Source organism: Ammodytes marinus, assembly GCF_949987685.1.
Source record: "Ammodytes marinus genome assembly, chromosome: 24".
In the NCBI taxonomy this organism is placed as follows: Eukaryota; Metazoa; Chordata; class Actinopteri; order Uranoscopiformes; family Ammodytidae; genus Ammodytes; species Ammodytes marinus.
This window is the reverse complement of record NC_137228.1, coordinates 869,158-941,246: the sequence shown is the minus strand read 5'-3', so window position 1 is coordinate 941,246 and position 72,089 is coordinate 869,158. Positions and strand designations below refer to the sequence as shown.

The 72,089-nt window shown below is 41.6% G+C and overlaps 1 protein-coding gene across 3 annotated transcripts; it reads left to right on the top strand.

The window, feature by feature from the left end:
* Positions 1-23,384: 23,384 nt before the first annotated feature.
* LOC307270123 (uncharacterized protein) lies at positions 23,385-69,756 on the top strand. Of its 3 annotated transcripts, none has more exons than XM_080053288.1 (3): positions 23,385-23,448; positions 65,519-65,987; positions 66,020-69,756. In XM_080053288.1, exons 1-3 carry the CDS (start codon positions 23,431-23,433, stop codon positions 66,061-66,063), a joined length of 531 nt encoding a protein of 176 aa, XP_079909414.1. In that variant the 5' UTR covers positions 23,385-23,430; the 3' UTR covers positions 66,064-69,756. The 3 variants fall into 3 exon arrangements, with proteins under 3 accessions (XP_079909414.1, XP_079909412.1, XP_079909413.1); XM_080053287.1 differs by adding an exon at positions 59,771-59,836 and having other exon boundaries at positions 23,409-23,448; positions 65,519-69,756; XM_080053286.1 differs by having other exon boundaries at positions 65,519-69,756.
* Positions 69,757-72,089: the final 2,333 nt, after the last annotated feature.

Here is a 72,089-nt window from a genome sequence, read left to right as displayed (position 1 = left end):
GCCATTCGTTCCTTCTTGTCTGGATATCCTTCATTAGAACAACGTCACCTTCCTTAAGGTTTGGCTTAAGAAGTGGCTCTTGTAGAGCCACTTCTGTCGAGTCTGAAGCGTACTCAGGAATTCCTTTGGCCATCTTGCCCAGAACGTCTCAGCCAGGGACTGCACCATCTTCCACTGGTTCTTGAAGAAGTCCACAGGAGGCAAAGAGGGAACTCCGACCTTCTGAGTCAGAAGTGTAGCAGGTGTCAAGAGGAGGGGGGCCTCTGGATCAGATGAGACTGGAACCAGAGGTCTTGCATTCATGATTGCAACCACCTCTGCCATAAAGGTGGTCAAAACCTCATGAGTCAGGTTTGACTTTCCAAGTTGTAGGAACATATAATCGAGAATGCGTCTCGCGGTCCCAATCATGCGCTCCCACACGCCACCCATGTGTGAAACGTGTGGTGGATTGAAGACCCATGTGCATTTCTGGTCCATGAGGTACTTCTCAACACTGGTCTCACCAACACGTGGAGGATCCAACTTCAGTTCTCTCGATGCGCCCACAAAGTTAGTGCCACAGTCTGACCTCAACTGCTTGGCAGGGCCTCTGATAGAGAAGAATCTGCGGAGAGCGTTTATGAAGCTAGAGGAAGTCATAGACTCTAAGACCTCTATATGAACAGCTCTTGTAGACATACAAGTAAATAGCACTGCCCATCTCTTGCTATTTGCCTGCCCACCTCTTGTGCGTCGTGTTGAAACCTCCCAAGGCCCAAAGACGTCAAGTCCCACATAAGAGAATGGGGGGTCCGTGTGCAGACGATGAGCTGGTAAATCCGCCATCTTCTGATGTTCAACTTTTCCTCTCAACTTATGACAGGTCACACAAGTGTGGAGGATGCTGCTGATAACCCTCTTGGCTCCTACTATCCACAAACCACTGGCTCGGATAGCTCCTTCCGTCAAATGCCTTCCCTGGTGCATAACCTTCTCATGATGATGGCGAATGAGCAAAGTAGCCACATGATGTTTCCCTGGTATTATGAGAGGGTTAGTTTCGTTCTGAAGAAAGTTTGACTGAATCAATCGGCCTCCAACTCTCAGTAAACCATCTTGGTCGATGATGGGATGAAGTTTCCGGAGGGGACTGTCTGTAGGAAGATCTTTCTTGGCTTCCATACACTTGTATTCATTACTGTACACCTCACGCTGCATGCATCTGATCACTGTTTGCTCTGCGTGTGTCAGATCTTCATATGTAAAAGCTTTCTTGCAAACATGCCACCCATGACAGCTTTCATCTCCTGTTGACGTAGTAAAGCTGCGACTGATGTGATGAAGTCGTGCAAAAGAGTCTTGGTGACAGCACTCCAGCTTGAGAAGCGCTCAAATCGCTTTGAACCTAGCAGATTCTGTGTTACTTGAGTTGACAGCGTGGTCACCTTTGAACGTATCTCAACATCTGATTCTGGACTGATGAGTTCAAATGTTGGTTGTTGTTCTTCTCGTATCTCTGGCTGTAGCAGGAAAGCGGGACCGGACAGCCAAGTTGTGCTTGAGAGATTACCTGCTGCAACCGCTCTTGATCCATGATCAGCAGGATTGATCTCTGTCGAAACATAGTTCCAGTGGTCAGGTTGACTTGACTGCCTGATGCGCTGCACACGATTGTTCACATACACATAGAATCGCCGTGTCTCGTTTTGGATATAACCGAGCACCACCTTGCTGTCTGTGAAGAACCTTATTCTGTCCAGATTCAGGTCAAGTTCGTCGACAATCGGATCAGCTACTTCCACAGCTAATACTGCAGCGCAGAGTTCGAGTCGAGGTATGGTGAGATCAGGTAGGGGAGCCAACTTGGTCTTACCCAGGACAAATCCAATGTCACTGTTGCCGTTGTCTTGCACGGTTTTCAGGTAGGCAACTGCGGCTATTGCTTTAACCGAGGCATCTGAGAAGACGAGTAGCTCTCTGCTTTTGGCTTGGGACGTAGAACTGGATGCATATGTTCGGGGAACTTGTAGATCCTCAAGCTCACGCAGCGACTGGACCCATTTTTCCCCATTCTTCATACATTCCTTCTGGCAAGGGGCTGTCCCGTTCTGGTTCCTGACAGGTAAGTTCTCTGAGAAGCAGCCGCCCCTGGATTGTCACTGGAGCAAGGAATCCTAAAGGATCAAACAAGCTGTTAACGGTCGACAGCACACCTCGACGAGTAAAAGGCTTCTGTTGCTCTGGAACCTTGAAGACAACCGTGTCTGACATGATGTTCCACCTTAAACCCAGGCTGCGCTGTACTGGAAGATCATCCACTGTAAGATCCAGGTCTTTGATGTTTTTGGCCCTGTCTTCTGCAGGAACAGCATCCATCACTTTGGTTCTGTTAGAAGCGATCTTATGGAGTTTGATGTTCGAGAGTGACAGTGCCTCGCGGGCTCTTTGAAGTACATCAACAGCTTCAGCCTCTGTAGGAAAGGACTTAAGAGCATCATCCACGTAGAATTCTCGTTCTATGAACTGCCTCACATCGCTGCCAAACTTGTGTTCTGCGTCTCTTGCTGCCTTCCTCAAGCCAAAGATAGCTACAGCCGGTGAAGGACTGTTGCCAAAGACGTGGACTGTCATGCGGAAGTCGACAACGTCGTTATTGAGGTCATTATCACGGAACCACAGGAACCGTAACACATCTCTGTCTTTTTCTTGCACTGTGAAGTTGTAGAACATCTGCTGGATGTCTGCAGTGACAGCTACAGGCTCTTTGCGGAATCTGAGGAGGACTCCCAACAAGCTGTTATTGAGATCAGGTCCTGACAGAAGCACATCGTTAAGTGACACCCCATCAACCTGCGCACTGGAATCGAAGACAACCCGAATTTGGTCAGGCTTCTGGGGGTGAAACACACCAAATGTCGGCAGATACCAGCGTTCCTGGCACTCTTTCAGAGGTGGCGCTGACTCTGCATGGTTGTTGTCAAACAGTTTCTGCATGAACTCGATGTACTGAGCTTTCATGTCTGGTTTCTTGTCCAAGGTGCGTCTGAGTGACATCAATCGCTTGTAAGCATAGTCTCTGTTATTGGGAAGGAAGCGTCTGGGGCTGCGAAATGGGAGCGGTGTGACCCAGTTATTGTTATCGTCCTTCACAAATTCCTTCTCCATTATCTCCAAGAAGGTTCGGTCCTCAATGGAAGGTGCAAGCTGGTTGTCATTCCTATCTTGGCGGAATACAGTTTCTCCTAGCTTCTCTCCTGGGTTCGCTTTTGGTGGATTGATTTGCTGTAGGCTGTCTGGTATTGTCCTCTGATTGCATCTTAGGCTGTAGTCATCCTTGACCATGAAGTGACTGTCACAGGGGGTGAAACATGTTGGACGTCCGTTTTCCAAAATGCATGTTTTGAAGACACTTACTTCGTTGGGTTTATGTGCATTTCCCAAGCACACGTCACCTACTACAACCCATCCAAGATCCAACTTTTGTGCATAGGGTGCATTGTGGGGACCATTCAGCTGTCTGCGCACCTTGTGAACCCTCAGGATATCTCGTCCTAGCAGGAGCAGTATTTCAGCGCTGAGATCCACAGGTGGTATTTTATCTGCAATTGACCTCAGGTGTTTCTGATGAAGTGCAGCTTCAGGGGTGGGGATCTCTCCCCGGTTGTTAGGCACATTGTTGCACTCTACCAGCGTAGGTAGGGGGATGGTTACTTTCCCATCTACTGACTGGACAGTGTAGCCGTGAGCTCTTCTGCCTGCTTCTTCCTTTGTTCCTGCACAGGTCTTCAACGTGTAAGGACTTGTGGTTCCTTGAATGCCAAATATGTCAAAGAACTCCGTCTTGGCAAGTGACCGATTGCTCTGGTCGTCTAAGATGGCATACATTCTCTTTATCTCTTTTGAACAACCAGTAGGATAGACGTCCACTAGACATATCTTTGCGCATGATTTGCCACTGAATCCGTTACCGCAGACTTCAGTGCAGTTGGCTGTTATATCCGGATTTACAGAGGCTTCTTCCTCTAATCTAACACTCCTCTAATCGTGACCATATCATGCTCAAACCTTCAGCAGGACAACAAATATTCACCGATTTAATCCTACGGGCTTGCTCACTGGACTCTGGGCCCAACCATTTGATGAGGAGATCGACTTCTTCGTTTATGGTAAGTCCAAGTCCTGCTATGGTGCTCAAGAAAGTAGATTTCCAACTGAGATAGTTTTCAGGGCGGTCGTCAAACTTGTTCAACCCTCCAGACACAAGTTGACTCCTGGCAAGAAACCTTGCTAACTCTGTGGATGTACTTTGGTCCTGATAGGGGGCAGGGCTGAATTGCTGACCACTTTGCCTGGAGTTATGTTCACTGTTGTGTTGTGGTAGAGGAGCAAACTGCTGCGAATGACTGCTTGTGGATACAAGAGTAGGTTCCATTTTTCTTGTGTTGCTTCTCATTGGCTTGGATTCAGGTTTGATGTAGGGTTCTGTGTTGAAATTGCCAGTCATTATTTCAGTAGGCTTGATGTCGGCGTGTTTTGTTATGTATTAAATTACTTTCTGCCTTGAGGAAACCTGGGGTGGGAAGGAGTCAAAGTCTTTAAGATTTCCATGCCTTTCCATTTCTGCAGCGGCAGCCTCCATAACCTCTGCTTTCACCAATGCAGCTTTGGCCTCTTTTTCCTGTTGAAGCATGTCTAATCTTGATTCCAAGCGAACCTTCTCTATTTTTAGCTCCATCTCTTTTTCGGCATGAGCTATTTTTGATTGGGCTGCTTCGGCCTCCGCACGTGCTGTAGCTGCAGCTATGCTAGCTCTTGATAAAGCTGATGCATGTGATGAACGGTTAGAACGTCGTGACTTGGCAGAATGGCTTTTAATTGAATCACTCTCTACGTCTCGTAGTTTACTGGGACATGCACTATGCACGTGTGCACTTCCTTTGACATTTTCTTCGTCCATGATGATTTGTGAGTATGGCTGTTTTTCAATGCAGTAATGTTATCCTGATATAATTTGTGTGCGAAGCTTCTTTAAAAATCTGTGATCCAGTGGTTACCTTCTTTTAATGAGTGGTCATCTTTTCACTGTTCTGTTCTCCCTCAGCGTGCTCCCCGTGAGCCTTTGTCGAGATCAACAGTCAGCTAAACTCTTAACCATACTATTTCCTCCAAGGAACAGGCCAGTGTTGTATTTGGCAGGCTTTAATATGGCAAAGTGTGAAACTGTAAATACAGACAAAAGAATACGTCACTAATACAGTTACTTATAGATAAACAGGTAAGTAAAAATACAAGAAATACAAATGAGCTTTAAGTAGCTAGCTAAATAGTATGACATAAACATTCAACAGGCATGTCATATGTTAGCGCAAATTAACGTGTAACTTTAGCACAACAAAAATGTAATTCCTCAAAATAATCATCTGACACCAACATAACACTTTTAAATAATGTAAAACTTACAGATGGTGCCATCTAAAGGAAGATACACAGAAGGATGGCAGTGGATTGTCTCAGCATGCGCTGATACTGCAACATGTCCGATTTTCAACTAATTAACTAAACATCACTTCCTGTTTACTTCTTCTGTGGTTCTAACAGGAAGTACAAACTCTGCAGTCTTTCAAACTAAAATCAAACACTAAAGGGCATATAACTTTGAAGTTACAATACAGAACCCCTTGAACCTTTTGGAATTTTATTTATTATTAATTCATTTTTATCAATACCAGTATTTTCTATATGAAATAACAGATGTTTGTTTATCAATTCAACATTTTTCTTTTCCAAAAATCAATTGTTAAAACAAATAAAACAAATTATTTGCCAACTGTTGTATGTGCAAAAGTTTGTGAACCCTAAGCTGCATTGCTTAAATCGACCAAGTAAACACAATCAGATGGGCCAAATTGAGTCATGAAATTGACCAATATAGTGAGAGATCTTTAGGGAAGAAATTGGGCGGCACTAGATAAAACAGAGATAAAACCAGGTCAGTTTAGGCTCACCAAAGTGAACCCATACAGGTCAGACATGCTAAAAGGGAAACAAATCTCTGAGGATCTCAGGAATAGAGTTGTGATGCTGCACATTTGTCTGGGGACAGCTATACATTATTTAAAAAAAATTGAGCTCCATCGGTCCACCGTGAGGCAAATCATCTACAAATGGAGAACTTTAAGAGTGACTGAACATCTGCCTAGAAGTAGACTTCCTTCAAAAATATCCACAAGCGCCACAAGAAAAGTGATTTTTCAATTAAAAGCCAACCCAAACATTACATCTAGTGATTTGCAGACCTCTCTTGCAGCATCTGGGACAGATGTGCATGGTTCCACAATAAGAAGAAAATTCAGTCAGAATGGCTTTCATGTGAGGGTTGCTGAAGAAGCCTCTGCTCTCAAAAAAGAACAAAACTGCTTGTCACAACTTTGCCAGAGAGCACCTGGAAATACCTGAAGTCTTATTCTGTGGACAGATTAGTCCAAAATTGAACTGTTTGGTCATAATCAAAACCGCCATGTTTGGGCAAAAACGCAACTCTGCCTACCACCAAGAGAACCTTCTCCCAAGTGAAGAATGGTGGTGTCAAATTGTCTGCAAATCTCCAGATGTAATGTTTGGGTTGGCTTTTACCTGAAAAATCACTTTTCTTGTGGCGCTTGAGGATATTTTTGAAGGAAGTCTACTTCTAGGCAGATGTTAAGTCATTCTTAAAGCTCTCCATTTGTAGATGATTTGCCTCATGGTGGACCGATGGAGCTCAATTTTTTTTATATGAATTTATAGCTGTCCCCAGACAAATGTGCAACATCAAAACTCTATTCCTGAGATCCACTGAGATTTGTTTTCCTTTTAGCATGTCTGACCTGTATGGGTTCACTTTGGTGAGCCTAAACTGACCTGGTTTTATCTCTGTTTTATCTAGTGCCACCCAATTTCTTCCCTAAAGATCTCTCATTACATTGGTCTATTTCATCAATCAATTTGGCCCATCTGATAGTGTTAACCTGCTCGATTTAAGCAATCCAGCTCAGGGTTCACAAACTTTTGCACATACAACAGTTGGCAAATCATTTGTTTTATGTCTTTTAACAATTGATTTCTGGAAAAGAAACATTTTGAATTGATAAACATCTGCTATTTCATATAAAAAATACTGGTATTGATAAAAATGTATTAATATTGGTCAAAATAAATAAAATTCCAAAAGGTTCAAGGGGTTCACAAACTTTCACACTACACTGTATGCTTTGAACACAGCTTTTAATGTGTGTGTCTGTTGTTTCTTTGACAGGAGAGCTGCTTGCTGTGGACTCCCTCCTGAGTCAGACTGGAGCCCTGATGATGGACCCTGACACTGAGGAGACAGAGGACATGATGGAGGAAGAAGCTGGTTCCACTCTAGCAGGTCTCCTCCATGACCCACATTCCTCTGCCTCCTCCCAGCCTGCTGCGTCCTCCTCCCAGCCTGCTGCCTCCATACCACCACCAGATGTCTCCTCACCACCACAGACACCTGCTGATGACTCTGGGGTACGTAGAAAATGTGTAATAATGCATAAATACAGTAATACAATAAGTGTCTGTGCTGTCCCCACTTCACTGCTCTTACATGTTGCTGCTCATCTCTTGTCTTTTGGCTGTGGGCTGAGCGGAAAACTCACCGAAATGTTTTCATTATTATTATTATTATTAGTGCATTAAGAGCGAGGGAAAGAGAAGAGAAGGGACAGTCCGCGAGTGAACAGTTACACAATCAACTGCGCGGATCACGTGGCCTACTTTCATCGCAGTGTTCAGCTGTCGTTAAGTCTTTAACATGTTGCCAACTGCAGAGTTTTTCCGCTATATTTGCCGACTTTCCGCCGTAGCGCTAAGGCTGTTAAAGTCCAGAGAGACACATCTTGCAACTTTAAAAAAAAACGTGTTCACCAGAGCAGAGTAGTAGCTGCTGTCTACCCCTCATCATCGCTGACAGCACTCACTCACACGGCCAGTCTGATAGCTTCACCCGCCACCTGCAGCAGCCAGCAGACAGACATCACCGTGTCCTCTCTGTGCAACAGCTGCCAGGTGATGTTTTTAAACATGTAAATTGCTTATAGGTCCACATTCAATAGGCCACTGCATTTCTATGAAAAGGCTAATCTTGTTGTTATATGCAGGGTAAATACAAGTATTTTTTATGTGAAATAACAGATCTTTGTTTATCAATTCAACATTTTTCTTTTCCAGAAATCAATTGTTAAAACGGATAAAACAAATTATTTGACAACTGTTGTAGGTGCAAAAGTTTGTGAACCCTGAGCTGCATTGCTTAAATCGAGCAGGTAAAAACAATCAGGTGGGCCAAATTGAGTGACGAAATAAACCAATGTAGTGAGAGATCTTTAGGGAAGAAATTGGGTGGCACTAGATAAAACAGAGATCGAACCAGGTCAGTTTAGACCCACCAAAGTGAACCCATTCAGGTCAGACATGCCAAGAGCAAAGAAAATATCAGAGGATCTCAGGAATAGAGTTGTTGCCAACAGCAATCACGCTAACATTCTCTTAGCTTTTAGTTTTTAGTTTAGTTTAGGGCTGCAACAACGAATCGATAAAATCGATTAAAATCGATTACTAAAAGCGTTGGCAACGAATTTGGTCATCGATTCGTTGAGTCGTGCGATTAATAAGTCACTTGCAGGCGCGGCACTGTTTCCATCCAGCCGCCGACAGGTTCATGCACGTGAAGCGAGCCTTCACGTGCGGGAAAGCTATAGTGTGAGCGGCCACAGCTTGTATTTTGGTCCTATCTAACACTGGACTGTAGGCCTATATAAAAGTGTTGTACCTTTGCTTTCTTTGGGTTAAAAAAAACTCCTTCAACTCAGTATCCGTCTAGTCCAAAAAAACTCTGTCAGCTGCTGCTGCTGCTGCAGACGGTGTGCAGACGTGCTCGGAGAGTCGGCGCATCAACAGTCATTCAAAGCAGCGGCAGTAATCACACAACCGAACGGTGTAGAAAGTCCCGTCAGTTAAAAATAGTGATCCAGATTTTAAATCCATGTTAAAATCGGAAGGATATAGAGCTAGTTAGCTTAAAAAAAGTAGCAAACATGTCAACTGTGATGTGTTCAGGCCGTCTCAGTAATATGATTGATGTGTTCAAATTAGGGCTGTCATATTAACGCGTTAATTTCGATTAATTAATCACAGAAAAATTAACGCGATTAAAAAAATTAACGCAGATTAATCGCACTTCTATATTGCCCTTTGACCCGGTGCAAAAGAGGTGAGGCGATAGCGGAGCTGCACCTGTAGCTTGCTGACACGGCCCGCACGGGATTAAAGAGTAAAGAAAGAAGCAGGGGAAAGAGGTCGAGGGCTTTATGGATGTGTTATGGGCTGCTCCGGGCAAATAAGCATGAAGGTAGGAATACGTCTTTTGTTATTCTCCGCAGTGTCTGTGCATTATTGATTTAGTGGGTGCCTAATTAACAATGTAGGCTAGGTTCAAAACAGTATCTTTCAATCTTTGTCTCTGTTTGCTAGCTGCGATCGTCTCCCACAAACGGACACCACTCTTCCTAGCTGGCATATGCCTGTCTTTTTTCCTCCTTTGTGTTTGTGTGTGTGTCTCAATATTTTTGGCAATGATTAGGACGGTGAATGAGTCGGCATAGGCTATGCGCACCGCACCTGTGCAGCGCTGTCTGTTGTGTGGAAGATAGACAGTCGTCATTTAGCAAGAAGCAGAAGTAGAGAGAGAGAGAGAGAGAGTTTATAAACAGGAATACAAGTGTCATATAAGTATGCGATTAATTTAGATTAATTAATCACAGAGCCTGTAATTAATTAGATTAATTTTTGTAATCGCTTGACAGCCCTAGTTCAAATGCAACACAAAAAAAAAGAAATTTTAGATTTTGGCGAAACTTGTTTTCCCAGCAATATAAAATTGATAGTAAAGATGGAATTATGACCTGTTTAATGTCCTATCTTGAGCTACGATCATATCAGCAATTAAAGCAATAATACAAGTTCTATTTCAACAAAATAATAGAAAATGATCAATTGTGATATCAATAAAGACTTTGATCGTTAAGGAGTCTTGAAAATGGTATCAATATCTATACAAATTAACAATCTCCTGTCATCTGAGAGAAATTAAGATGATTGAATTTTTTTAACCGTTAGTATTTACCGGTTAAAAATATTATCGGTTGACTGGTTTACCATGGACATCCCTTATATACTGTATAAATGTATATCATACATTGTATGTTTTTTTTTGTGTTATCCCAGTTAAGTTTATTATACAATTTTTATAATTTAATATTACTTTTAATAGTTCCGGGACGTTGGAGCAATAACCTGGTGTTTTGACACTTCAGTCTGCACTGTGAATTTGAAGTAATGTTCAGTTTTTGAATAAAGATGCGGCATTTACAAATGTTTATTTTTTTTATCCGATTCATCGATTAATCGAAAAAATAATCGACCGATTAATCGATTATTGAAATAATCGTTAGTTGCAGCCCTAGTTTAGTTTAGTTTAGTTTATAGTTTCGTGGACAGTCCCCTTTGAGAAGGAGCAGCTTTAGCCTACTTGGCTAATTTCCAGCTGTAGTCCCCGGCCACCTACAATACATTAGTTAAAATAACAGTAAAAAAATAAAATAAAAATACATCACATTTATAATTACAGCAAGTACTTACTAACTAATAACAAAGTCAACACTGAAACAAGGGGAAATAACTTACAGCTTCATGCAGGCACAAATCCCAACAGAACAAGCTGGTTAATACTAAACTGCATTTAAACCTTAAACTAAATAGTTCTTGTTGAGCTTGTGGCGGCCGAGCCTAAGACAGTCTTCTCCGTCTGATTCCTCGAGCAGAGTCACGAGACATGTCCGAGCGCGCCCTGCTGGCCAGTAAATTTCCACTCACTCAGTGCATTTACATGCAGACTCATAATCGGGTAAATAAACAATTAAGACTTCAACAGGACTTGTAAAATGCATGTAAACACCTTTATCCGATCTACTTCGCACACAAATCGGCACATTAACGGACAAGCGAAGTCGGATAAGAACACCTAGATAAGAGTTCTCGTTCTGCGCTTGCTCGTGAATCCCTGCGGAGGATTTCACAAGGAAGTGGAAGGAGACAACGTAAAAAATAGTATGGGTTATTGCCGGAAGGGAACTGGACGAGGCTCTATAACCACTGTTGAAAGGGCTACAGCGCCACCTAGCATAGTGAAGACAGCCATGCATCGGACATTTATCCGATTCCTGAAAGGCCATGTATACTCAGACAAGTGTCACGGTCCGTTCGAATGTCTAGTTCGGTATATGTCTTAATCCAATGTATATATAAACTATAGCATAGCAAACATTTACATCCACAAGCTAATTTAAACATGATACATTTATTATTAGCCACTGTGGCTGACCTGTGTCTCCAATGTATTTGAGTATTAAAGTCATTGTGTTCTTTTCATTTGTTGTAAAATCCCTACTGCTGACCCTGACTGCACATCCCTGCCTCACTCATATTCTGTCTTTGTATTTCTGTCCGTCTGTCGTTACAGAAACAAAAAGGAACAAAGAAATCTAAACCTCACCGCTGTCAACAGTGTAAGAAAGAGTTCAGGTCGAGGAGGAACCTAACGATTCATCAGAGAATCCACACCGGGGACAAGCCGTACAGCTGTGACCAATGTGGCAAAACATTCACTCAATCAGGATCCCTCAAACGCCACCAACGTATTCACACTGGAGAGAAGCCGTACAGCTGTGACCAGTGTGAGAAAACCTTCAACTCCTCAGGAAAACTCAAACGCCACCAATTTATTCACACCGGAGAGAAGCCGTACAGCTGTGACCAATGTGGTAAATCTTTCACCCGATCAGGAGACCTCAAAATCCACAAACTTATTCACAATGGAGAGAAGCCATACAGCTGTGAGGACTGTGGCCAGAGTTTCAACCACCTAAGTAATTACAATAAACACAGAAACAGCCACTCAAAGGAAACAATCTACCCTTGTCAGCATTGTGGGAAAGTCTTCAGTTCCTCCGGCTCATGCTGGGCTCATGAGCGTATCCACACTGGAGTCAAACCACACCAATGTCAACACTGTGACAAACGGTTCTACACATTGTCTAACCTCTCAATGCATGAGCGAATCCACACAGGACACAAACCGTACTGTTGCGTCAAATGTATGAAAAGCTTCACCCAAAACTCCAGCCTGAAGAGGCACAAGTGTGTTTAAACCTGGACCGATCAGACCATGATGTGTGAACTCCTCTGTGCATTTCATTTGATTTAAGAACTCACTGAAGAAACACAGGATCAATATCTGATTCATGAATTTCTGACATTTTGTGAATTTTAACTGTATTTTGTTCAGAATCATGGCAGTCCAAAATCACGGCCTACATTTAGGGGGTATACACTACTATAAACATACCTGTGAATATTATATTCCATTTCTACCAAGTCTGTCCTGAAAATGACAATGCATTCTACACACTGCTCCTTGAAAAGGCGAAATAAAAGATTGGAAAAAGATCCCCATTTGAAAAAAAGAACCAAACCAATTGAAATATTCAATGAACAATATTTGTATTTGTTTCCATAAATGTCTGATGCATTGAATGTAACACATGAAAAAAGCTAAGATGTGTATGATAACTTTTTTTTAAATATGAATCATTTTCTGCCTTTTATTTCATGTGTTGTGGTTTAAAGGGTTAAATCTTGTGTTCACAGAGGTGAGAACTCGACTCAACAGATTCAAAATGACTTGCAGCAACACCAATTGAAAACTCAAATTAAACTGTAGCATCAATTTATTTCAATAATTTAAAAATATCGCTCTGTGTAAGGCCACAGAGATCAGCATGGTTTGATATGATTTAAGTGACACTATTATTATTCTTGTCTTCATAGTTGTTTATTTTGAATCAGCCGTAATAAAATATTTACAAAAAAATACTTTTGAAGTAGATGTTCTAGCTTTTTCTCATGGACCCAAAGTAACTGATGTTTTGGTTTTTGAAAAATTATTCTTTAATCACATTTAGAATGACCCTGAAGCTAACTCTGTATTCTTATATGAATCACCTTTTTTTGACTTTTTAATGTTTGCCTTTTAAAATATCGTAAAAGTTGTGTATCTTTCCAGTGTTAACATATCTCTTCTTGCATTAATCACTTTTATAATGTTCAAAACCATTTATTTGATGTTTCATTATTTTGAATCAATTTGAGGTTTTGATGTTGTATTTAATAATCAGTTTGTTCATTCTCATTAGAATCTGTTTATTTAAACATTTTTATAATCACTCTCAATCTGGTTAATGAACAGGTTACACATTGTTCCTTCACTGCTGAAGGTTTTGAGCTGTTTTGGCATTTTATTAAAGATTGGACTGAATAAATAAAATACATTTCAGCTTTGTTTCTGTAGAACAGATAAAAGACAGACACGTCTGAATTTCACATGCATTTTATTATCAGAGTTATTAAACATCAGCAAAAAATAATGTACTTTCTCTCTTCGTCATGTAATTAAAAAAAAAATAGGGGATAGAACAAACCTAACCCTTTCAATGTATAGGGATAAAACATCTAAGAATTATATGGAGAGTAACCCCATTTTTAAGAGTTAATCTGATCCCATCACATAACTATGGAGAAACTGGGGCGTTGGGATGGATAGGAGTTTGAAAACAAATCTACATGTGTTTCTTATTGAGTTTTTTTTGCACTGTTCATGATTTATTCGACAGATAGAGACAGAGATGATATGGGGTGGAGAAGGGTTCACATGCAGAGAACGACCCGGGCTAACCCTTTGATTCTGCATAGTTTCCTGTTAAGCCTTCATTTGTGACAGGCTGTGTTCCAAACGGCCTACTAATATCATTCCTCCAACATACTCAACATGTATATACTACATACTGTCTACTTAACGATTGATTGTTAATGCGAGGTTCATCGGACCGTTTACACTGAAGTATACAGAAGCAATAAAGATTTCAGAATTGAGCAGTTGAGAAGGAAAAGTAACCTATCGATCCATACACAAAAGCATCGAGTGCAAGTGTGTTTTCGTCAACTGTGAACAGTTGTTCAGATATTTTAAGACGTGACGCAACTAGTTGAGCCACTTCTGGTAAACAGCTTTTTATAAAGATTACACAACATGAACCCAGCTCCTCCACATTATTGTGGAACCAGAGTCACAAAGAACAAACATTAAATAAAATAATAATCATCCAAGTCTGAAACTTAATGGCTTTTTCATTTTATTTTAAAAATCTTGAGCAGCACACACTTTACATATGTACTAAGAAGATTGCTTCACAGGTCAAGAAAACATAAAACACCAACACAAACTTACAGACAGACAGGACATTCAATGAAGTGACAAAAAATAGTAAAAGTCATAAAAAATAAAGTTACATGTGCAGCATTGTCAGAAATCAAAGAGCAAAGTGCAAGAGATGTTCTCTCCAGAGTTGATACAAGTCCTTTAAAATCAAGCTGATTATCTGTTTATGCAGCATGTAAGAGGATATACAGTAGATGGGCAGCAGTCACAGGCATGTACAGTATGTATCACTGTGCAACATCTTGTCCATGGAAAACTCAAGGCTAATGAGGACAAACTGGAAGACTCTCATAGTATGTTTGTGGATTTATTTTGTTTACAATATGTTTAGACTATATTCATGTGTACTTGCAGTATATATTTATGTTTGTTTATTCATTTTATCTACTTTTTTTCTACGTTGATGGAAACAGAAGAAATACAAAAAAATATCAGTGACGTTTAGTGCATCTTTCAGAAAAATACATTCAACATAGTTTGCTAGATTTTAAGCTGCCACCACTTTTATTAACCCGGTCTGGTCTGGTATCAGAGGCAAGATAAATTCACAGCACAACTTGAGGTGAGGATACTGATAATATTAAAGGTCACATATTATGCTAAATGCACTTTTTAAATGTGTTCTAACATATCTATGGGTCCAAGGTGTGCCTAGAGACTGCCAAAATATTTTAAAAAATAACAATCTCTCCTTTTCTCACTCTCCCCCTTTCTGAAACCCCCACCCCTCCCCCCCAATATACTCCAGTCAGAATTCTCCCCTTTTCTGACCTCAAAAACTGGAAAGCCAGAAGCTTCCACTGTGCAGCCCACACCCCTATTTCTTATTGGTCCACGGCCCTGACAGACAGAGGGCGAGGCGTATCTGGCTTCGCTTCCGGACAGGGGGCGGGGGGAGCTCAAAGATTGTATATTTACGAGGGGAGCTGCAGCTCTTTTTAAAAAATAGGCCATTGTGAGATTAGCTGAACATCAGCATAGTACAATAAATTATCTGAAAGTTTTTTTCAGCAAACAATTAAAGAAAAACGTATTAGGGACCACTAAGACCATATAATATGGTGTATAATAGAACCGAAAAGTGTATAATATGGGAGCTTTAACTTTATTGACACAATTAATTAATTAAAACTATGGATAGAAACCTTGGAATAAAAAGGCCAAGCTGAGTTAAACACGACAACACTACAACCCTCAGAACACAGCAAGTGAATAGGATCAAAATGAGCAGACATTTTAAACACTGCACACGTAAATACTGCAATCAAAGCACAGCACAATACCACCTTACACTGTAGGTGGGTCAACACCACTTTAAACACTAGGGGGTGGCAGAGTGCTGCCTTAGCCACAGAATCACTTTCTGACAATAAGGCGCAGCAAAACTGTGTAGCCCTGAGGGGTATACTACGAAGCAAACTCAACAGAGCCTGGCTCTCTTTTCTTGATCTGGTTCAACATAACACAAACCCTCGCTCAGAGCTGACCGGTATCACGAAGGCAGTTATCAACCTCCTATGTTGAACGAGGGTTTCAGCTTCAGGCTCTGTGCGCGTCCCCGTGAAAGGGGGCGTTTGACCCGTCATTTGACTCTGCTTCCGCACAGAATGAACTGATCTTGTGCCGCTAACTTTACACAAACGGACTGATTGTGAGCAGCTGAGTAAAAAATAAATAAATAAAAGTGCGTCGCTGACTTCACTCAAGAGGAAGAGTTTGTCAGTCTGAATGATCACAGACTGACAAACTGTGATCATTCAGACTGACGAACAGCAGAAAACAGAGCCGAAAAAAAAACTCTTACTGCAATTAAGGAGAGAGTGGAATGCTGTCAGAAAATTGGGATACTGAATTGATTCATTTATTTTACAGATCGTTCTCGCAGTGCATAACGTGACATTATAAAGAAATGAAAGGCTGAACTCGGATTTAAACACTACACCATTTATCCTAATTGATAGTCCTACACTTAAGAATGTGATTTAAGTCTGACACTGTCCCCTAATGAATAGCATATGTGGAAAATCACTTTAGTTTTGGGCCACAGCTAAATGAATACAATTTTGAGTTTGATTTAGGTTAATAGCCCTTTATTTGCATCTTACAAATACCAATAAAATAAATAGCCTAGATACAAAACTTGTATTTCTGTATTTTTCGTACAAATATGAATCTACTGTGAGAAGCTTAACCTGCGAGTCTGCAGCGATGTCCGAACTGTGACAGCTGTCACCTGTCACGTCCCAACTGTAATCGCTACTGATGAAAAGAAAGAAGCCTACAGTGAAATAATGTTGCAACCTGTGATTTTATAGAACGCTTCATTAAGAGCCAGTGTGTGTAGATCGCCAGGTAAAATCATTTGAGGTGAGAGCATAGAGTGGCGCTGCATATAGTAGGTCTAGGCTATTTTACATTTTCTGCACCAATAACTGTATGTGGCAAAAAGCTGCAACGCGATGTTACAGTTCACTCTGCTGTAAAGGTGCGAACACACTAGGCATTTTACACGCGTACAGACGCGTATGAAACCCGCCCCTTTTCCATAGGGAACCATTGGTTTACGCGCGTACATGGCGCGTAAATGCGTCACTCGCGCTAAAGCAACATTTTCACTCGCGCTAAAGCAACATTTTTACGCGCGTAGCTTTACGTGCGTATATATTACGCGCGTATAGCTACGCGAGGAGTTCAAAAAATTGAACTTTTGTTGCTCCTACGCGAGACGATTAGCCGCGTTGGCCAATCAGCGTTGAGCTTGACCCTACGTCACATACATTGGCAGGGTCGGAGAACAGTGTACTGTACACAGAGGCTGATGCGAGACACCGAGGAGTAAATGTATTGCGGCGGCCGGTGCTGTATGAAGCCGCTCGGGGTTAGAACACGTGGGGAAAGTAAACCAGGAGAATGGACTTCCTGGTTAATTCAATGTGAATATGTGTAGCTGTGCTTTAGCCGATAAACAAAGTTAGCGCCGTATAGCATTAGTTAACTCACCCTGTTGTGTGCGGGCGGCTAGCGCCTCATATTATGAACCCAAACATGACGACTGTCCGCGGGACTTTCACGACAAGTACACGAAGCACCGGTGTTGATCTACGCCAGCCACGGTCCCCTGTCACGGTCCCCTGTCACAGCCAGGTAGGGTAATTTTGGCTACTTGCCTTTATGTTGTGCCGCCGTGCACCGATGCTGCTGTAACTGTGTTTGTTATGTAGCTGCCGTGAATATGCAATGCTGTTTTAATGCTAGGCTATTTGTGCTGTTCAGTTTGTCTTTTGGCACAGTTGTTGGCCGTATTGTTGTTGTTTTTGTGTGGACATGCACGCTGTTGTGTCGGGTCGGTTCTGATCGCAGCCATAGTTGATAAGGGAAATACAATATCGGGAGGGAGACTCGTCACATTACGCGCGTATAACCTTTTTTGACACAAAATGATCAAGCAACATTTTAGCCGCGTTACGCACGTAAATCGTACGCGTGTAAAATGCCTAGTGTGTTCGCACCTTAAGCCTTATGTCATGGCTTCGTTCAGTTCATTAACTTACTGATCAATAAGTTTACTGATTTAACTAGTTTACTCAGTGAGAAGTATCGCTCAGACAATATAGTCAGGTCCGCGGGATTTCAAAATGTGTAGTTTCCTTAAAGGGCAGCGCTCTAAAGGTGCGAACACACTAGGCATTTTACACGCGTAAGATTTACGTGCGTAACGCGGCTAAAATGTTGCTTGATCATTTTGTGTCAAAAAAGGTTATACGCGCGTAATGTGACGAGTCTCCCTCCCGATATTGTATTTCCCTTATCAACTATGGCTGCGATCAGAACCGACCCGACACAACAGCGTGCATGTCCACACAAAAACAACAACAATACGGCCAACAACTGTGCCAAAAGACAAACTGAACAGCACAAATAGCCTAGCATTAAAACAGCATTGCATATTCACGGCAGCTACATAACAAACACAGTTACAGCAGCATCGGTGCACGGCGGCACAACATAAAGGCAAGTAGCCAAAATTACCCTACCTGGCTGTGACAGGGGACCGTGACAGGGGACCGTGGCTGGCGTAGATCAACACCGGTGCTTCGTGTACTTGTCGTGAAAGTCCCGCGGACAGTCGTCATGTTTGGGTTCATAATATGAGGCGCTAGCCGCCCGCACACAACAGGGTGAGTTAACTAATGCTATACGGCGCTAACTTTGTTTATCGGCTAAAGCACAGCTACACATATTCACATTGAATTAACCAGGAAGTCCATTCTCCTGGTTTACTTTCCCCACGTGTTCTAACCCCGAGCGGCTTCATACAGCACCGGCCGCCGCAATACATTTACTCCTCGGTGTCTCGCATCAGCCTCTGTGTACAGTACACTGTTCTCCGACCCTGCCAATGTATGTGACGTAGGGTCAAGCTCAACGCTGATTGGCCAACGCGGCTAATCGTCTCGCGTAGGAGCAACAAAAGTTCAATTTTTTGAACTCCTCGCGTAGCTATACGCGCGTAATATATACGCACGTAAAGCTACGCGCGTAAAAATGTTGCTTTAGCGCGAGTGAAAATGTTGCTTTAGCGCGAGTGACGCATTTACGCGCCATGTACGCGCGTAAACCAATGGTTCCCTATGGAAAAGGGGCGGGTTTCATACGCGTCTGTACGCGTGTAAAATGCCTAGTGTGTTCGCACCTTAAGAGCCGAATTTAAGCTCAAACTCTGCAACAAAAACTGGTCTGAGCAGGTTAGCCGTGCAGCCTCTGTTACCACGGTCATCTAGCCAGGTAGAAAGATAGCCACCTTTCGTGATACTGAAAACTCTGGCTTTAGACTCAACAGACCTCGCTCAGCCCTTAATCTCGCTTCGTAGTAAACCCCTCTGGATAGATTGGAGCTAAACTACATTGCTGGCTTGAATTGATATTAATCAGCTGAATGAGTATGAAAGGGAGTGAATAGTTAAACTATCTTAATGTAAGAATGATTGAATATTTAGAAATGTCAATGATTTTTCTGGTTGACATACAAATATACATGAAAAATGTTTTAAAAAGTGTGAAATAATCCTTTAATGGGCAGAATGAGTCGCCCATCCTTAACCATATTCACTTTTAGCAACTTTTTTATGAATATTGTTTCTTTGTTTTCAGCTTGAAGAAGTTTTAAATGTTTGAATTGAGCATTATATCATGTGTTATTTCCAGATTCTTATACTGCTTAAAGTTTGGAGCTTTTTTTGCATTTTATCAAAGATTGGACTGAATAAATAAAATACATTTCAGCTTTGTTTCTGTAGAACAGATACAACACACAGACACATCTGTATATCAAATGCATTTGAGTTATTGAAACATGAATAATATGCTGTATCTGTTTGTCATGACTCAATATAACATGTAGGTGAGAGAATATATTATGTTGTTATCTCTAAACATTTGATTTGTGAATATGTTGTGTTATAAATGCAGAGCCCTGTTGTCATATACTGTACAATTCCTCCTATCAACCTAACACCTGCGGCATTGGGACGGTGAGGAGTTTGAAAATACTGTTATCATAGAATAAATGAATATCACATAAATACTGTCAGCAGCACTGTTAATCCAGGAGTTTATTCATATAAAACTACATCTCTAACAGACAGCAAAACAACATTGAGTGAGGCTGAGGAAGTGTCTGTATCTCTCCCAGGTGAGCTGAACAGTTTTTTTTGCATGTTTGGAGAGCTACTCCCCTGCTGAGGAAGTACAGACGACCCAGGACTAACTAGGGCAGATGTGTGCAGATCTTTCAAAAGGATTAACCCACACAAGGCTCCTGGACCTGATGGCATCCCTGGCCGGGCTCTCAGGGTGTGTGCAGATCAGCTGGCACTGCAGATGTGTTCACAGACGTTTTCAACATGTCACTGCTCCAGTCTGTGGTCCCCACGTGTTTTAAAAAGTCCACCATCATCCCCATCCCTAAGAAGTCAAAAACCTCCTGCTTTAATGACCATTGCCCAGTAGCACTCACCTCCATCATCATGAAGTGCTTTGAGCGGATTGCCCTCTCCCTTTCGAACGTTATTCTTTTATTACACTACAGTTATTATTTGTATTGCTATTTCCAAGCACAGTATTCTATTTCTTCTACACTTAAATTATTTTATCTTGCATTCTAAATTAATTTTATATTTATATGGTGCACCTTATCTATACACTTTTATCTGCACTGTGTCCTTGAACTACTGTTGTGTTTATTTGTGTCTCAGGTGTTGCTCTCTTCAAGTTTTCTTCTTTGTCTATTAATCATTGTTGAGAGGAGCCTGGGACTTCAGAAAGTCATTGCCGAAGACTGCTGCTGTAATTGTTAATGTGCCGGTGACATTATTAAAGTTAGGTTACATGAATACAGTCAACATGAAAGCACAATATAACTTATAGGTGAGAGAATATATTGTGTTTTTATCTCTAAACATTTTATTTGTGAGCATGTTGTGATATAAATGCAGAGCCCTGTTTTCATATACAATTCCTCCTATCAATAAGAATACAAATATTCTGTGGTTGACCCTCATTCATCCAAGAATGTGGAGAGTAAACACAACGTCAAGATTTGAACTGTGGAACAATTGGGACAGTTAGGAGTTTGAAAATGCTGCTATTTTAGAGTAAATTAACATTACATCAGCAGCACCTATTATCCACACTATTTATTTCAAGCTTTGTTAAGTTGCTTTATTGGTCAATTAACACAAGGCAGATATATGAAGTACACTCACACGAGAAGACAATATTGACATTTTTTATTTTCCCATAATTCCTCTCACCACACACTGCAGACGAACGCAGAGTAAGCCATAGTAGTGCACCCTTTGGACCGTAGATACCAGCCACCTCTAGTTTAACTACTAACGCCCTCCTGTCCGGTTCCAGGGACCAAACCAGAGACCTCATGGTAACTGGGAGGAGGAACCAGAGACCTCATGGTGACTGACTGGGAGGAGGAACCAGAGACCTCATGGTTACTGGTCGGCACCTCTTTACTCTAGTCTAGTCCATCCTTCCACCTAATGCCTTCTGTATCTTTCTGCTCTGGTGATGTGCCTGCTGGCTGCTTCCTGTCACTGTTCAATCCTGTGAAAGAAAGACCTGCGTTCCAAATCACATACTCTTTTATTTTTACTACACTACATACTAAAGTACAGAAGAGTTTTAGGGGCACAGGAGAGAAGAAAAATCAGATAAGGAAGTTTTTTTTTCATTATGTCAAGAATAAAGACGAATACTCCAAAATGCTATTGGAGTTAGTGGGGCATTTATGTATTTTCAGCATATTGATGTGCATGAATTGGGACATTCTAAAGCTTTTTCTGGCATACTAAATAGTAGGAAAGTATGGGTATTGGAACCAGAATTCAGATATTTGTGTCATGTTAACTCTCTATACATACCAGTACGATTAATTTCACCCAGAGTAGTGAATACATACAATTGATCAAATGTGGAGTTGTGTGTCCTTGTCTCATATTAATTTGTGTTATAAGTTTGAGACACGGGGTCAAAGGCATTCAGGAAAAAATTGCAAAGTTTTGTATCAAATATTTGTTAAAAATTTGAATTTGGGCGATCCGTGGTGTAGTGGTTGGAGCGTGTACCATATTGAGGCTCAGCATTTGTCATGGGTGTAGGCGTGTGTGTGCGTGTCGGCTAATGATTAGTGATTCTGGGAACTTGCTTGCAGCATCTGGTGCATGTCAGCGTGTCTAACTGCCTGTGGTCAAAAACAGGGACCAACAGGCCCGGTCAGCCACGCCATGGAAATCGACAGAGTACAGAGTTCAAAACAACATTGTGGGTTATATGAGTTCACTTTGGAGTACATGTATTTACACAATGAAAAAATCACTCTAACAAACATGTAGGCCTACATGGAGCTTACTGGTTCACAAAAAATTAGCAAGTAAGACTGAAATTAAAATGGTGGGACACAATGTTTTACAGAAACACATTCAGTATTTCTGATTGGTTGACTATGTGTTGGAGGCAGGCCATGGATGTTAGGCTTCACCTCCTGATGACGTCTTCTTCTGGTTGGTCTTCCAATGGCATGAGATACATTTCATGGTTTACACTACCCTGCTCATAAGAGAGGTGAAGAGAGGGTGCGGGGTTGTTGCTAGGCCGGTTATCATGTGCTGGCACATCCCACACAGTTCTCCCATGACCTTGGGCAAGTGATAAAAATGATTTACTGAAACTGCCTGCCTCTGTATACACAGTCATTTTTAGTGCACTTACAATATGGTGAGTCTACTGACTCAGTGCTCAAGAATGTGAAGTTAATAAACATACAAAAGTGTGCAAAATAAAGTACAAGTGTAAAAAGCACAATATTATAAAATTTAAATTATTCCCACAGTACACAACAGTGTAGAAACTACTACATAGTTATGTATTACCTACCACATCATTTTTTTCAATACTTTTGTTTGTAACTGCTAGGTTTATTTTTTTTTTCAAGTAACTACTACATAGTTGTGCAAGTTACAAAAACAAAAACAGAAAAAAAACAATTTAGTAGGTAATAAAAAAAACTATGAGCTAGGTAATTACTATGTAGTAGTTACTAAAATGTTGTGTACCTTATTGATAAGTGTTAACAACATCGGTTTTGCGTAAGCCAGACAGTCTTTTATCAATGGTCCCTAAATCCCTCACACGTTGTTGATTATTGTCTGTCAAATATCCATCTTAACACTCACTTCACTTACCCACAAAAGGAAGAGAAAGAAAACTACAGTGCTGCAAACTAAACTTAGGAAATAAAAAGCCAGCTGTTAATGTTACATATCTCATCTGCATCTGAACATTCTGTAGACTTTACGTTTTTTCTTGTTTATATTTATTTATAGGCCTATTCGAAGATCTCCTTATATGGACTTCCCTAACCATGTTTGCTACACAATGGACATCTGGAAGAGGCGTTTCCTGTCTGACCAAACGTCTGTGAGCTCGACACACAAACACCGTCTCTGGTTACTATCTGCTGCCACCGAGGAAGAAGCATGAGTTCTCCACAAACGGTGACTATACAGTTAATGTTATTATAGTGTTATTGTGACGTTTCTTCTGTTTTTAGCCCGTTAAAGTGTTTCTTTATGGGGGAGTTGTTCCTCAGCCTCTCGGGTCCAAGGACAAAGGGTGTCGTATTATTGTCTGTACGGAGCGTAAACCCACTGTCGCATATTACTGTCTGTCTGCGATATCAGGCTTTATAAATAAAACTGATTAGATTAGAGTTATTTCTGCTGAAACTGAATCAAAAGGTGTGTTTTCGGAGCGGCATTTGAGCAGCGGAAGTGAACGAGTTGACGAGCATTTCACGCTACACAACTGTCTGCCTTGTAATGGCGTCTTGCGGGCGTCGCTGTGGTTTGCAGACTACGGCTGTGTCTTGATTCAGGGGTTGCACCCTACGTAGGGTGTGGCTGTGTCTTGATTCAGAGACCACGCACTTGGTAGGACGCAGTCTCGCGGTCTATGAAGGCTATAGCCTATGAAGGCCGATTTTAAGGCAGGTGTTGCACCGAGAGTTGTGACCTGTCAGGATATGTGACCCTAGAGGGCGCTGCTGCAAATGCTGCATGTTGTTTGCCCGTACGTGACGGCGAAGAAGAGTGCCTACGTAACCTACGTAAAGATAAATGCATTGCATTCAAGCCCCAACCTCAGCGATTTTTACCAGCATCCATTAAGGAAGTGACCACAACTGTAGTAACCCGGAAGTGCCACTGGTGGCTGTATGCAGAAGAGAGCCATCTCTCATTGACTCCAATGTTAAACATGCCGTTTTCACAGCATTATTAAACCTATTTCAGGCCTGGATTGAAAAACCATTCTAGTCTGTATGTTTAGTTCATATCTCCATGACAACTCTGAGGGGGGTGAATTTCTTTCTAGCAGGCTAGTTTTTCTTCTATTGGAGGTTAAAATATATGAATTTTAGGGGCGCGGCCTCTTGATTGACAGCTAGCCTCTGTCCCTCACTGCGTCTCTAAGGCTAGTTGTAAGGGTTAGCATGCTAACTCCGTCATCTTGAAGTCGACTGCAGACAGTGCGTTCATTCCTCCATTCGTGTGTGGATCCCTGCTGTGGAGATGTCGTCATGCTCCTCGGTACACTGTACCAACCGATGGTCCAAGAACTGTGGTCGACAGTGTTTTTCGGTGAGTAACATTGTATTTACAATTATTTTTTTATGTTACAATGTTAAAATAGAACAAATTAAAATGTGTTGGTTTCGCAAGTGTAACACTCACAGCGTGTTAGTTCTGTTATGCCAGCTAATTAAATCGCAGCACTTGTACCATAGTAGCCTACTGTGTTCAATACGTGTTGAATATCGGTTTAAATCATAGGCTATATCAAAAATCAGAAACGAAAGTGGGCTCCGCGTCTGCAGCCCGGTGTTTGGCTGGTCGGTCCAGTTAAACCTTTTATAAACTATATGGATTAAAACTATGGCGTAAATACACTTTTGTGACAAAATATAGGCTATGCTCACAAGTTTGCGCTCATTAATATTTATACAGATGAAGGGGCTATGCGAATTCGTAAAAACTGCTCCGTTTCGCAGATAGGCCTAATACGATGGCCGTCATTGTAAAGATAAAACGAGACGTATAGGCTAGGCTACTGTATTAAAGCAAAGAGTCAATTACAATAGTTTTTGGCTGTCAATAGTGATGCAGACTGTAAGGAACATCACATAAATATGGCACACCTCTACCACAATAGGCAGGTAGCCTATCTAAATTAAACAAATTCATTCGGTTTGCGATAGGTAAGAGACAGGAAGTCTACAAGGGTTGGCTGAAACCAATTTGGTTTACAATAAGTAACAGAGACAAAGTCTACAGGCTGGCTGAATGAAGCTGGCATAAAACAATAGATTGTGCACCCTGTATGAGAGGTGTGGAATAGGCATTCATTGGGAGAGTCGTGTGTGTGTTTGGGGGGATGGGAGGGTTGCAAGCAGGAAGACCATACTTCAGTAGGCTAGTGTCAAGCTGTGTTATCCTTGGATATTACGGCGGTTATCATCTATATATTTACATCTGCATTAACTCAAAAATAAATATACAATTGTCCTCTCCTTTTATCTCCTGTCCTCACACAGAAATCAATCAATCCATCAGCGGTACAATATGGCTGAAAACTCAGTAGCATGACAGCCCAGCTTTACACTGTATATGTAATAATATAGGGGTAACGGTAATGATGATGCAATGTTTACAATTTAAATAAATGTTTTTCCATCAAAAGCCTTCGCCTAGGTGATCCTGTCCGGCTGGACAAATGGGTGACCGACATGCATGAAGAGACAGAACTGGACACCCAGAGGGGGAGATCGTCTTTGTAGTGACCATTTCAAGCCTCAGATGCTCACCACTGACTCGAGGGTAGAAACCTTTTTTTTTACCCAACAAAGGAGGGAACATTTTACTTTAAAAGTACAGGCTATCAATAAAGTCTCTTTACAATTCAACCAATTTATTACAAAAGCAAATAAATAGACAAATATGTTCTAATTATTATATATATATACACATACACACACCTATACACACACACACACACACACACACACACACACACAAGGGAGTAGGTTTGATTTGGACATTGGTGGGGTCCGTGGGATATGAAAGTGCTTCCTAAAGTTGATAGGTTTTTTTTGTATTCGCAATGATAATTGAAAAAAAAATCAATAAATCGGCTTAATTAACATGTTTATAATGCATATCTGAATATCAAAAGAGAATATGCATGCTGTAATGTTATAGGTTAAAGCAACTAATGAAAGAAAATGAGTCAACTTAGAAGAGTTTTCAACTTTACTCTGGTGCAACTGTAAACAACATCAACAACATTGTAAATAAATATTTAGCTAACCAAGTACTGAGACGTACATCATCCCTGGCTTTAAATTTCAGAAGTTGAAATAGATTGTCAATATTTGACACAATGCTGAATCTCATGACTAACATATTAATCATTATTGAACCTCACCTGTGAATTTCCAGCCTCTCTTCCATCTCCTCCAGCCTCTCCTTCTCTAGCCTCTCCTTCATCTTCTACATCATCTCCTCCTCTGTTTCCTTCTCTATCCTCTCCTCCAGTCTCTCCTTCTCTATCCTCTCCTCCTCTATCTCCTCCAGTCTCTCCTCCTCCAGTCTCTCCTCCTCTATCTCCTCCAGTCTCTCCACTGTCTGTCACCTGACAGAAGTATGTTGATGCATGACATATGAACAGATATATTAGGGTACATACATGGGTAGACAAAATGTTCACACAATTATTGTGTTTTATTACCCCAAAATATATATATGTATAAAATCACATGAGCATCTGCAATGTGCTTGTTATTACTGTAAATGAGAGGGATACCTTGAAGGAAAAGAAAGGTTATTAAATTTAATTAATGTTTATTTATCCCAAAAAATTTTTTTAAACCATTGCTCCCTTTCCACACAAATAAAACATGAAAATAATGGTAGGCCTATACCTTAAAATGCGGATCTCTTTGGCATTATAGCCTATGCTGACTAATAATCAATATCAGTATTGTTATGGCTCTAAAATATATAACCTTTTAATTAACTTACACGTTGACTTCTAAAGAAGTCTCTTATGTCCAGTTTTCGTTTCTTCGACATCCTACACACACACACACACACACACACACACACACACGCACGCACGCACAGCGCGCGCACGCACAAGCATAAAACACACACAAATATAAGTGTTACTGCAAATGACATCACTGATATTAAAATCCGTCTCGCTGACGTGACCGAAGGCAGAACTTACACTCGCAGATGCAGATATTAGCTATGCACTGAGGCGTCCTGTTGCTCCTCCTGTCTGGGACTAGCAAGTTGCCGGTAGCTTTTTTTTTTTTTTAACAAGCAGATGGAGTGACAGCGGGGACGGCCAATCAGGTTGAATATAGGTTTGCGGGAAACCGCTACAGCCAATCAAAGCGCGATAGTTGTTCAGAGGCGGGACTTCTAGCAGAGACTGATTTTTAACCCTTTGTGTACTATAATTATTGCCTAAACAATACGGACAGCGGGTGTATTATTGGTAGGGACTACACAGTAGAGGCTGGATTTTGGTAGGGTCGGGACCCTACCGTCCCTATATAATCCTACGCCCTTGCACACACATATCCATAGTCCATATGGGCATCATTGTAGTATAGCCTCAAAAATGCCAATAGCATCGGGTATCTTTTGCTTCAGCACTCAAATGCAATGCTTAAAAACTCTGGTAACCACTGATTACATGTGACCAAATCTGATTAACATATCTTATCAATTGCTTTTGTAATACATTTGTCAAATTTAAAAGAGACTGTATGGACAACCAATACAATGACAAATACCTAATTAGGGAACTCTGAAAATCTTACTTTTTTATGTCACCGTTAAACTGGAATCACTACGATGCTTGCCAATTATATCAAAGAAACATGAGAACCTTTCCTTTTTACTTGTCACTGGGTTTAATTCAATAAGCTGTAATCATAGATTTAAAATTGGTTAATTTTTAACTGCAATGGATGTATCACATATTTAATACGCTTTTAATATAAAAAAACAAATTAACTGCTTACTTTTAATATTAACAATTTAAAATAAAAAAGGGTCATGACGAGTTGATTGCTAGCATTACTTTATCTGACTCTTTCTGTATTGTTTGACTCAGTGGTTGTCTCTTTGTCCTCTTCCAGGTTAACATGGAGGAATGAATGTGTGCCTCTGTTCTCCCTGATCTCCACGGTGAAAGAGCAACGGTGTTGCCCTTCGTCTGGCAGCAACTGAAGTCCACCTACATTCACACTAACCTCATCTTATCTGCTTGTGATAATTGTCATTGATTGTGATCTTTTGTGATATATTTTGTTCTGCACTGTCCATCCTGGGAGAAGTATTCTTGCGCTGTAGCTCTTCATCTTTCAACGTTTTCTTTGTGGGATTTTTTCCTAACTTCAGTAAAGTGTTTTACAACATTACATAGTCCTAATTATATAGAAACCATGATTGTATTAATTGATAACTTAATAGACCCAAATGTATTATGTTTAGATTATTTTAGTGTAATTTTTAATGAAAATATGCCAAAAATGTTTCATACTTCAGCTCTCCTATTAAAATTTTAATGCAAAACTTTTACTTGTAACATAATATCTTTACAGTTTGGTATTTGTACTCCTAATATAATTTTCTACTTTTACTCAAGTGATATTTCAATTGGTGACTGAAAGAGTCAATTCTCTGATATTATGATGATGATGATGATGATACTTTTAATGACCACACAGCCAGGCTGGTGGAATTTGTTTTCAGTACAGCTCCTTGGTACAGGTTCCAACTTTACATTGAACATTAGACATAGATACAGACAGGCACATTACATAATACAACAGGGCCGTGATTAATCCTCAGCGTTCAGATTTTAGAATGTTACTTGCAGTGGGACTGAAACTGTTTTTGAACCGAGTTGTTTTGGAGGCAATTGTCCTGTAACACCTCACAGAAGGAGCTGGAAGGCATAGTGTGCAGGGTGAGTGGGATCAGAGATGATCTTGCGGGCTCTGTGTAGTGTCACTTTGCGGGATAGTAATTCAAGGGATGGTAGGGGGGTGCCAATCATTTTGGATGCTCTGTTGATGCGGTGTAATTTCTTCCGGGAGAGTGAGTCAAGACTGGCAAATCAGACTGATGGATGAGGTGAGGATGCTTTCAACGATGGCAGAAGTAAAGCAGAAGATGGGACCTTACTCAGAACTTCTTGAGCATGTCTTTGCTGGGATTTTTTGCTGTAGGCTATGTCAACAAATTTGGATTTTTCTGAGCAGTTTTCACAAGTCAGTTGAAATGAGTAGAACAGACAGGTAGGCCTACTTGTAGGCTACATAACCTTCAATATCTATTGCATCAACAGACAGCAAGAGGTTTATCCTGCACTTCAAGTAGGCCTAAGCCTAGCCTATTTTGTTCTCAACAAAAGTAGGAGAGGAAACTGCTGAATGTACCGTGCTGATCTGCTATCACTGGATTCACTTCAGGGGTGTCGGCAAAAACACCACTTAAGGCCAAAAACGTCAGACTATGAAGCATGAGACGATGAGAGGAGGAGTAAGGATTTATCCTATGTTTATTTCCTTCTTTAACATGCACAGCAGCATAACGATCCCAGGAAAATTACGGTAGCAATATTCGGCTCATGATGACACGCTAAACAGCTGTTGCAACCGGCGAATCGCGGCTGTTTAATAACGTGCATAAATTATAATTTATAGCCTAGAGATCGGGAAACTCCATGCACTTACTCAAAGGGCGATGCAAACAAACTCAAGGAGAGCACGTTTCAACCGTGGATTGATAGGTGGTTACTGCGGCAACGCACACGCACTCACACAACAGAGAGAGAAATAAAAATAAACTTCACTAAACAGGCGCTCCGGCTGACTGACGTGACGGCGCTTACTGACAGTTATAATGTCATCCACACTGAATAGAACACTTCTTAAAACAGTATAAGAAATAACAATCGCTTATCTTGTTGTTAACCCACCGGTCTCCTTACTAGCAGTTTGTGTAGTATGGAGCCAGGGGTGCTTTCGGATTACACAGTTTATTCAATCACTAACGCATTTAACGTTCAGTAACGATAACGGCGTTGTAACGACGGAAAAAGTAATTAGTTAGATTACGCCGTTATTTTAAACGGCGTTATTCCCAACACTGGTTTCAGCTATGAGCTTTTTAATGCCCTCTCTCAGGTGCTCGGAGGTGATATTAAGAATATGTTCAGCTCTGTTGGGGTTGAGGCTGAGCTCGTCTACCGGTAGGCTAACTAGTAGAGCGAGTGCTGTTAGCTTAGCTCCTGGCTCGTGCTAATGTTGCTAACTCGGTGTACGTCACAGTACTTCGGCTAGATGGGACTATCTCCCTCCCCCCCGACGTCACTACATGCCCTTTTTTGGTACGAGGAAGTGAGGCGGAGTCAAACTTAGGCAAAATGGCGGCGCGCACACGCCAAGAGAGAAGGGATACTCCTCGGTGAACTGAGGTCGGCCATGCTGCTCTATCCATTTATTATACTATCTATGATTGCATTACAGCCACGGACGTAACCCTTGGCGTAACCTACGAAAGATAGCCCACACTGTCTCCGAAACAACTTCAAAACGGCAGATGGATGCTGTTTTATGTAGAAAGAGGACACCGACGCCAGGCATAGTAACGGAGTGTGACCGAAAATAAATAAAACGTTAAGGTAAAATAAAGCTAGTAACAGACTGTTTCCGAAAATAAGTCAAATGTAAAGCTAAAATGAAATAAAAGGCTACATAAAGTAAGCCTATTTTGACTGTGATTTTCTGTACAATTTAACTTAAAAATAAATTATTTCACCATCAAAACATTGTTTGAGTAGCCTACCTTTGTCATCCTAATGGGCTACAGTTATCTGGACATCTTATTTGGAGTCAGCACAGAGCCACCAGCGATATAATGTGTGACCCTACTCTAACTACTTCATAAATGAGTAAATCATTTAAAAAAATGTTTTTCAGGTGCTCTGTTATTCTATTGCATTAATCAGGATGCATGTATTCTTCTTTGGTGTCATCACAGAGCCAGCAACTAGCCTATTATGGGGTCACCATTTCTGATAACAGCCGTCAGAATGTGTGACCGTGCTCTAACTTCTTCATAAATGAGTAAAGCATTAAAAAAATGTTTTTCAGGAGCTCTTTCTTCCTATTGCATTAATCAGGACACATGTAATCTTCTTTGGTGTCATCACAGAGCCAGTATGGGGTCAGTGGTCACCATATCTGACAGCTGTCAGAATGTGTGACCGTGCTCTAACTACCTTATTAGTGAGTTAAACATCAAAATATTGTTTTGAGTGCATTTATCATCCTATTGCATTAATCAGGACACATGTAATCTTATTTGAAGTCATCACATAGAAAGTAACTATGTGGTCACCATATCTGACAAGGAGCAGCCGTCAGAATGTGTGACCCTACTCTAACTTCTTCATGAATGAGTAAATCATTTAAAAAAATGTTTTTCAGGTGCTCTGTCATCCTATTGCATTAATCAGGACACATGTAATCTTCTTTGGTGTCATCAAAGAGCCAAACTAGTATGGGGTCACCATATCTGACAGCTGCCTGTCAGAATGTGTGACCGTGCTCTAACTACCTTAATAGTGAGTTAAACATCAAAATATTGTTTTGAGTGCATTTATCATCCTCTGGCATTACTTACTACATTACTACACTTGGTAAAATTAAAGAGAATAGTCAAATTTACCCATTTTAATACCTCTGTCTTTATTTCAAAATATGAGTTTTTATGATGCAACCACTCACTCATGAGGGGAAATCTTGTGCGTGTGTGTGTGTGTGTGTGTGTGTGTGTGTGTGTGTGTGTGTGTGTGTGTGTGTGTGTGTGTGTGTGTGTGTGTGTGTGTGTGTGTGTGTGTGTGTGTGTGTGTGTGTGTGTGTGTGTGTGTGTGTGTGTGTGTGTGTGTGTGTGTGTGTGTGTGTGTGTGTGAAAGTGTGTGTGTGTGTGTGTGAAAGTGTGTGTGTGTAAGTGCATGTGTGTTTATGGGCCATTGTAGGAAAGAAGTAATTAAAAAAAATTCAGAATTTCAATTGATTTGGATGTGCAAGATTGGTGTCTGTGTGATCATGTCATTAGTGTGGGTTTGTGGGTGAGGGTGCAACTACAGAGGGAAGAATGCACCAAAATCAATATTCCAGCTCTCTGTCCATCTATCTCGACCTCTCTCCCTTACATCCCCCCTACACACACACACAAACACAGACACACAAACGAGCACACACACACACACACACACACACACACTTTCACACATACACACACGCACCCACACACACGCGCACACACACACGCACATACACACACACACACACACTCATGTCTTTGAGTTCAATAGATCAAATACGAATAAGATATCAACATGACCCCAGTGACCAACAACAGTTTTGGTGCTGCGAATTGCATGGTGCAAAAAAGTAAACAAGGTGAGAAGGCAGGAGTTTTGTTTATGCAGGTGGGCTGAACACCAGAAGAGTACATTTCTAATCTGGCAGTCATGGACAAGAATATATTTTATGGCAAATCCTGCACCCAGCACCCAGCTCAGTGCTGACAACATCCGTGGCCATCGGCCCGACCCGAAGAGACCAGTGGCTGATTCCCATGGGGCCATGTTTGCAGGGAGCACTGGTCTCCTGTGTGCACACCGTGCACTGAAATAAGACATTAAGCACACACACACACACACACACACACACACACACACACACACACACACACACACACACACACACACACACACACACACACACACACACACACACACACACACACACACACACACACACACACACACACACACACACACACACACACACACACACACACACACTTTCACAAGATTTCCCCTCATTCTTGTCATTGGGGTTAAGCTGATGTATGTTTTTTGTTGAAAGTTGTTAAAAATGCTGTTAAATTCTCAGTCCTCGCAGCAGACCCGAGCTTAATTCCAACACATGGTCAGTTATCTGCATGGTATTCCCCTCTCTGCCCCATTTCATATCCCTCTGCCTTTTCAATAAGGCCTTGAAAAAAAAAGCTGTTATTATGTAAGTTTTGGTGAGTGGTTGCATCATAAAAACTCATATTTTGAAATAAAGACAGAGGTATTAAAATGGGTAAATTTGACTATTCTCTTTAATTTTACCAAGTGTAGTAATGTAGTAAGTAATGCCAGAGGATGATAAATGCACTCAAAACAATATTTTGAAGTTTAACTCACTATTAAGGTTGTTAGAGCACGGTCACACATTCTGACAGCTGTCAGATATGGTGACCCCATACTAGTTTGGCTCTTTGATGACACCAAAGAATATTACATGTGTCCTGATTAATGCAATAGAATAACAGAGCACCTGAAAAACATTTTTTTAAATGATTTACTCATTCATGAAGAAGTTAGAGTAGGGTCACACATTCTGACGGCTGCTCCTTGTCAGATATGGTGACCACATAGTTACTTTCTATGTGATGACTTCAAATAAGATTACATGTGTCCTGATTAATGCAATAGGATGATAAATGCACTCAAAACAATATTTTGATGTTTAACTCACTAATAAGGTAGTTAGAGCACGGTCACACATTCTGACAGCTGTCAGATATGGTGACCACTGACCCCATACTGGCTCTGTGATGACACCAAAGAAGATTACATGTGTCCTGATTAATGCAATAGGAAGAAAGAGCTCCTGAAAAACATTTTTTTAATGCTTTACTCATTTATGAAGAAGTTAGAGCACGGTCACACATTCTGACGGCTGTTATCAGAAATGGTGACCCCATAGTTGCTGGCTCTGTGATGACACCAAAGAAGAATACATGCATCCTGATTAATGCAATAGAATAACAGAGCACCTGAAAAACATTTTTTTAAATGATTTACTCATTTATGAAGTAGTTAGAGAAGGGTCACACATTATATCGCTGGTGGCTCTGTGCTGACTCCAAATAAGATGTCCAGATAACTGTAGCCCATTAGGATGACAAAGGTAGGCTACTCAAACAATGTTTTGATGGTGAAATAATTTATTTTTAAGTTAAATTGTACAGAAAATCACAGTCAAAATAGGCTTACTTTATGTAGCCTTTTATTTCATTTTAGCTTTACATTTGACTTATTTTCGGAAACAGTCCGTTACTAGCGATATCCGCCGCAGCGCAGAACTAGTCCCATCCCTCCTGTCTGAGTTGGATAAAGCAAGGTGGAACTACACAGACCAGCACCAACGAGCCACTCGGATGGAAAGAGAGAATGCTGATCTGCGACAGAGAACGAGTCTACTACCTCAAGCTTTATCGGAGTTGCAGCGACTTAACCACGAGAAAGCAGTGCTGCATGAGCAGGTTAAAGAGCTCCAGAGAAGTCGTTGGGATCAAGTTAATCCTGCTACATCCCACCGTCCAGTTTCAGAGGTATTTAACCCACGAGCTGACTACAGAGTCCCGCCAAACCCTCCTCAAGCTACACCACTGCCCCGCAGTGGTCTCCTTCCCCCATCCAGAGAGGCTTTCGCTAACACTAGCCACACCGCTGAGATCGAGGAGAGACTGAAGAGACTGCAGGTGCAGCGTGATCTTCCCTATGGCCCAAATATCAGTCCAATGGGGAACAGATATGTCTCCGAAGAAGAACGATCATTCAGCTATGTGAGAGGTCAGCGTAATTATGGTCTTCCTCCAGATCAGCAACACCCTTACTCATACGTGCAACAAGATCCCACCCTGCTGTCCAGCCAGAGAACTACAGCTCATTACTCTCCTCAAAGAGCAGTCAGTTATGATCAACCAAGAGGTGACTATTATTCTCCAGAATACCCCGTCACACACAACCAGGAGCGGACCTACAGAGGCCCCAAACCTTCCATCCCTAATTTCGTCCATGCAGACTCCAGAGAATTCTCTCGGCTAAGGATCGCCTTGGAGAACATCCTACCTGCAGATGCCACAGAAAAGTTTAAGTTTCAGATCCTCACGACCATCTAAAACTGGAAGAGGCCCTGCACTGTAAACAATTGCTGTAAATTTACAGCAGGATTTCAACAGCATTAACCTGTTATTTATAAAAACAGCATTTAACTGTTAAAATAAAAGGCAGTCTGTTAAATTACAGTCCTTTGCTGTTATTTTACCATCAAACTTGGAAGGGACAACTTGACATGAGCTGCCTGCACATGTGAAGCTTATACAGTTTTCTTCATTAATCCTCATCCATCCACATCTTAACTAATAAGTGTTGTTTACTGTATATCCTCTGGTTAAGTTTACTTAAAGTTGAGTTATATGTACTTGGAAATGGAAATTGCAGTTAACGTAATTAAACCAAGTTAGTCTTACTTAACTGAAGAGTTGTGTTTACTCAGTAGAATTAAGGAAACGGATTGCCTTAGATAAATCAAGTAAGCACAACAAAGTGTATTGTAGAGACGCCCCCTTTCTCACAATGACTTGCACTGGACTAAACGTTTGTTATGTTGCTATTTGCACCCTCAGTAAAGGGGATGTTTCATTCCATTACCTCACTATGCATTTTGTTTAAATAAAACATTTCTGTGTGAACTAACTGTTATTTTTGGTTATAACAAACGGTTTGTGGAAATCTTAAACAAGATCCCTAGTTCAACTCAGGAGACAATTTACAATAGAAATGAATCATTCCATTGAACTTAATATATTGTAAAACGTGTCTTGAAGTAACAAACAGAAGCTGCTCTCTGTGTTTAGCATTTGAACAAATAGGGGACATAGTAAATTTACATATGGAATGAAACAGATCTGCCCAATGAAATATAACATCCCCTTCACTCACGGTGCAAACAACATAACAAACATTTAGTCCAGGTTCATCCCTTTTTTCATTAACAGTATAATCCTGTCAATTTTAGTGACAGTCAAATAATGTTAATTTAACAGTAAGAAAATGGCAACCCTGCTGCCAGTTGATTAATGTTTTTTTACAGGGAAATTTCTTACAGTGTGCTTATCGCAGACTCCTACAGTAATTCAAGATTTCCATTTACCGATACTATGGAGGCTCTGAACAAGCAATATGGGCAGCCCCATAAGCTAGCTCTGCAGAGGATTGCTGAACTCATGGACGGACCAGACATTGCCAGTGGTGATGGGAGAGCTTTCCGGATGTTCGCACTTAAAGTTTGCTCATTGGTCAGTATGCTGCAGCAGTTGGGACAAAAGGGACTTGTCGAGTTGGATTGTGGATCCCACGTCACAAGACTGCTAGGGAAGCTTCCTCATGATCTGAAGGCCAGCTTCAGGAGAATCATCCACCCACTTAGAGTTCCAATACCCACCCTGTTGGACCTCTCTGAATGGCTGGAATATGAGATGCAAGTTCAAGAAGATTGCTCCAGCTTTAGCTACAAGGTACCCAGTCATTCCTGCAGAGACAACACAACGCCGAAGGGAAAAGAGCAGCGTAAAGATTCGAAATATCCAACCAAGGCTACCAATGTTTTCCTCGGTACAGAGAAGTCATCAGAGAGCAGTACACCAGAGGTCTCCCCGCGGCCCGCCACTGCTAAGACACCAGAGAAGAAGATGTGTTACTGCCCGTACTGTGACAACAACAGTCATTACCTGAACGGTTGTGCCAAGTTCAAGGAGTTAACAAAGGAGCAGAAAGTGAAATGGATAATCGACAACAAACGCTGTTGGCGCTGTGGCCGCAGTCACCTGGCTGCAAAGTGCACCCTTAAAGCCCTGTGTAAGACCTGCAACCGCAAGCACTTACTCATCCTCCACGAAGTGAATGATAAGGTGGTTGATAAGGGAAATGTCAACCCCCAAGAGACTGTAGCAGCTGTGAATGCGTGCTTCACTAGCCCTCAAAGTGAAGTCCTCTACGTTGACCGACCAAAGGGGAACAAGAAAGTACTGCTGAAGATAAGTAAAGTTATCCTGAGAAATGGGGACCGGAGCCTTGAGACCTATGCAGTTTTAGACGATGGGTCCGAACGCACCATTCTGCTGCACAGTGCCGCTGAGCGACTTGGATTGGATGGTCACCCAGAAGACCTACCCTTATGTACTGTGAGCCGAGACTTGCAAATCCTCAAGGGTGCATCAGTTACCTTCAAATTATCCCCCGTCAGTCAACCTTCAAAGGTTTTCAAGATTGGCGGTGCCTTCACTGCTGAACCACTCAGCCTCGCTGAACACACGCAGCCAGTGACAGCCCTACAGCAAAGGTATCACCACCTGAAAGGCCTGCCTCTAGAGCAGATTGATGCAGTACGCCCACTCCTGCTTATCGGGTCAGACTTCCCTCATCTCATTACGCCCATTGAGCCAGTTCGCCTCGGCCCACCAGGAGGCCCTGCAGCAATCAAGACCCGCCTCGGCTGGACTCTACAGGGCCCCGTCTGTGAAGTCAAACAAAACCCTCATGTCCCACAGTGCCTCTTCACAATCGTACCATCCCCTGACGCCGACCTGCATAGCCATGTGGAGAAGCTTTGGCAGTTGGATGTGCTACCATACAGGAGTGAAAAGGTTATCACAAGGTCAAAGCAGGACCATGAGGCAGTCAGTCTGCTTGAAGAGAGGACAGTGAGAGTTGATGTGGACGGGGTGCTAAGATATGCCACACCCCTGCTGAGAGTGAAGAACATGGTGAACCTCAAAGCTCCTAAAGAAGCAACGCTGCCTCTACTGAGAGGGATCGAGAAGCGGCTGGCTAAGACTCCCGTCCAAGCAACAGCGTACCAAGCAGAGATCACTAAGTTAGAGCAGGCAGGGTATGTGGTGAAGTTGGCTCCAGAAGTGGTGGACCAGACCAGTGAGGCCTGGTACATCCCGCACCATATGGTGGAACACAATGGCAAGCATAGGGTTGTGTTCAACTGTTCTTTCCGGAGCAGAGGGGAGAACCTGAATGAGCTGCTGCTTCCAGGACCCATGCTCGGTCCATCCCTCCTGGCGGTTCTGCTAAGGTTCCGTGAGCACAAGGTAGCTATCGGCAGCGACATACGTGGTATGTTTCACCAAATACGACTGCTCCCAGAAGACAGGCCCCTGCTGAGATTCCTCTGGAGGGACCTCAAACGAGATGATCCACCTACCGTCTATGAGTGGCAGGTCCTGCCTTTCGGAACGACCTGCAGTCCCTGCTGCGCCACGTTTGCCCTCCAAAAGCACGTCATTGGCCACAGTGAACCAGGTGAGGATGTCCGTGATTCCATAGAAAGGTCATTCTATGTTGACAACTGCCTGCAAAGTCTCAGTTCTGAAGAGGAAACCAAGAAGCTGGTAGGGAAGATGCGAGATCTTCTTGCTACTGGGGGTTTCGACCTGCGTCAGTGGGCGAGCAACGTCCCATCGGTAATCAGTCATCTGCCCACTGAAGCAAAATCCAGCAGTACTGAGTTGTGGCTCACTCATGGTCAGACAGACGCACAAGAGTCAACCCTTGGACTGCATTGGAACTGCCAATCTGATTTCCTGTCATACAAGCACCGCCCAATCGATTGTTCAGTCATCACAATGCGGAACATTTATAAGACGCTGGCTAGCCAGTATGACCCCCTGGGGTACATTTCACCCTACACCACAAGAGCCAAGGTTTTGGTGCAGCGCCTCTGGTGTAAGCAGCGAGAGTGGGATGATCCTCAGCTCCCAGAAGAACTGGTACAGTCTTGGCAGGCATGGGAGCGAGAACTCCCCAGTCTGCAGCAGGTCTGTCTTCCCCGGTGTTACACCACCCCAGCGCTGGATGACCCTGAGAGCCGGCGAGACATCCATGTGTTCTGTGATGCGTCAGAGTGTGCCTATGGCTCCGTAGCCTATCTAAGAACGGAAGGCCCCCAAGGTGACATTGAAATAGCTTTCCTTGCAGCAAGATCCAGGGTTGCCCCTAAGAAGCAACAGTCAATCCCACGATTGGAGTTATGTGCTGCAGTGACAGGGGCCCAACTAGCTAACGTTCTTAAGTCTGAGCTCAGCCTTCCCATTCGACACATCACCATGTGGTCAGACTCCACCACAGTCCTTGCCTGGATTCAATCCGAGTCTTGTAGATTCAAAGTATTCGTGGGCACACGAATAGCCGAAATCAGGGAGCTGACAAACCCTGAGAGCTGGCGGTATGTCGATACTAAGAGTAACCCTGCAGATGATATAACGAGGGGAAAGGTACTAGCTGAGCTTTCTCAACCGTGTCAGTGGAACCAAGGTCCATCTTTCCTGCGCCGATCATCCGATCACTGGCCACAGAACCCACTCCTTCCGCCTGTAGGGGACGAAGAGCTAAGAAGACCCACATTCTGCGGTGTTACTACCCTTTCCTCATCCCCTGCGTTGCCTCCTGCCAACCAGTTCCAAACATACGCTGAGTTTGTAGGCGCAGTCGCCCGTATCCTCCGTGGGGCGGCTGATGGTACGGACGTCCTGCTAGCTAAAGACTACAGAGATGCAGAGGTTGCTATCCTACAACAAGCCCAGAGAGATAACTTCCCAACCGAAGTCACGCATCTTAGAGCAGGCAAGCCAATACCAACCGCCAGTCGGCTACTCACTCTGGCACCAGAGTTTGATCCAGACACACAGCTTATACGAGTGGGAGGCCGGCTTAGGCGAAGCCCTCATCTAGATAGGGACTCCATCCATCCAGTTGTTCTTGATGCCCACCACCCCGTAACGAAGATGATCATCCAGGACTTCGACACCAAGCTGCATCACCCAGGACCCGAGAGAGTGTTTGCGGAGGTCAGACGTCAGTACTGGATACTCAGAGGGAGAGAGGCAATCCGTCGCCATCAACGCGAATGTCAAGACTGCCGGAAGTGGAGAGGCAAACCGTCTGTGCCAAGAATGGCTGACTTGCCCCCTGCCAGACTTCGTCTCTTCAAACCTGCCTTTTACTCGACAGACGTTGATTGCTTCGGGCCGTACTCTATTAAGATTGGACGACGACACGAGAAGAGACGGGGAATCCTGTTTAAGTGCCTTACTACCAGAGCCACGTACCTCGACCTTCTTAGTAACATGGACAGTGATTCATTCCTAATGGCATTGAGGCGCTTCATCTCTCGTCAGGGGAAACCTGTTGAGTTGCTCTCGGATCAAGGGACGAACTTCAAGGGTGGTGAGCGAGAGCTCCGAGAGGCTTTCGAAGCACTTCAGCCTCAGCTGCAGGAAGAATTAGCCAGCCAACAGATAAGCTTTGTCTTCAACCCCCCTAGCGCTCCCCACTTTGGAGGTTGTTGGGAGAGAGAAGTCAGATCACTCAAAGCAGCCCTCCGAGTTACACTGGGGGATCAAGTCGTAACCGAAGAAGTCCTGCGTACAGTGCTTACAGAGGTAGAGGCAATCCTCAACTCCAAGCCGCTTGGTTACACGTCCTCGGACATTGCAGACCCCGACCCAGTGACTCCCAATACACTTCTGATGGGGCGGCCAGATTCATCGATCCCACAGGTGGTGTATCCAGAATCCGAGTTGCTGAGCCGCCAACGATGGAGGCATAGTCAGTTGATCGCCGACCACTTCTGGAAGAGTTTCATCAGGCACTACTTACCTGGTCTTCAAGCCCGCCAGAAATGGTGCACAGAGTCTGAGAACCTACAGTTGGGGACTACCGTCATGATAGTGGACAACCAGCTTCCCAGAGCCCAGTGGCCCGTCGGACAGGTAACTCAGGTATTCCCAGGTGCTGATGGCCGTATCAGGACTGCAGAGGTCAAGGTGAAAGATCGGACATACACCCGGCCAGTCGCCCGCCTGGTTTGCCTTCCTGCTCTGCCGGACTGAGACATTTTCTTCAGTGGCCCTTAAAGGGATAGTTCAGGATTTTGGACATAGGGCCTGATTCCCAAGTTAGCCTGAGTGTTATTTATCAGTGGAGACAGTTTTCAACACATTTCATTCAGTCCTTCTAGTTGCAGAGTTGGCTCGTGCTAGGCTAGCGCACGGGATTGGGGTCAAGCAGAGCTGCTACTAAAACAGTCTTACCCACTCCACAGTACACCCGAGGCTAATCAATTATAACGCTAGACTACAGATGTAAATGTCTGTGTTGATAGAATCATTTTAGAAATAAAAACAACCTTGCATATTGCATTTTGAGAGACTTGGTGTGTCTCAGCAGCAGTGTTTATATGCGGCAGCGGCGGACTGATACCTAGGTTACCGGATCTATAATAGGTATTTCACCTGCCGCTGTCATTGCTACAGACGCAGAGTAGCCTACAGTGCACGAAGGAATTTTATTAGCCTATTCAATAAACAAGATATGGCCACGTTTGGAGGACTGAGCGATGCGTCTGCTTTTGAAGATGATTATGAGGAATTTGTTGTATCCACCGAACCGTACCTGTACGAGCCGGAATACACTGATGAAGAACTGAGAGAGATGGATGCGCAAAGGGCTGAAAGAGAAAGAGCGTCTATAGAGACAGACAGCCCCCGCTGGAGCTGCAGTAGAGGACCGGGACAGAACAACGGGAGTTTGCAATTAGCCCCGCCAGGTACCTGTAGCTATACCATTAGCTAACGTTGTCACTCTCCAAAATGCACGTCATCATCCATCTATCAGTAGGCTAACATTATGAAAGGGGCAAGCTTTATTAGCTAGTGTAGCCTACCAAAAGTTATTACCTGTTCATCAGTGGCTGTTGGTGCATCTGAAAAGACGGATATGGCACCGCATTAGTTTTCAGGGATTTCTTATTGCGGGTTTTCTCGAAGTCGTCCGGTCTGAAATTATCGCTACAAATACACCGTTCGCGAACAGTTTCCGCCGGTGTATTGATGTCCAAGCCAGCAGCAACAAGCCACAGTTGCGTCCTTTCTGGATCTCGCACTGGAAATTTGTGGAAACCTTGTGGTGTCCATCTGTAGGGTTTATTTGTACAATTCCTGAATGCACACTGACGCACCATGTTGCATAGTCGTTCGTTTCAGTTTCTGTCCCACGCTGCTCTGTTTACTTTCTGCTGTAGTGATTCGGTTACATAGCAAAGTAAAATTCCGCTTCGGCTGAGAAAGTAGTCCCTCAAAATGCGATAATTCATGCAATGCGAGGTTGTTTTTATTTCTAAAATGATTCTATCAACACAGACATTTACATCTGTAGTCTAGCGTTATAATTGATTTGCCTCGGGTGTACTGTGGAGTGGGTAAGACTGTTTTAGTAGCAGCTCTGCTTGACCCCAATCCCGTGCGCTAGCCTAGCACGAGCCAACTGCAACTAGAAGGACTGAATGAAATGTGTTGAAAACTGTCTCCAATGATAAATAACACTCGGGCTAACTTGGGAATCAGGCCCTATGTCCAAAATCCTGAACTATAAATCCTGAAGAACTTTAAGAGACTTTATCAATGCCTTTTAGTTGTTGCAAATTTACTTTGTTTTTGGGGGCGGCTGTGGAAAAGGCTCCCTCTATGGGTTATTTTGTGTAGTGGTTGAGCGGCCATTTTAGCCCCTATATGGGCATTTCCGGTTAAGACGTGATTCAGCCAACAGCGGCATTACTGAGTGATGCTTTGTGAAGTGCAGTCGGGAAAAGATCGCTCCCGTCACTTGTTTTGGATGAGTAGCTTATAATTGTAAGTATGTCATGTATGCTTGCAACTATATAATGTTTAGTTATTCAATGAATAGAGTTAGTAGTTTCGTTGGTTTGTCTAACTGTTATAGGTTAGCTTGCTAGTTTATTTCACCTGTCAGTTAGTTATCACTCTGTGTTATAGAGGTGCCATTTTAGAGCAGCCACCAGATGGCACATGCTGTTTGCCAGAGTGTGTTAACCATGTCTATTGTTCACATACTGTATTATCGCTGATGTTACCAAGGTCTATTAGTATAAGTGAAATGGCAATTATTCTGTTCTATTTTATACTTATAGTTAATGTTGCTACTAAGTATTATTTATACTTTGTAACTTAGTTAATTAGTAAAGCAGTGTACTTATTGCCATGTTTATTTCTTTCTCAGAACACATTCCAAGCAAGTCAGTCTGTTTAATTTGTGGACAACAATAAAGCCTGTATACGAATACGCAACCTGCCTCATCTCTAACCGGATGCCTGTGGCGATTCACCAAATCCACCCCAGTGAGCTTAGCTCTTAAAAGTATATTTTACACTTACTGTACACTGTAAACAATTGCTGTAAATTTACAGCAGGATTCCAACAGCATTAACCTGTTATTTATAAAAAAAACAGCATTTAACTGTTAAAATAAAAGGCAGTCTATTAAATTACAATCCTTTGCTGTTATTTTACGGAATGGTAATGTTTTTCAAAAATACTGAACTTTCCTGTTAATTTACCATCAAACTTGGAAGGGACAACTTGACATGAGCTGCCTGCACATGTGAAGCTTATACAATTTTCTTCATTAATCCTAATCCATCCACATCTTAACTAATAAGTGTTGTTTACTTTATATCCTCTGGTTAAGTTTACTTAAAGTTGAGTTATATTTACTTGGAAATGGAAAGTGCAGTTAACATAATTAAACCAAGTTAGTCTTACTTAACTGAAGTTGTGTTTACTCAGTAGAATGAAGGAAACGGATTGCCTTAAGGCTCATTTATGCTCCAATTCCGTGCGTAAATAGAGACGTACGTTTACAACGTTATATCCGTCACTGCCCTCATACTTCCATGCGTCCTTTATGTTGGAATGGACATTAATCAAATCAACCATTAGTGGGCAGCAGCGCCGCTCAGAGTAAAAAGTTACTCAAATAGGAAGAAGAAGAGTCAAACAGTGAATTAACTGGATTAAATATTTTATAATAGATCCATGGAAGAAACAGCTTTAGCGATATAGGCCTACTACCGTAGCGATGGAAGAGGCTAAACTAGAGGCTGTATTATAGACAGCGGGGGTCTGTGAGGAGGACATTAATCACGACATGTCAACAAACTAGTCTCGCACGGACCTCCGGCACTTCTCTATTGCTGCCGTCAACCTGCCGTCTAGCTGACATTCTTCCCTGTTCGATCCCCTCTCATGCTGCTCTGTTGTAGTTGTATGTCCCTGTGCCCCGGCCGTGTAACTACAACATAGATAGATAAATGTGTATGTAATGTCGTACCAACTCACAAAAACCTCTCCTCAAAAGTTAAGACATTTTCTAAAGTATTATGTCTTTCGTTCATGTTTGTAAACAAATGTACAGTAAGTGAAAGTGAACTGTTGGCGATGCGCCCCCCGTGATCTTCGGTAGTGATTGTCCGTTTGGTACGCATCCGCAAGCTTGCAGGATATGTGCAGAAATACGGACGCAATGTACGCAGAGTACGGATAGAAGGCTCCATCCATATCCGTATGCGTATGTAACGTAGAGCATAAATGAGCCTTAAGATAAATCAAGTACACTCTAAATGAGCCTTAAGATAAATCAAGTACACTCTAAAAAGAAAATAGTTGAACCAACTTAATTGAATTAGGGCAACTGGTAACACACAATTGAATTAAGTTTATTGAAATAAAGAATGTAAGTTACACTTACACAATTGTTTTAAGTCAGATCAACTTAATAGTTTGTTTGTTTTCAAATCAAAAGTTTGCATTAATCCAATTTATAATTAAGGGACGACAACTTAAAATGTCAGTGTTTTCTGAATCAATATTTTTTTGTATGGAAACTTTCCATTTCCAAGTATATATAACCCAACTTTAAGTAAACTTAACCAGAGTATATAAAGCAAACAACACTTTTTAGTTAAGATGTGGATGGATGAGGATTAATGAAGAAAATGGTATAAACTTCACATGTGCAGAAAAAATGGCGGCTTCACAGGAAAATTCTAGCTGAAAAAGACATTGACGTACAACAAATAAATGTCCACGTCATGACGTTAGACAGGAAAACCTAATTGAATCGCTTTCATTTGCATAAGAAAAGCAAGTCAATGTCAGGTCAATGTAGTAAAGTACAATTTCAATTTGATGTACTCCACAAAAGTAGATTGCCATCGCTAAAGCAGAAAACTGAGTCAGACTTATTCAAAACAGTCCGTTACTTCAACTTTTCAAAAATATACTTTTTAGAGTGTAAGCACAACAAAGTGTATTGTAGAGATGACCCCTTTCCCACAATGACTTGCACTGGACTAAACGTTTGTTATGTTGCTATTTGCACCCTCAGTGAAGGGGATGTTTCATTCCATTACATCACTGTGCATTTTGTTTAAATAAAACATTTCTCTGTGAACTAACTGTTATTTCTTTGGTTATAACAAAACGGTTTGTGGAGCTCTTAAACCAGATCCCTAGTTCAACTCAGGAGACAATTTACAATAGAGGTGAATCATTCTATTGAACATTATATATTGTAACAAGTGTCTTGAAGTAAAAACTAAAGCTGTTCTCTATGTTTAGCAAATAGGGGACATAGTAAACGTATATGGAATGAAACACATCTGACCAATGAAATATAACATCCCCTTCACTCACGGTGCGAACAGCAACATAACAAACATTTAGTCTAGGTTCATCCCTTTTTTTCATTAACAGTATAATCCTGTACATTTTAGTGACAGTAAAATAGTGTTAATTTAACAGTATTAAAATGGCAACCCTGCTGTCAGTTGATTAATGTTTTTTTACAGGGAAATTTCTAACAGTGTACATTTGTTTACAAACACAAACGAAAGACATAATACTTTAGAAAATGTCTTAACTTTTGAGGAGAGGTTTGTGTGAGTTGGTACTAAATTACATACACGGCTGGGGCACAGGGACAGACAACTACAACATAGCAGCAGGAGCGGGGATCGCACGGGGAGGAATGTCAGCTAGACGGCAGGCTGAGGGCAGCAATAGAGAAGTACCGGAGGTCCGTGCGAGACTAGTTTGTTTGACATGTCGTGATTAATGTCCTCAGACCCCCGCTGTCTAAAATACAGTCTCCAGTTTAGCCTATTCCATCGCTACGGTAGTAGGCCTATATCGCTGAAGCTGTTTCTTCCATGGACCTATTATAAAAAATGTATTCCAGTTAATTCACTCTTTGGCTCTTCTTCTTCCTATCTGAGTAACTTTTTACTCTGAGCGGCGCTGCTGCCCACTAATGGTTGATTTGATTAATGTCCATTCCAACATAAAGGACGCATGGAAGTATGAGGGCAGTGACGGATATAACGTTGTAAACGTACGTCTCTATTTACGCACGGAATTGGAGCATAAATGAGCCTTCAAGGTACGAACACACTACACGCGTACCCACGTAAGCTTTACGCGGGTAACGCAGCTAAAATGTTTCTTGATCATTTTGTGTCAAAAATGGTTATACGCGCGTAACGTGCCTAGTCTCCCTCCCGATACTGTATTTCCCCTAATCAACCATGGCTGCGATCAGACCCGACACAACAGCGTGCATGGCCGCACAAAAACAACAACACGGCCAACAACTGTGCCAAAAGACAGACTGAACAGCACAAATAGCTTAGCATTAAAAAAGCATTGCATATTCACGGCAGCTACATAACAAACACAGTTACAGCAGCATCGGTGCACGGCGGCACAACATAAAGGCAAGTAGCCAACATTACCCTACCTGGCTGTGACAGGGGACCGTGGCTGGCGTAGATCAACACCGGTGCTTCGCTGTACTTGTTGTGAAAGTCCCCCGGACATAGCCGTCATGTTTGGGTTCATAATAAGAGGCGCTAGCCGCCCGCACACAACCGGGTGAGTTAACTAATGCTATATGGCGCTAACTTTGTTTATCGGCTAAAGCACAGCCGCACATATTCACTGAATTAACCAGGAAGTTCATTCTCCTGGTTTACTTTGCCCACGTCTTCTATTCCCGAGCTGCTGTCATACAGCACCGGGCGCCTGCAATACATTTTCCTCCTCTGTGTTTCTCAGCCTCTATACTGTTCTCCGACCGTGCCAATGTATGTGACGTCCAAGCCCAACGCTGATTGGCCAACGCGGTTAATCGTCACGCGTAGGAGCGTAAAAAGTAAAAAAAAAAAACTCCGCGCGTAGGGGCGTTAGGTGCGTATATACGCGGCTAACACGGCTAAAATGTTGCTTTAGCGCGAGCGACACATCTACGCGCCATGTACGCGTGTAAACCAATGGTTCCCTATGGAAAAATTGCCGATTTTATACGCGTCTGTACGCGTGTAACGCGTGTAGTGTGTTCGCACCTTTAAAATACTGCGACTTGCAGCATTTCTCTGTTTACATCTAATAAAGTAGAACAAAAACCAACTGGCCAACAAAACATTCTGTATGATAGCTTATACCTTATCATATGGTGACACAGCAGACGTTTATCATGCAAACATTAGGCAACAATTCAGTATCAGAATAAAAGCATGACAATAAAAAGTCATCAATAATATTGCCAGAAAAAGAAGAAAACAAAGTTTGGTCTTTTTATTAACAGGTTTTAAAGGTGCAATGTGCAGGGTTCTCAACTTTTGGACATTGTTTAGAGTGAGACAGAAGCGGATTTCCCCCCAAAAAATTGTGTTTATTTATTAATTTAAAGCATAATAATGGTTTTTAACACAAGTTCAGTTCAGTATAATTTCTTTGTTTTAGTTAAAATATAGCCTATTGTAGTAATTTTATGATGAAAGTATAACTGGATTAATACCAAATGCCAGACTAGTGAGATGGGTGTAGGCCTAGGGTAGTTGTTCGGGAGGGGGGGGGGGGGTTGTTGGGTTGGACGGGTGTTGGGGATCAATATTAAATCTTAAGACACAGTTCTATTTATAAAACTCTTTTATTTCAGTAAAACTCTTAGTTCAGTTCAGCAAATATGGATACTGGATATTACTGATGCTCGCTGTTGTAGCTTCGAGTGGCAGATTTTGAGGCCTTCAGGATAGGGGTTTCTGGCTCCCACTTGAAGCACTGTGGCTCCACACCAGCCATTTTGACCATCATAATGGACGACAATGTTCCTTCTAGGGCTAATCTGTTTCTGGTGCTGGTTTTGTTGAGACCAACCATGGAGAAGACTCTTTCGGCGTCCGCATTTGAATGTGGGAGCACCCAAACTGGTTCAAGCCAGTCACCTTTGAGAAAGAACAAGGAGCCGCTGTTACTTTTACGTATATCTGGCTTTGTATGTCTGTCAAATAGGGTATGTCCATAGCCCCTTTTACACAGCCAGTGAAAGCCGTGAAAATGCCGGAATTTCGGCCCTCCGCCCTGCTGTATAAATGCGACCGTTGCGCAAAGAAAGGTGCGAGAGATTGTTCTGGGAATTTTACTACCTCGGGGGCTAGTAAGATTCCCGACACAATCAGTTCCGCCTCTCTGTTTAAATGCTCCAGCTTGTTGTTGCGGAACAGGGGGGCGTTTGACGTTCCATAGCCTACGTTGATGTCCCGTAAAAATCACCAAATAAAAGGAACGGCGTATAATCTATCTGATCATAAGGTCCGTTGCTCAATCCAAACCCCCGCGCTTCATTTTGCAGAGTGTATGAGTCTATTTCTGCCCAGGAGAAGTTGTACAATGGGAAAGCTAGGCTAGGCTAAGCTAGGCTGCGATCGGATCGCCGCCAGGCCCGGTTCTAGAAAGTCAGACTTGGGTGGGCCTGTAGAAATTTTAGGTGGGCACACTTTACAGGGAGACTGAAGATGCGAGCGCGCGCAGAGCCCTTGTATGATCTCTGCGTCTGCTTTTTGGCACATTTACTGTGAATTGTGTAGAACACAGTATGCAAATAAACTTTGAGTGTTGCTGTGTGGGAGATTTGATTCTTGCATGTTTTTTTTCCAAAATGTTTATGAATAACATATAATATACATTATATACAACATAATGTATCTATTTTTCTTAATCGCAGTATGAACTGTAGGCAGCCTGAGCTGATTGAAGAGAAAGCTTTGGGACTGGGCAACCTGGATGGTGGTAGTCCAGAGCTATATACACACTACTTTCCACTATTGCCTCTGATGTCCAGCTGGGTGAAAATAGTAGCCAGCCGAGGTCACGACCCTGCTAGGGGCGTCCGGGGGTATGCCCCCCCGGGAGATTTTTTTTTACCTTTTTAAAGTGAAATGCATGAATCTGGTGCACTTTGAGAGGAAGATTAAGAGGCTAAATCTGAGGAATTTTGTGTGAACAAATAATTTGGAGACACTGGGTCTGGTGAATTAGAAGCTATTGAAGAAAGACACAGATTTTCCATAGAAATATACATTTGAAATAAAATATTATGCAGGGTCCTCTGGGATGGGTTTGGTGCTCTTTTTCTTTTACGGGACATATTTTTCTGTAATATAATGAATTAATTTAAATGCAGTGAGAGGAACGAAGCAGAATAACTCTGTTGTCCAGTTATATTTTTTTCCACAGATGAGGCTGAAATAGGCTATAGACTACAGTATACACAGTGCATGGGCAACTGAGGGCAGCCCCATTTTCAAATATTTTTAAATAAACTCAATACACACTGTGCATGCCATGGACTTGAACGTGACGTGATCAGTTAACCTCGGATTACCTCCCAGATGAACTGATTCAATTATTAAGATAATAACTATCTACCAAAACATTGTATTCCTTTTATTGTATGATAATTTACATTTACATAATATGATGTTGATATCAAACACACAAACTAAAAAAAAAACTAAATAAAAAAAAAAATTTGGGGGGCCCCCCTGGCAGTCGGGGTCCTTGGCAACCGCTCATTGCGCTTATGCCTCGGGCCGGCTCTGCTGACCAGTGACCACTATAAGCGGGTGGGTAACTTGGAGGCAGGCTGTCCTGCCCACCTAATAATACAATTAGAAGCAATGCATGGTAATGGTATATTCTTTAGTATTAATTAATTGTCTGAATTTTATTTGACATTTTCTTGGACAGCGAATGAACAGGGGCCGGTTTCTTAACGCTACGTCATTCGTAACCCCTACGTAGAGTTCCTACTTAACATTTCGCCTGTTTCCCGAAACGCTCTTTGCTACGAATGTCTTTCGTACATCACACGTTGGTAAGGTTGGTCTGGAGCGCCCGCAGAGCCTTCTTAACTCTACCGTAGGGATGTTTCAGCTCTCACGTGTGTCATTTAACTAATAAATCCGACTGTATTTCATATCAAACGGACTCAGCGATGACTGTATTTAATATCTAACTGTTAAAAACCATCCAACTGTATATAGTGTATCACGTATATTTAAAGTGGGCTATTTGATATTTTAGCAGAATACCATTCACTCTGATTCACAAAGTGTTCAAACTACATGAACAAGTACTTTTTAGTCATATAACTGACTTGCATTAACTGAATGGATGCGATGTCCGGATCGTTTTTATCAGTTTGATATTTAATACAGTCATCGCTGTGTCCCTTTGATATGAAATACAGTCAGATTTATAAGTTTAATAACACAAGTAAAAGTCCCTGCGATCGCTGTGGCATCGCCAGAGATACAGACCGATACATATCCTTCCATTAAAGCACCATGCGTAAAACGGACACAAGTGACATATCCCTGTTGCGCATGGAAGTGCCACACATTCATGAAGAAAATAATTGCTGGAAACAATCTTAATCTTAATCTCCTCCGCTGTTTCTATATTTTCTATATCTTTTTTAAAATCAGTATAGGCTATGGTAGTATGTTCGACCATGGTTAACACTAGAACCTCCCCACTGTGTTCCACACGGCTCGTCCGGCTCAGCTGACAGCAGCCGGGCAGGGTGCGTCGGATCCTCCGCCTCAAAACATGTAAACGTGTGAAAAAAATTATTAATAATCAATTAAAGCTTACCTTAAAATAAGTGTGCCATGTTACTGTTTATTGTATTTAGGATTTTAGCTCATTTGGACGCTGTTTTGGCCGTCTGTTTTTATTGATATAGGCTATATATTGGCGATATTATATCTACTTTCAGTTTCCTTACTGACCCACCACGAAACGTGATTAGTGTTCTTAAAGATACTTAGATTATAAAACAAGAGGTCCAAAACACAGATGATGATTAAACAAACTAATTTGTGACTTTATATTACACTAGAAATGCACGGGTAGATTTGACTACGCAGCATATGAGAACGCTGGCGCTTATAGTGTTAAATAAATGTTTCGGCCTAGAAGGATTTCTAGCTATCTTTTATTCGCAAAGACTGCAATACGTTTTATAATATAGCCTAGTGTTGTCATGCAGCTGCGCATGAAATGAGCAGGAAATGGATAATCAAACTCTGAGCAATCGATTTCAGCAGTGTACGAACGACGTAAGGAGGGTTTCTCCTAAGAGACCGTTCGGGAACCACGACTACAGAGGTAAACAACTTTGGTAAGTCATAACGTAGGAGTCTTCATAGCTCGCTAAGAGAGGACGTTATCGGGAAACCAGCCCCAGGTCCGTCCGATAGTGGGTCTGGACTTCCACCTAAATTTTTTTATTTTTTATTTTTTATCGGGTGGGCACAGCCCACATTTGGGTGGGCACGGCCCACCCTGGCCCCTGGCTACCGCCGGCCCTGATCGCCGCCACTATTATTATTCTAAATCATGAGCGTATATATACACACTTTATTTCTGCCTACAGTAACGTAACTTCAAACACTGTGTGTATGTGTATGTCTGATTGGCAGATATCTGCCCTCACAAAGAGACTTGCTCACAGCCAACCTGTCACACAAACACACACAGAGGTGAAGCGGATTGATTTTGTCAGTTTTGACATGTGTTTAACATTAATCACGGCGGCCTGATGTCCTGTAAAAATCACCAAATAAAAGGAACGGCGTATAATCTAGCTGGTCATAAGGTCCGTTGCTCAATCCAAACCCCCGGGCTTCATTTTGCAGAGTGTATGAGTCTATTTCTGCCCAGGAGAAGTTGTACAATGGGAAAGCTAGGCTAGGCTAAGCCAGGCTGCGATCGGATCGCCGCCGCTATTATTATCCTAAGTCTGAGCGTATATCCACACTTTATTTCTGTCTACAGTAATGTGACTTCACACACTGTGTGTATGTTTATGTCTGATTGGCAGATCTCTGCCCTCACAAAGAGACTCGCTCACAGCCAACCTGTCACACAAACACACAGACACAGAGGTGATTTTGTCAGTTTGGTTAACAGTCACAGTGATGTTGGACTCAGCGCGTAGCGAGATCAACCGGCACATCACGGGGACAGTAGCATACGGCCCTCTTACTGCAAGCTCCAGCACTTCTGCTCTCAATTCACCGGCCAGTGTTGTTGTTGTTGTAAAGCAGCTGACCAGCGCAGCGCTAAATGTTTACGTCACACCTCTTTCATTCCGGAACGCTGTGTAAAAGGAGCTACTGATGCGCCAGGAGGCCGGCGTTGCTTGGTTCTGTGTAAATAACACAGAAGCAAGCAAAGCCGGCATTTTGGAGCGATGTTGTTCCGTCAATATGCCGCAATCTCTGTGTAAAAGGGGCTAGTGTCTGGCAGACGTGTTTTACCTTGTTCTTGGTGCAGGCCATTCTTTCCCAAAACTCGTCTTTTACCTGGGTAAAAACAATGTGAAAAGAGCCAATTCAGACACCGTAGGGAAAGACAGATCTATACAGCTCAAGGCAAGATCATGAAAAGTCTTGCCTGTCAACAAAGTATTGGACATCCTCAATCTCACATTCAGTCCTCTGCTGCAAATCAACAAACTGTGCGTGTTTCAGAAGAACGTCCCGCAGGGGAAGGCGGGCAATGGCATACTCCACTGCCTCCACTGAGTGGGTCCTTGTAGGCAATCTCCATCACGTTCCGACCAAGCAGTGCAGCCGACTTCATGAACCTCGCACACAGTTTCATGAAGAATGTTTTCAACTGCAGAATTACATTTTATAAAAAAATACAAACATGTATTATTTGAAAACAAAACAGATACATGGATAGCTCAATAATTCAATATCACCTCTCTAAGGAGGTGGAAGATTGAAGACTTCTCTCTCTGAAGAAGGAGATTCAGCGTGGAAAACATGGGAAATATGGCTTGGAAGATGAGCAGATTCACTTCTGTCAAGGGGTTGGAGAATGCCTTGACCAGCCTTTTGAATCTAGGTTGTTTTTCATCTGTTAAAAACATTCATGCCAATTCATGTTTATTTTCTCTCATGAAAAGATTGTCCTTATATCACTGTAAAATGCAACCTACCCAAAGACTAGAAATAGCTGGCTAGGGGGCCATACTGCTTCAGTATGCGTGTAATGCATGACTCCAAACTTAACCAACGCACGGATACGTGCAGCAGCATTTCCATGTACTCGCTGCCATGGAGGTCACAGAATTCTGATTAAAAAAAGCATTTACATTATAGGTAACCAATTATGAATTCCAAATCTATATTTAACAGTGAGCAGGTTGCGTCACAAACCTGCTAAGTAACCTTTTCGGTTGGTGCTGCCCTTAAACCAGTACCCAATGTCCACTGCAAGATCCTCTGGGTCAAATCTGGATACCTGTGTTGCATCATATTCACTCAGAAAAGCACTTTAATTTGTCATGTAGTTCACTTTACATAGGCAATGAATAACTTTGAAACTTACCTCCAGAAAGCTCAGACCTGCCTTTTTAGCAGTGTTGTGCAGTATATGACAAGGGCATCCGTGTGTATATACGCTGCCATTTTCTTTCAGCATTCTAGCAGCAATGGAATTTCTTGCACCAGTGTTTACAGGTGCATTGTCAACCGACAAACCAACACAATTACTCCATGGTATGTGGTTTTCTCTCAAGGCACTATCAATTTTTGTATAGATCACTTCAGCTGTCCCACAGTTTCGCCCACTTGTGGGGCACATGTCAAGAAACCGATGGACAACTTTGGTGTCAAATATCCTTACTGTCAGAGGATTCATCTTCTCTAGTCCTGCAACAATAATGTACAATAATTTAACTAAAATTATCATACAGTATTTGATAATATTGCCAGTGTTTGTGACGTATAAAGGAAAGGAAACAAGCCTGCAAAACTGACCTGTATCATTTGAGCCATCTGTAATGAGAGTGAAGGGATTCTCTTTCATCTTCATCATTACACTGTTGGAAATGTCCATGTAAAAAAACATTAATCAACTGGCAGCAGGGTTGCCATTATATTACTGTTAAATTAACATTATTTTACTGTCACTAAAATTGACAGGATTATACTGTTAATGAAAAAAAGGGATGAACCTGGACTAAATGTTTGTTATGTTGCTGTTTGCACCATGAGCGAAGGGGATGTTATATTTCATTGGGAAGATGTGTTTCATCCCGATATAAGTTTATTTTGTCCCCTATTTGTTAAAATGCTAAACATAGAGAGCAGCTTCTGTTTGTGAGTTCAAGACACTTGTTACAATATATAAAGTTCAATGGAATGATTCTTTTATATTGTAAATTGTCTCCTGAGTTAAACTAGGGATCAGACTTAAGATGTCCACAAACCGTTTTGTTATAAAAAAAAACAACGGTTAGTTCACAAAGAGATGTTTTATTTAAACAAAATACATAGTTGAGGGTGCAAAAAGCAACATAACAAATGTTTAGTCCAGCGCAAGTCATTGTGGGAAAGGGGGTGTCTCTACAATACACTTTGTTGTGCTTACTTGATTTATCTAAGGCAATCCGTTTCCTTAATTCTACTGAGTATACACCACTCTTCAGTTAAAAGTAAGACCAACTTGGTTTAATTAAGTTAACTGCACTTTACGTTTTCCAAGTAAATATAACTCAACTTTAAGTAAACTTAACCAGAGGATATAAAGTAAACAACACTTTTTAGTTAAGATGTGGTTGGATGAGGATTAATGAAGAAAATTGTATAAGCTTCACATGTGCAGGCAGCTCACGTCAAGTTGTCCCTTCCAAGTTTGATGGTAAATTAACAGGAAAGTTCAGTATTTTTGAAAAACATTACCGTTCCGTAAAATAACAGCAAAGGCCTGTAATTTAATAGACTGCCTTTTATTTTAACAGTTAAATGCTGTTTTTATAAATAACAGGTTAATGCTGTTGAAATCCTGCTGTAAATGTACAGCAATTGTTTACAGTGTAGGTCATCTTTGAAGTGTGGCGCCACAGCTCTGTTGATAATGCACGTTGTCTTGGTGCTGGCACTCTTGAAGTTTTGAGCTGTGGGGGATCTTTAAAGCATTCTCTATACAGAGGACTAAAATGGTCAGCGACTGCAAAGGGGACATTGTGCTCCACCATTGCAACAGCCACCTTTACCTCCACTCTCCTTGTCTGCAACAGAATCAACACTTCCAATGTAATAAATCTGTAGTTTTTTTGACGCACATATCAAGAATCTGAAAGACATCCAATTCATCAAATATGGTCCCCGCCTTTTACTGTTGCCTACCTTGGTTTCTAGTACACTCATACCTCCAACAGAGCCTTTTGGAGAATAAAATTGAGCAACACTGGAATATCACTCTCTTGGCACCCATCCATGTAAGTAGGCCTACACAGCGTCAGCAAAACAATTAATTACTTACTTTGGGTGTTGACGTCGGGCCTCCGCAAATGTAAATTCCTTCGATGAGACGACCATCACTCGTTGAAAAAGCCGGTATATGATATGACAACAATACTATAGGGTCTTCTTCTCACCCCTTTTCGAACAGGTAAAGCAAGTGTAAGACAGTTTATTTTCATTTGTGGTTTTCATTGTGTGTAAATATTACTTTATTGTAACTGTCCACTTGTTTAATTTATTTTATTGTTTATTATTGCTTTTTTATTTTTTATTATTTACTTGTTCGAAATAAAAACATTTTCAATTCAATTCAATTCAATTCAATTCAATTCAATTCAATTCAATTCAATTCAATTCAATTCAATAGGGTGATACCCACCCCCAAATGCTTTGCTACTTTCTGATTGGTTGAACACCTGGTAGTTTGATTGACTGGTGTGTGGCTGCGTTGGACCCAAGAGCTCGTTGCAGAGAAAGGTTAACGGAACCGTATGGTGATGGTGGTGACGCTCAGGATTTATCGAAGCTATATATATAAAAAAAATTGTTTGGCAGAGTTATAATTTACGTGAGAAATGCAAGGTGTGGCGTGGAGCGTGTGAATTGCCTGAAATGCGTGTGTCTCACTCTCATTGCGTGAGTGTTAAGAACCCTGAGTGTGTAATATGAAATCATCACAACAGTTGGTCTCTATGGCTCCCTTTCAGAGAAGCAACAGTAATTCTTCAAGAACATTCCGGCTGGTAGTTCTGATGGACACAGTGTGGCCAGCTGTTCCATTCTGTGCTTCTGTAGAGCTGATGACATTCCAACTATGACGTGGTCCATGGTATGGAGAAATACAGAGATATAAGAGACCCTTTCTAAGGGGGAAAAACATTTCTAAAGAAAAAATTCAGCTATTATGCACTAAATTAAACGTACTTATGGATATTATAATTATTTTCTACCAAGTCTGCTATGAAAAAAATCCCACGATTCTACACACTGCAGGTTTAAGGTCACAGTGATGTTGGACTCACAACACAGAAGTTAATACACAAAGAAATGTAAAAAAATTAAAATAATATAAAATTAAATGCAATCACATGCACTAACAGAAACATCCAGGAGAAGAGTCATTATTAGCCAAACAAGTAAATCATAACCATTTAGGAAAAGTCAATAAAGGAATATCTTTTTTTTATTTTTAGGTTTAGAAAATGACTTCAATGTGTTCTGAAAAGACGTATTTATTCATTATTATTTATTTCAAATGAAAAATTACACAAACTTTTTGTCGTTGTCTACTGATTGGTTGAGTAGTTAAGTTAAGACCCATAGTTCTGATATTCAGAGGGTGAATGTTTTAATGTGGGCCAATTGTTTGAGGCAGGTGGACAGAGTGTAGTTGAAGATGTCAGAAATCAGCTACGGTGTTGGATTTTTTTTTTTTTTTTTTTTTTTTTAACCTTTATTTATACAGGTAAATCCCATTGAGTCCGAAGACTCTTTTGCAAGGGAGACCTGTTCCCATTTACACGTTACCATTCACACACACATTCATACACCGATAGCAGGCTAACTATCGACATTCACACGAGGCAAGGTGGGTGAAGTGTCTTGCCCAAGGACACAACAACTATGACACAGGTGGCAGGGCGGGGATCGAACCTCCAACCCTTTGATCATCGGCCGACCCGCTCTACCAACTGAGCCACAGTCGCCCCACAGTCGGATATACATGTGGAGTTTTTTTTCGGATGGGAGGAAGGAGTGTTGATGTCTATGGTGATAGCCAGATGCTCACAGGGCTCCAGATGTTTAGGCGCCTAAATATCTGGGGTGCCCGGGATACTTTCACTGGTCACACTAGTGCACCTGAAATGTATGACATCATGTTAAATGTATTATCTGCTGTAGTGCTGAACAATTAATCTAATCGGAATCGCGATATGAGCAGCCTAATAGGGGAGAACGGGGTAAGTAGGCACACTTTTTACTCTAGTGAGAATTGCTCATCACCTAAACATCTTTCAATAGTCATTCCTACATTAAATTGAAGCTTAAGGTGTTGGCTTGAAATGTGTACCCCTCACTTTTTCTATCTTATTGTAATAAAGAAAAAATTAATCATCAAAGACACCCTTACACATTGTGACAACTAACCCCATCAAGGGGTCGGTTGTCAAACACTATGGGGTTGTTTGTCACAATGTTATCTTAATGGGAATAATCTTAAAAAGAAGGCAAGCAAGTAGAACTAAATTTGATAGTTTAATTGCATTGTCAAGTTGACAAATAGGCCTACATAACTTACTGTAGCCTTGGCAGCTGGTCCAGTTTGGGATGCACTGGGTTGTTTTGATTTTGTTGCCCTTTTTTCTTTTGCATGCAAGCTGCCTTTTCCTGCTCTATTCTTTCCTTCTCTGGGGTGTCAGTGATGATACAGCTTGACAATTTATTTCGTTATTGGGTTCCTTTTCTGGCTGCAGCCTTGAGATAACATGTGACAACCAACCCCCCAAAAAATGTGACGACCAACCCCAACTTGAATTTCTTGCTAGCATCAAGGCCAACAACCATCTGACAACTAATTAGCTTGCTAACAACAATCTAAACTATAGTTTACCCTTCACACTTTGTATGAGTAACAAGTGTTTTGTTATAAACCCATTGTGTAAAAGCCTGGAAGAAAAATACTGAGGAGCTAAATATTTTGAATTTGACATGAAAAACACAAACAGTCGTCTCACCTCAAATTCAGCGGTCTAACTCCAAGGAAGACTATGTAGGTGACCTCTGATCCCAATTCTGGATATTTACATACCAAAATTTCACAGACAGCACCTTCTGGTTCCAAGATATAACGATTGTGACATCCAACCCATGTGACAAATTACCCCGTTCTCCCCTACTCACCAATGAGCCAGCCATCTTCCACAGAGCCTTCTTGGAGACACACACCAACAGAGCCGTTCTGCATGATAAATGAGTTGTGTGTTCCTCCAGGCCACCGCGCAGCAGCGTTTAACAAGGACATATTTGCATCACAAACTATTTGCACGTTGACAGAATGAAACCCCTTTCTTTAAACATAGTTACTTTCTTTGGTTGACGGTGCTTTTATGGCTATGTGGGTGCAATCTATGGCTCCAATTATGTTTGGGAATCCGGCGATTGCGTGAAAGCCCTGTTTGATTTCGGCTTATTGGGGATCTCTGTAAGGGAACTGGATGTAGTTCGGGGCCATATAAATAACTGCATCCAACACCGCCGGCATGGTTCTACTCATTGATGGCTGGGGAACGCTGGATATGTCTCCAACCTCACGATGAAATGTGCTGGTAGCTAATAGTCCCAGGGTGGACAGGAGTTGGATATGCACAGGGATTGCATTCATGCGTCTCGTTTCTCGAGCCAACATTGGTCCTAAATTACGACACAAATCCAGCAGTACATTCTTTAGGAAGCAGTACCTACTAAGAAGCCACTCTGTGCTCTTGCAAAGCAGATCAGCGCGATCTTTGAAAATGTGCTCCCTGCGGAGCGTATGGTTTGCCAGGTCTTCCAATAACACAAGATAAACCATTGCACTAGATTTCTAAAATTTCTCACAGCTGTCTTTATAGGGTTTGACACCAATTAGGTAATTTGTCTGTTTAAAATGAGACAATGGAGTAATTGAATGTTTTATAATTAAAGGGAACAGGGGACATATGTGGATGTTGATTGCTTAAAGGGGACGTATTATGCCAAATCTCAGTTTTAAAGGTGTATTTCCAAGGTCTACCAGAAGAGGTTTTCATGGTTTATTGTTAAAAAAAACATTAGTTCTCTACCATTGCCCATTTCTTCATCGGCTTTTCAAGCCTTCTCTGCTCTCTAACTCAAAAGGTTGCATTTGACATCTACCCCCCCTTCGCAAAAATTCTAGTATGCTCTGACTGGTCAGATCTACATGGGCGTGCATGCACTGCCCTGCTCATTTACTCTATACCTACCTACATGGGCATGGCACACGCCCAGCTGTCAGTTTTGTTTACTTTTGGCCAATGGAGATCGATGTAAACATGTTTAGCTTCATTTCTACAGCAAATATCGGCACACTTACCACTTCTAAACTAAAAGCTTTACAACTGAACCTGGTCAGGCAGGAGTCTGAGCTGCAAACTGTGAAAATTGCATCAAGATTTCTGGTTTCCCTGACATTATCCTCAGGTAAATATGTCACTGTCAGTAACAGAATATGAGCTAAGTATTTATGCATAAACTCTCTAAACTTGTAACATACAACGTTTTATGTATGTCTCTACAGGTTAAACTGGGGAATGATCTACAACCCGGTGGAGTGAAAAAGCTTTGGTTGTGAAGCCATGCTGAGGTAACATGTAAACATGTACAGTAACGAGGCAGGAAAGGAATGTATCAGGCCAAGATTCACTGGAAAGGCATTATCTTTTGTAAAAAAAAAAAGTATAGAAAAAATTACAGTCAGAGCTGCAAATTATCTGACACCCTTTCAATTTCTAATAGATAATGTATCATTTGTATTTTGATCACTCATTTATAATAAAGTTTTACTGTTGTATGTATTGTGTTGAATCCGTGTACCTTCCGTTCAATCCATATCCGTTTGGAAATCAAAACACGAAAAACGAAAAGTGACCTGTTTTTTTGATAATCATCCTCTCATCTACATCATATATTATACTAAAACACGTTTTTATCCATTTTTAATCACAATTCATGACCAGGATATCAAATATGAGAATAATGGCCTAAATGTCGTTTTTGAAAAATACATGTTTTAATTTAGTGAAAGAAGTGCGTGCGCACGCGTGTGTGTGCGCGCCCAGAGGCGAACTTAACCATTGCGCAAAGGTAGGCCTTGGGTCTCATAATCATCTGATAAATGTTTGTTTTACTCTTCATTCATTAATCACCGATTACGTGCGGACGTCAGCATCGCACTGGGAACTGAAGGACGCATCCTACATTATTGATAATGTTATTGATACTCGTGATCAGCTGAGGCATAAGCCCCAGTGCAGACAGCTGCATATGAAAGCATTTTTATTGGTTAGGTCCACGAGTGAAAATTGCGTCTGAGGCGATCGTCGTCTCTGTCTCTCTTTTTTCCCTGTCTTCACTTCACTTGTCGAGTCAAAGTGGGAAATCGCCCAGTTTAAGGGCGCGCGAGCGCGTCTGTGTGTGTCTGTGTCGAGGAAAGAAGAAACTTGTCTAGGCTATATTTTGTCCACGTTTAGGCTATAGGCTATCTGAATTGAGCTTTTTGTAAAATAAGGCTCTTGATGGCAGCCAGCCAAAATGTGTTTCCCCTCTCAATAAAGATTAAACATTTGGTGGTTTGTCCCGTTTTGATCTGGATCAACAGCTGTATGTCTGTCGCTGTTTAGATCATGCCTCGTTTCCTCTGAGCAGCACAGTTCGGTTCGGCACGGTTCGGCAGGGTTACCCTACTAGATCTGCCATGCGTTTCCACTACCGACAAGAGGCTTTAGCCTACACTGTAAGAAATTTCCCTGGAAAAATACATTAATCAACTGGCAGCAGGGTTGCCATTTTAATACTGTTAAATTAACATTATTTTAATGTCACTAAAATTGACAGGATTATACTGTTAATGAAAAAAAGGGATGAACCTGGACTAAATGTTTGTTATGTTGCTGTTTGCACCGTGAGCGAAGGTGATGTTGTATTTCATTGGGCAGATGTGTTTCATTCCATATGTAAGTTTACTATGTTCCCTATTTGTTCAAATGCTAAACACAGAGATCAGCTTCTGTTTGTTACTTCAAGACACTTGTCACAATATATCAAGTTCAATGGAATGATTCATTTCTATTGTAAATTGTCTCCTGAGTTAAACTAGGGATCTTGCTTAAGATTTCCACAAACCGTTTGTTATAACCAAAAATAACGGTTAGTTCACACAGAAATGTTTTAGTTAAACAAAATGCATAGTGTGGTAATGGAATGAAACATCCCCTTTACTGAGGGTGCAAATAGCAACATACCAAACGTTTAGTCCAGTGCAAGTCATTGTGGGAAAGGGGGCGTCTCTACAATACACTTTGTTGTGCTTACTTGATTTATCAAAGGCAATCCGTTTCCTTCATTCTACTGAGTAAACATAACTTCAGACTAACTTGGTTTAATTATGTTAACTGCACTTTCCATTTCCAAGTAAATATAACTCAACTTTAAGTAAACTCAACCAGAGGATATAAAGTAAACAACACTTATTAGTTAAGATGTGGATGGATTAGGATTAATGAAGAACATTGTAAAAGCTTCACATGTGCAGGCAGCTCACGTCAAGTTGTCCCTTCCAAGTTTGATGGTAAATTAACAGCAAAGTTCAGTATTTTTGAAAAACATTACCGTTCCGTAACATAACAGCAAAGGACTGTCATTTAACAAACCACCTTTTATATTAACAGTTAAATGCTGTTTTTATAAATAACAGGTTAATGCTGTTGAAATCCTGCTGTAAATTTACAGCAATTGTTTACAGTGTACTTAAAAGACGGAGATAGCCACGGTCAGAAAACAGTCTATGGGTCAGAGCCATCACGGCGATGGACGTGCATAGCTCGTGGCATTGTGGCAGCGGGACACAGTTTAACCCGCTGATTAATATAAATTATATTAACTTCATAAACTTCAAAAATGAAAATGCAAATTTCTTACATTTTCTGTTTGTCTCCTTTCCTATTTTCTTATGTAAAGGGCGACATGGAAAATAAAAAATAAGAAATGGCAATCAATTCACGACCAAAACCATCCTTAAAAATAAAGCAGTTTATTCATATTCAGTGAAATGGAAATATAAAGTGTACATAATTCAAACGGAAGCAAAGCCATAACTTGTATGTAACTGTCCAGTTGTTGCTGGTGGGCCCTGAAAGAGACCACCTGTCCCACCCAGTGAACAGTCCTCTGATGGAACAGATAGTGTGACGGTCCTTGTGGGTCAACGCTCCGTCAGGTCACTCGGATAGCTGTAAAACATGGCACAATCAATGTTACATCAGCCTAGCCTTGCTACAAACTAATGAAAATATATTTTTCTTCCATTATTAAATAAGATAGGCTATTACTAATAGATTCAGTATAGCCCTTGCTCAAGAAGCAACGAGTTCTGAGTGATACTGTGTGCTTTTTGAAATATAATGGACAGGAAACAAACAGCAGCAGCGGCAACTTACAGTATTCCTGTCTGTTATAGTGTACATTACACTGGAGATGTAATAGGCCTACTGCTGTGTACCATGACTGCTTAAATAACTACACACTGTCAACAACAAACAAATACTCTTCAGTTTACAACACACCATACAGTTTCACCGTCTGTTTTTCACACAGGGGCTGTCACGACAGACTCACAGATCTAACCGTTAGCATAAAGCTAACGGTTAAGCTAGCGGACGCTAACGCTAACTACTTAACCCAGCAGCATTATCTCATTTCAGTCGGCGTTGGTTATTATAGGAGGGATCAATTAAAGCACATTACACACATTGAACTCATAAACGGACAGATTTGTTTTTTTAGGACTACTTACATTTCCAGAGGAGAGATGGTGTCTCTCAGTCTTCAAGGCACACAGTCTCCTCCACACTCCAGTATAACGGCAGATCACACTAACAGATTGCCAACCTTTGCTGGGCATAGCCAAACAAAATGAAGTAAATCCATTCAGCCCTGGTCTGCTTCGAGGCTGGGGTGTGATGGTAGCTTGAGGATGAGCTAACACTGCAGCTTGCTTCTACTCTGTTGTTGCATTAGCAGTGGAGGCTCAGCTGTGTGTGGTTACCAACGGGGGCGTCGCCGAGTTTCTGGCGAGCTTTCCAGTGGGAGTATAATATTATAATGAAAACCGACTGATTTCGTCATCAGCCGGTATATTTTGGAACAGACCATCAAATCCCCCCTTTTTCGAAATAAGTGTCCCAGAAGAAACTGACATATTTGTCTTTTTAAAGCTTGTGTGTGCTGGTAGGGACCCCAATAACCTAAAAAGTGTGCCCAAACTCCGGAAATGTTTTGTTTTTCATAATATGTCCCCTTTAATGCAGACGTTGACACTCTTAAATGCTTTGCTTTGCGCTTGTAATATCGCTATTCTACCTCTAGATTCGGTTCATAATCATAGCCAGAGCTGTGCTTAAATTTACACACATTCTTAAGTATAAGTACATTTTTGTAAATTCCATACTTTGCCTGGCAATGTTCTTATTTGTGTTTAGTACGGTTGATAAATGAGGCCCCAGGTCTTCTTTTCATTTGTTGTAAAATCCCAACGATTCCCATCACTGCTGCCGACCCTGACTGCACATCTCTGCCTCACTAGTGTTGTTTTTGTCAACGAAATGTATGACAAAATATCGTCGTCAATGAACCTTTATCACGTGACAGAAACAAGACGAGACGCAACGTAAATTGTGGTCATGTGACGAAGACTATAATCATATATATAATGCTTTATTGTTGACAAATAAAAACGGGACTAAATGTAGTTTACAAAAACGAAAACTCTGCTAAAATATCTTTTCATGTTCATTGACAAAAACGAGAGGACACGAAATGTTATAAGGCTATTTTGTCTCGCCATTATTATTATTTTGGAATATTTCTGTTTCCTGAGTCTCAGGGCTGCAAACAGGCTACGGCTTCAGATTAAAAGCATTTCACTGGTTTAACATGAGCATTTAACTAGACAAATGTGAGTTGGCTTTTATTTTGAAATAGCAGAAAGTTAGCAGGTGACGTTACTTCCTCAATGGCAATATAGAAGCTAACAAAGCATTATCCCCCAAAATCAATAACACGGAGAAAATGACTGCTGAACATTTACATTGCGGGCTGCAGCCTGAAGTTGGGCTAACTGTCAATATGCGGCCAAACGTACTCACGTCGTCTTGACTGGATTCCTGTCGGACATTAACCATGACTCCTGTGTTCCCTGCTCTCCTGATACATGCAAAGTCATGTTGAAAAAGTATTCCATTGTTTTCTGAACGAGTAGTAGCCCTGTTAGTGGACGTCTATCCATCAAAACTATGACGTAGGTCCTTGGCAACGGTCATTATACCCTTGACAGCGGTCTGTCTTGCTGGAAATAACAGACCTGTAGAATGCCGTGATTTACATAGGATTTTCAAAGTGCCATGTATTAAGTTCTGTCAACGAATTCCACTGTATGCCGTCTGTGCTACCAATCGCATGGTTCAAACCATTTGTGTTATATCTTGTAATACAAAATCTGACTTCAGTTTACAAGCAATACAAGCCATACACAATCATTTTATTTGCACTTTGTTATTATGTTATTGTAGCTCTAGCATTCAAGCACCTCGTTTCTCTTAATTAAACTTGAATGTAATGTCAATTTTTTGCTGGCATTGTCATTTGAAGCTATTTTATTTAGGCCTATTTATTTTATATAAATGTACGTCATTAGACAGGAGATTTTGAAACACAAAGAGAAGCTGTCCGAGCTCCACCAGACTGTTGTTCAGGTTGAGGAATCCGGCATTCTTTCATGTTTGTTAGCTCAAATAAATATGATGTAAATTAAATCAGAGTGTCTTCTGTGTCTGGAATTGCATGTATTCTTGAGTCTATAAGGTAAAAATAATATAATAAGATAAGATAACCTTGTTTGACTTGTGAAATGGGGGACTTAAAGAACATTTTGATTTTGTCTGTACTATACTAGGTAATTGTACTATATTAACTGAGTATAATTGCATTACTAAAAAGACTTAAATACAAATGTCATTGACTAAGACTAGACTTAAATGTCATCAGCTTTTGTTGACTAAGACTAGACGCAAATAGTCCCAGATAATTCTGACTAAGAGAAGACTAAAATGCTCAGACTTGACTACACTAAAAAGAGTTTAAATGTGACTAAGACTAATAAAAACTAAAATGACAATTTGACACAAAGACTTAAAACAGGCCCCCAAAAACAACACTATGCCTCACTCATACTCTGTCTTTGTATTTCTGTCTGTCTGTCTGTCTGCTACAGAAACAAAAAGGAACAAAGAAAGCTAAACCTCATCCCTGTCAACAGTGTAAGAAGGAGTTCATCTCGAAGTCAGCCTTAATGATTCATCAGAGAATCCACACCGGAGAGAAGCTGTACAGCTGTGACCAATGTGGTAACACATTCACTCAAGCAGGATCCCTCAAAAGCCACCAACGTATTCACACTGGAGAGAAGCCTTACAGCTGTGAGGACTGTGGGAAAACCTTCACTCACTCAGGACACCTCAAACGCCACCAACGTATTCAAACTGGAGAGAAGCCGTACAGCTGTGACCAATGTGGGGAAACCTTCTTTCAATCAGGGAACCTCAAACGCCACCAACTTATTCACACTGGAGAGAAGCCGTACAGCTGTGATCAATGTGGAGAAACCTTCACTGAATCAGGATCCCTCAAACACCACCAACGTATTCACACTGGAGAGAAGCCGTACAGCTGTGACCAATGTGGTAAAGCTTTCTCTCGTTTATCTCACCTGCAGTCCCACAGCCGTATTCACACTGGAGAGAAGCCATACAGCTGTGAGGACTGTGGCCAGAGATTCACCCATCGAGGTTCTTACAATAAACACAGGAACATCCACACAAAGGAAAAAATCTACCCTTGTCAGCATTGTGGGAAAGTCTTCAGTTCCTACAGCTCATCCTGGGCTCATGAGCGTATCCACACTGGAGTCAAACCACACCAATGTCAACATTGTGACAAACGGTTCTACTCATGGTCTGAACTCTCACAGCATCAGCGAATCCACACAGGACACAAACCGTACTGGTGCGTCAAATGTATGAAAAGATTCACCACAAACTCTCATCTAAAGAAACACAAGTGTGTTTAAACCTGGACCGATCAGACCATGATGAGTGAACTCTGTGCATTTCAATTTATTTAAAGAGCACCTATCATACTTTCTCTTCTTTTCTGACCTCTAAATGCTGTTATACTGCTATACAGTCATGCTACATGGTACCAAAGTGTCAGATAATGACATACATGCATTTTAGAGAAATTCCCTGCTTACTGTCTGGGGTGGCTGCAGGTGGCTGTGCACAGCCTCAACACTCCAATGCCATTTGCAGCTGTCATGTGCCTAGGTTCCAGAATTGATCTACGTAGATAAAGCGGATTTCCCATGTATGGTCAGGCTGCTGCACGCTCAGACATGTCCCTGTTCCCCCCTCCCCGCCTGTTCAAATCTGCCTGCACACACACTGCAGTCCGCTCAGTGTAACGTGAAACTAGCCTGTTGCTATGCAGTTAACAGCCTTCTCTGATTGGCCAGGTTCAAACACAGTGCAGAGGGAGAGAGCGTTTTTGCTGAGAGACTTAACTGCAGTACCAAAGTTAGACTGAAAAATAGCATAATAGGACCCCATTAAAGAGCACTTATTTTGCTTTTTAGACTTTTATGACATATAAACATTGTTATAATGATTTATAGTCATGTTTAACCATACTAAAGTGTCAAATAATGACGTACATGAATTTAGACGTACTCCCAGCTGACTGGCTGGGGTGGCTGTGCAGAGCACTGGGGACACTAGGGACGCCGGTCACGATTCAAATTTCCGGGATTTATCTACATAGATCAATCCGGATTTTCCATGTATGGTAATGCTGCAACGTGCTCAGGCACGCTCCTGGCTACATGCACCGGCAAAAGGAGGAGCTGGAGCTCCACTGCCTGTCACAGGTCTTCCGGAAGGTAACCAATCACAACGGAGTGGGGTTGGCAGGAGGGGGACGAGGGGGCGGAGAAGGACGAAGCCAAATGTAGGCAGAGAATGCTGAAAGCGCCAAGATGAGAGGAAGAGCTTCCCGAAAATCTACATTGTTTTTTGTGCTGTGATTCATGTCAGGTTGCTCTATAGGAGTTATTAATAAGAAATGAAGACCAGAAAAGTAGTCCAATAGGAGATCTTTCAAAACTCACTGAAGAAACATGGAAGCACATCTGATTTGTGAATTTCTGAAAAATAAAACTTACTTAGATTTTTTATATTCACTCACACTCTCTTAATAACAGGTTACGCAAAAAAAAATACAAAGCCTTCCACAATATTCAGTGTCTAGCATACAGTTCGCCAATTGTTCCACAGTCTGGAAAAAAATCTGACAGAACTGCGAACGGGGTTAGTCAATACTGCAATTATTTAATGTTATTTCCATATCCTCTCACTGCTGAAGGTTTTGAGTTTTTTTGGCATTTTCTTAAAGGTCACATATTATGCTAAATGCACTTTTTAAATGTGTTCTAACATATCCATGGGTCCACGGTGTGCCTAGAGACTGCCAAAATATTTTGAAAAATAACAATCTCTCCTTTTCTCACTCTCCCCCTTTCTGAAACCCCCACCCCTCCCCCCCAATATACTCCAGTCAGAATTTTCCCCTTTTCTGACCTCACAAACTGGAAAGCCAGAAGCTTCCACTGTGCAGCCCACACCCCTATTCAGGGCTGTACAGTGCGACAGTTTTGATCGCATTTGCTACTGAAATTGATCACGTGCGATGATGAATACAAGTACACTCGCACGAGTGCTAATGAGCAGATGCTGTCTGTTTGAGACACAGAGGAGTGCTGCACAACACTGCTTAGAGGGCTCTACATTAACACTCTCCAAATTCGGGTAAATGTAGTCTTAGGCAAGTAAGTTATTGAGTCCACCCTCCACTTTGGCTGGTGAAAGATGTGTGCTCGGGACCTAGCGTCTACACTTCACCAACGGTAATAACCGGAAAGAGACGGCACGCAGTTAAGTTAGCGCGTGTGCAAACAAAACATTTCCTGTGCGCCTTCACATTAAAAGCATGTTACTAGCCAAACGTGAGTTGACTTTTTTGAAGCCGGTAAGAACAGGAAGTTCGTGCTTCACAGCCCTGCAGTGCGCTAGCTTGAAAATCAACTGCTTCAGCTGCAGAGAGCAGTCAACAACAGTAGTCTATTTAAACAAAGTTTGAAATAACTGATAAGCCACTGAAGAACTACTCCCAACACATTCACAACAACCTATTTAACTTATCCTAAATTGTACCAATATCTATACTTATTTATTTAATAGGCTATATGTTTTAAAGTTAGGTTTTAATTAACAGAAGGACATTTACCAAAAATGTTTATTATTATGAATATAATAATGATATGTATATACAAAAAATATATAGATATTAATTTTATGGGGAGAAATATTTCTGAATCAGCAAAAAATTGCAATTGGCAGGCAGGTTAGATTATTTTGTCTAAATTACAATCAGTGCACCCCTATTAATTTTTCTACAATTATTACTGCACACACTAGGATATGACATTAATTGAGAGTTTCAAATGAGACCAAGATGACAGGCTAAAAGGTAATTAGAGCGAAATGCATGGGTTAAGGTTATGCAAGTTTTCGATCATACTTTGTGTGCTACTGAATTTATTTTTGTGCTACTGATTTTTTTTGCTTGCTAGCACCAGTGCTACCACCTAAAAAAATAAGCGTACAGCCCTGCCCCTATTTCTTATTGGTCCACGGCCCTGACAGACAGAGGGCGAGGCGTATCTGGCTTCGCTTCCGGACAGGGGGCGGGGGGAGCTCAAAGATTGTATATTTACGAGGGGAGCTGCAGCTCTTTTTAAAAAATAGGCCATTGTGAGATTAGCTGAACATCAGCATAGTACAATAAATTATCTGAAAGTTTTTTTCAGCAAACAATTAAAGAAAAACGTATTAGGGACCACTAAGACCATATAATATGTTGTATAATAGTACCGAAAAGTGTATAATATGGGAGCTTTAAAGATTGGACTGAATAGAATACATTTCAGCCTTGTTTCTGTAGATCAGATAAAACAGACACGCATCTGTATTTCACATGCATTTTATTATCAGAGTTATTAAGGCATCAACAAATAATGAGTTTTTTCTGTTTGTCATAAAACAAAACGTGGCCGAGAGAATATGTTATTTTTGTCTCAGCATATGGTGTGTGAATATATAATATCATGTAATAAATGCAGAGCCCTGTTTTCGTGTGAAATTCCACCTATCAATGAAACTAAAAAGATTCTGTTGTAGACCCTCATTCATCAGAGTAAACCCATTTCCGAGAGTTTATCTGATCCCATCAGAATAATTCTTTTACATTTTGTTGAGGTCTGTCTTGTCAAATGTTACAATAGTTATGTATTCTTTGAAATATTTAAACCGCTATGCATGCAGTTGTCTTTTTATTGTTTGAAACCATTTATTTTCTTTTTTGTTATTTTGAAACAATTTAAAGTTTTTTTTGTTGGTTTCAATATACCTGCAAACTCGTCGCTTTTCGGCGAAAATCGCCGTTTAGAATCAAAATATATGACCCACGTGAATCGTATAGATCCGAAGAGTTTTTGTTTTTGGGAGGGGGGGGGGGATAGCGGCAGCTGCCAGAGAAGTCAGCCAGCGCTTCCCAGACTGGACTGTGTGGGCGAGTTACCGTAGTGTGAGACAAGGGAATATCGTTATCTTGGCAATAAAACATCTTTGGTAGACGTCATGAGTATTGTCCAATCAGCGTTAAGATCGGGCACAGTAAAGCATCACTGCTGCCGCTGTGTGTTCAGACTTTAGAATTGGCTAAAAGTCTCAATCAAAGCCCTTTTGATAATAAAAAATTAGAGGCTTTGATTAAACACTGTCAATGCTGCAGAGGTTAATGTAACAGCCTACTGAAACAGAAACTATACGGAGGGACGCAGCTCACTGTACAGTCCCTTTATTTAGTCGCGCTGTCAGTTTGCCGACATGGCTCTCTGTTAGACTCGAGACATAGAAAAAGATCGCGGAAGCCGTTCCCGTAGACAAAGTTAACGGGCCGACTGATTTCATCCATCAAACCACAGAGTTTTTTCTGAGCGGCGTCTCACTCGCTCACTGGGTCTCCCGGGTCACAGCGATCGACTCGCTGCTTTGCTGGGGCGGAGACTTTGTGTGAATTTAACATCACGGTCGTAGACGAATGTTATAACTTTATGCTGTATAGTTTGCACTGCACTGTTGACCCACACGGGACTCTTAAGTGAAGCTGACAGTTTAATGAGCGCACATTGCAGAAATGAAGTGTCTGCAGTGCGCTCACAATCAGAGCCGACCGACAGCCCCCCCCCCCCCCCCCCCCCAATTTATTTTTATTTTTATTTTTTAGTTTGTGTGTTTGATATTAACATCATATTATTATATCATACAAAAAAATGAATACAATGTTTTGATCTAGATTGCCTAGTTAATAGCCCAATAATTTAATCAGTTCATCTGGGAGGTAATCCAAGTTTAACTGATCACGTCACGTTCACGTCCAGTGTGTATTGAGTTTATTTAAAAACATTTGGAAATGGGGCTCAGATGCCCATGCGTATAAGCTATTTCAGCCTCATCTGTGGAAAAAAAGATAGCTGGACAACAGAGTTCTTCTGCTTCATTCCTCTCACTGCATTTAAATGTATTCATTATATTACAGAGAAATATGTCCCATAAAAGAAAAAGAGTACCAAGCCCAACCCAGAGGACCCTGCATAATATTTTATTTTAAATGAACATTTTAATGGAAAATCCAAGAAGCTTCTAATTCATCCGACCCAGTGTCTCCAAATTATTTGTTCACACAAAATTCCTCAGATTTAATTTCCCTCTCAAAGTGCACCAGATTCATGCATTTCACTTTAAAAAGTTTAAAAAAAATCTCCCGGGGGGACATACCCCCGGACCCCTCTAGGAGGGTCAGGATCTCAGCTGGCTATTATTTTCACCCAGCTGGACATTGGAGGCAATAGTGGAGAACTCTGGTTGTGTGAATGATATTTAACAATAGCCAATCGTTTTGACAGCGAAAAACACCCAACCCCCCTAGAAGGGACGGGTGTTTGTCACCTTTTTCACCTCCTATGAGTTTGCAGGTCTGCAATAACACATATGTTCATTCTAATAAACTGGTGTACTTACAAAATGAATTTGCTGTTGAAAATGTGTGTGGAAGCTGAAAAGCTGACGCTTAACTGGATAGCTGAATGAGAAAGAACTTTCTGAAAAAAATCCTATAAGCTGCGAACACACCACACTGGCCCCCTGCGGCGGTTGGCCGCGTGAACGCAAGTTGCTCGTCGCTTGATCATATTGGGCCGTTTCTGAGATCAGACCCGTCACACTTATGGTGCAACAACAACAACAACATGGTCCAGCTGTGCCAAAAAATACAGATGTAGGTATATAGGCCTACACTGTGTAACCAGCGGCAGTCATGTCACAAATAGCATTAAAACAGCATGAAGACGCACCCCGATCGCAAATACACACACATTAACAGCAATTCAGCAACATACTAAACACTTTAACAACAGCAGTGTGTGCTCAGCGGCAAAAATAAAGGCAGACATCAGCCTACCTGAAAGTGAAAGTGCGCGGTCTGGCGGAGGACAACACCGGTGCTTCGCTGTACTATATTGGAATTCCACACGGACACTGCCGTCAAGTTTGGGACTTCACTATGCTAACCGGCGCTACCTTGGCTAAAGTACAACCAACAGCTAAACAGAT